Raw genomic sequence first — 72,089 nt, forward strand, 5'->3', positions numbered from 1 at the left:
ATCCCCAATTTAAATCCAAACCGAGTTGGTTTTAAGACGAACATATTAAAGCTAATAAATTGAATGCGGTCGATTTTTAATCGCTAGCAATATATATATATATATATATATATATATATATATATATATATATATATACGGTTTATATGTTCAACATTTCTTACATGAGAAATCAATAAATTATATCACACAATATTGTATAATGGGATTTTTATATATATCTCCTCCCTAAATTATATCAAATAATTACGTAGTAGTTATTTATAAAATGCATTGATATGGTTATATAGTATATAAAATTTCTACATCCCGAAATTTCAAAGTGATATTAATTATATTACTTACTAATAGAGGGAAAGTTTACTCGGGTTGTCAGGAAATAAATAATAGAGTAGGAGTTGGTATGAGTCGGGCTAGTGTTGGATTAATGGAGACGGGTTAAATGAGAATGGGCCTTAGGTCCATGGGATTTCAAGGATATAAATATCCCCTAAACCCAAAAATATCTTCATTTCCTTACTTTCTACACACACACTCCAAAAACACACGCACCATCTACACCGCCGCCGGGCCGAGGAGAGGAACGGGCAGATCCGAGAGAGAGAGAGAGCGATTAGTGTGTTAACAAGTTAAACGAGATCCAAACAAGCTCAAAAAGGTATGATTCTTGATCTTTGAAGTTTAAAGATCCAAGCTTTTTAGTGTATAAGCGACCGAAAATGGTCGGGAAGCGTAGTGGGTGATATTGAACCATAGCAAGGGTGTTAAAATCGCCCAAAAATGCTGGACAGAAACCGAACAGCGGCTGATCTGGGCAACTTCGCCTTCAAAGCGATGAACTTCGCCTGCAAGCTAAGTTCGCCTGATGAACTTCGCCTGCAAGCTAAGTTCGCCTGATGGCAACTTCGCTGTAAATCTAAGTTCGCCTAGCTGGTAACTTCGCCTAAAGCCGAGTTCGATTAGGAAATAAATTAAAAGCGATAAGTAAAAGTAAGATAATACTAGGCCACCAGATTAGATCAGGCGAGTATTGATACGTGTAACTTGTACAGTCAGCCGAGCTCAGTTAAAGAAGGGATTTACAGCTATCAGAAGAAAGAAGCAGAGTTCAGGTGAGTTTCTAGCCCCATTCCTTGTTATGTTTTCGGGGCTGTGTGCATAGTCGATGTGTTGTTAATACATTTATCCTAAGTGATAAGTGTATGTCATATGTGATATGTGTGATAGATATGAATGATGGTTTGTCGGTACGCGAACGATCTTCGGATATTGCGCGTACTGTCAGGTTAAAAATAAAGGTACGAATACTATATATCGAAGATGTATGAATATTTCAAATGAATACTTGTCGGGGCGTGAACGATCTTCGGATATTTCACGTAACGACAAGGGGTATGGTTGTTAAATGAATGAGGTAAAGAATGCCTAGAGTGTTCTTATGTTATAATGTAAGTATGTGTATATAGGTACACGAATGGCATGTGAGTTCTACGTTCGACATAGTAAGTTAGGATGACAAATCCCTCTAGCTTCTGTCGGACATAGACTCGGCTGGTGATGGCGTAGTTAAGGACTGCGAGCTTTATACGTGAAGTAGATGATATATGTAAACATAGATAAGGACTGCGAACCTTATACGTAATGTAGATAGGCGTCAGCATAGGAAAGGACTGTGAACCTTATACGTGCTGTATTTGTAGCATAGGGGAGGACTGCGAACCTCGTACGTGCTATGAATTAGGTTGCAACATAGGGAAGGACTGCGAACCTTGTACGTGTTGTGGATGTATTTCAGCATAGGAAAGGACTGTGAACCTTATACGTGCTGATTTTGTAGCATAGGGGAGGACTGCGAACCTCGTACGTGCTATGAATTAGGTTGCAACATAGGGAAGGACTGCGAACCTTGTACGTGTTGTGGATGTATTTCAGCATAGGAAAGGACTGTGAACCTTATACGTGCTGATTTTGTAGCATAGGGGAGGACTGCGAACCTCGTACGTGCTATGAATTAGGTTGCAACATAGGGAAGGACTGCGAACCTTGTACGTGTTGTGGATGTACTATGGTATAGGGAAGGACCGCGATCCTTGTACGTACCATAAATGGTGAACATAGGTAAGGACTGCGAACCTTGTACGTGTTCATGACCTTGAGTACAGGTATAGACGGTGAACTATGAACGTACTCTCGGTAGACTGAGGTTAGTGGTTGTAGATATGTATGTATGTATGGTAGCAAGTATGTATGTAGAACAGAAGGGTAACTAGTGAAGTATGGATATGTATCTACGGATATGTGTGTATGTGTATGTATTGTATGGCGTTCGATTAACTAGAACTCACTCAGCGTAGCTGACTTTTAGTATGCACGCAGGTGAGCTGATTATAGAGTTAGCATGAGGATGACACACGGCATGGATTGAACGGCTGGCATCTGAAGAAAGAAGTAAAGATGTTTTAAATATAAAGTTTTGTGTTATGATATCAAAGAAAAGATTTAATGTTTTGTAACAAATGATTGATGTTTTATATTTCGCGAAAAGTTTTAATAAACTCTGATTTGAAGAACTTTGTTTATGAGTAAATCCGACGCTAAAGTAGGGTCACCGGGAGAGGGGCCTTACAATGCAGGTTACGAAATAAATTTATTTAAATTGATTTTATTAATTACAATAAAAAAGCATTATAAAAAAGTATCAAAGTCAAAATGCCAAATTACGTAAAATTCACTTGAGCTCAAATAAATATAGGGGCATTTGCATATAGTTGTAAAGGGTAAAATGGTAATTGAAGATTAGAAGGCGAAATATGTAATTTAAGGTTTAGCATTGGGAAAATATGTAATAAAGGAAGTTAGGGATGAGATATATGTATAAATTCCTTTATATAAAAAGCATATAAACTATTGAATATCTAGAATAAGTTTAAAATCAAACAATGAATTATTAACAGTTAAATAATGATTTACGAACCATTATCGTATAATAATTAGTGACCTATGTTTATAATAGATATTTAATTATATGTGTACTTCATATTTCGTCGTATAAATACAATATTTATAAACTTACAATTTGTGAAACATTATTTAACTTACATTCGTATTAATCATATAAGCATCTGTAATATGTTTAGGTAATCACCGATATTTGATTTTATGCCATCTTAAAATATTACTTTAATCTTAGGAAAATGTAAAATTTAAATATGTAACATTTAAAGTGTGTGTGATAATATTAAAATTGATCTATAAATTCAAAAGAAAATCCTAAATTACGTATGAGAAAATTCCTAAATTTCGGTCATTTAACAAATCTCGTATCATACACGAGTTCAAAAGCTAGTTATAACTAAACAAAATTAGGAGTCCCATATACCCCTATATAATCCTATATAAGACGTATAGGGTCTTGTATATCCTCCGTATAGTCCTATATGAAGCATACATGAGGGGCGTCTGGATGTCCTAGTAGGACGCCAAATTATAACAGTCACAACTTTGCTACGTACTGGATCTGCCGCTTATCGTTGACCATTGACTATTTAAATATATTAGAAGTCACTATGTTGACAGGAAGCTTCCTCCAATATCCAAAGACAATGCAACTCGTTTTTTAATCAAATCAGCTAAATAATTGTAGTCTCTCCCCTCGGGTTAAAATCAAATTTGGATGACTTCTAAAGATTAACTAAATTTGTGTGCGATCTAGTACACAATAAGAAGGTTCTACAAAAAGAAAATGAAAATGTTAAAAAAGTTTATTTTTAATTTTGACAGGTATTAATGATCACGTGTTGAGGTGGAGCCGTTAAAAATAACTACAAATTTTCACTCACTAAACAACAAAAAAATTTAACATCTTTAAAAGTTTATATAAAAAAAATCTTCTTTGTAAACCAACACGTTATAGTAGGGTCCTTGATAATATCCGAAAGCTTGTTATGTAAAATAGTCGAGAGTGTTGTGGCGTGATAACTCGCATGCAATTCAATCATGTTTCAATTAACATATAATAGTTAGAGGAGAAGGGGCACTAGTGTGTGTAAGGTTTATAGGTTGTTTACTACATGACAAACCCACCCCAAACTATGTGGGTAGTTTGCCAAATTATAATTTGTGTCAAAGATTTACCATGTGTTTATATGACCGTTAAAGATTTTTGAAGAAATTAAAACACCTATTAATACTCAATTTATTACATATAAATACCACTAACTTTTCACAATTTTTATTCACTCAAACATTTCATCATTTTTATTTACTCAACCTTCGTCATTTCTATTCACTCAAACCCTCAATGACAAAATTCTCAAACGATGATCTCAGGTGACAAACAAGGTGCGTACACGCTAAGAAAGGAAGCAACACTTCAATATTTGGTGGATGCTAAAAAGCAGCAAAAGGATTCTAGAGCGTTGATTGCGGAGCGTTGATTGCGGAACAACGCGAGAGTGTAGCCAAAGGGATGCATGACATAGATTTGAAGACATATATTCAGCCACACGATTATCTAGAGGACGAGGTGAATAAAATCGCAATAAACAGCAAATGAGAAATTGCGAAAAAATATGATTGACTAAAGAATCATCTTGTTTAGATGTTCATGCTTTAATTTTTTTTTTAGTTTTGATCATCATATTTTATTTTTCCGGTTTTCAACTATGTAATATTTTTAATTTTAATTTTATTACATTTAATTGTTTTATTTATTTTTAAAATTTAACAAAAAAACAAAAAAAAGTTATAGGGTACTTATGGGTAGATGTTTCCAGTTATTTTCTGGTTTGTGGGTACTTTTAAGTGTAGAAATGAAATAACCGTGTATGATTGGCTAGTGCATAAGTAATACCCATGAGTGTCCCTTCCACTCTATAATAAAAACGACTGTTAAACAAATTAATTAACTATAGGTTTTATTAAAATTAAAGGTAAATCGCAAGAGTGATGCTGTAGTTTTACTAACACTTTTAAGGGAGGAATCATAAATATATAATGGAGGAAATCATAAATATAAGATACGCGATAGAAGATGCTTATGCAATGAAATTATAAATATATATATATACTAGATTTTATCCCCCCGTATTTTGGGGGTTGTTTTACATTATTCGTTTTTAATATTTATATACGTATATTTGGATTTTAATTTTATTTATTGTAAGAAAGTTAATAATTAATATACTTGAGATTTGATGATAAAATAGTTTCACAAATAAATGATATGTTATAATCCGGTTTAAAAGCTATCTGGGTTTGTAATACCCACTACCCGTTTATTTTCTTTATTATAAAATTGTTTTTTAATTATAAATAATATCTTTTTTTTAATAAAATAGGATATTAATTTTTAGTATATCCCTATTTTATAGGATTTTCATATCAAATATTTTATAAGATTAATTTTTAATATAATGAGATGTTATAACCCATTTAAGAGCTATCTGGGTTTGGTGAGACCTTTACCCGTGAATTCGGGTCAAATGCGTGAAAACCTTCATTTACAAATAAAACAATCTGATGGCTTGATAGAATGGTTGTTTTATATTTTTCGTTTTTTAATATTTATTTTTTGGAATTTAATTTTCTTTATTGTAAGAAAGTTAATAATATACTTAGGATTTTATGATGAAAGGGTTTCATAAATAAATAATATGTTATAACCCGTTTAAAAGTTATCTGTATTTGCTGACCCATAACCCGCTTATGTTTTTTACTATAAAATTGTTTATTGATTATAAATAATATCTTTTTCTTTTCAAATTGGATATTAAATTTTAGTATATCCATATTTTATAGGATTTTCATATCAAATTGTTTTTTACTATAAAATTGTTTGTTAATTATAAATAATATTGTTTTCTTTTCAATTTGGTAAGATTAATTTTTCATTTAATGAGATGTTATAACCCGTTTAAGAACTATCTGGTTTTGTTAAGACCCATACCCATGAATTTGGGTTGAATCAATGAGTGGCCTCCATTTAAAAATCAAGCAATCTGGTGGATTCCATAAAATAAGGGTGAGACCACATCGCGACACGTAGGATTTTAAAAGTTTCGTTTATATATATATATATATATATATATATATATATATATATATATATAGGGGAGGGTTGTATTAAAAATATTTAGTTTCCTTGGAAGGCTAGGAATAAATCATAGCCATTGTATCATGTTACAATAGTTGAGATTTAAAATCACCAAAACCCGACATAGTTTCCTATAATTACTATTTCACCATTATAACCGACATAGTTTCCTATAATTATTCTTTCACCATAGATTATAATGCCACATGTCAAAAATCTATTGGTTCTTATCATTCCTAGGAAACTCCTTATTCTTATTTGAACTCTTTATATATATATATATAATATATATAGGGTCAAGTTATTCTAAAAATGGGGACAAAAATGAGAAGGATGAGAAGGATTTATAGCCACACAAAAAAACCCTTCAAAAAAATTTTTAATAAAAAACCATCACTCAAATTTTAATAAAAAAAAAGTAAAAACACAAAAATGTTTCCACCGTTTTGCTCGTTCTAAAAAAAATGTTAAAGGAAAAAGATTATTGTATCTTTTTGTTTATCATTGTGTTTTGTGTTTATTTTCGTTATTGATTTTGTTTTTTTTCTTAACATTGAGTCTTTTTTTCTTAATATCGTGTTATATTACTCAACATTGCGTTATATTTTGTTCGGCATTGTGTTATATTTTGCGATTTATTGTGTCCTTTTTTAGTTATAATTGTGTCTTTTGTTAATTTTCGTCATTGTGTCTTTTATCTCTGCATTGTGTCTTTTCAACGGTTTTTTTCTTTTCTTTTTTGGAACGAGAATGACAACGGAAACATTTTTGTTTTTTTAATTTTTTGTTTTTTGTTTTTTATTTATATTTTGATTTATGATTTTTTTATTAATTTTTTGAAATTTTTTTGAGGGATTTTTTGTGTGGTTACAAATCCTTTTCACACTTCTCATTTTTATCTCCCTTTGTATTTTCTCTTTTCACTATATATATATATATAGGGGTGAGTTCTAGTGAAAACTCCTCTTAAAAAGAAAACTTAAAAACTCCTAAAAACTTCTAAAAAACTATTTTTAACTTTTTTTAAAAATTTTTTTTGAAGTTTCTTTTTTTTCCATTATTCTTATATGTTGTTATTGGTTAAAAAAAAAAACCTTGTCGGTATAGTGCGCATGTGTAATAGTGTGCATTGCATATATGCAAAAGCGTTTGTATTGCATAGAATACAACACTATTGCACATATTTGATACACACTATTGTATATATGCAATATAAGAATAATACACACATCGAATACACATTAGTACGTATGTGTAATACAACATTAACGCACATGTGCACCACATCGACTTTTATTTTATTATTATTTTTTTTCCATATAATACAACACTAGTACACATATACAATACACAAATATTGAATATATGCAATAAAACACTATTAAACTAAAAAATACAAAGTAATACACATGTGTAATACAACGGTATCGCATAGTAATACGTATGTGCATTACAGCGGTTTTTTTTTTATTTTTTTTTATATTTTTCGAGTGAAATATAAGAAAATATAAAATAATGGCTAAAACAGAATTTTGAAAATATGTTTTTTATTTTTAATAAAAAATAATTCTTTAGGAGTTTTTAAGTTTTCTCTTTAAATGGGAGTTTTCTCTTGATCCTCTCCCTATATATATATATATATATGTATATATATATATATATATATATATATATATATATATATATATATATATATATATATATATATATATATATATATATATATATAAACATGTTAGTGCACGAATTTGGTGTCCGCAACTGTTCGAATAGGCTAGGGGTAGTTTAGACTTTACACTTAATGTAAAATGGCTCATTCGCTAAGCATGCTTAGCGAATGAGGTCCATTCATTAAATACTAGACTCATTCGTTATTTAAGGTGTCCATTCGCTATGGAATATAGCGAATGGGAAGCCATTCGTTAAAGTATTACTCATTCGTTAAGAAGGTTAACGAATGAGAGGCCATTCGCTAGTTGAAAGGCTCATTCGTTAGTAAGTCGAACGAATGAATCTTGCCTATAAATAGGTTAAGTTAGTTATTCTACCTAGAGATCCGAGCTTATTTATGTCTAATGTAATGTTATTATGCCGGATTTGCTCTAGATTCATAATGTATATTCATCCTCCATTAATGTATCAATGTTAATGTATTGAACATGAATTTCGTATTGGTATTACGACTAGATTCCTAGGCTCAATAGCGTTTATCAAAACGAAACCTTAAAAATCCTACATGTCACGTTCTGGTCGCTCCCCACCCCCTATAAAACCACCATATTGCTTGATTTGTAAATGATGAATTCTTATTGATTTAGCCCAGTTTGACCCGGATAGCTGTTACACGGGTCATAACACCTCCCACACAAAGGTTTTGTTTCAAAAGATTTGTTATTATTTTAATCTTCCCAAAACACTCCTTGAATTGTGTAAACCCTAATCACCATGAATTTCAACTCTCTCTCATGTTCCTCTCCATTAATCCTAAGATACCATTGGATAAGCAATCGTACATAACACGTTCCTTCATTCCAACCATTAATTATTCCTCATGTTCCTTCAAGATCACTTCCCTAACTCCATCTTTATAATCTTCATATCAATCTCTTTTATTTTGGATTATATGACATCCTTATAAACCCTAAATCTGTCTTCAATCATCCAAGACGAAAGATCGACTTTTAGGGCTTCGTAGTCATACCTGATACCCAATGTAGCATCTCGGATTTTTCGTATTTATATTCGTTTACATAAAACCTGATTCGGGAACTTTATTTGGATCCTTATTATTAATAAAACAACGCATTTATAAATATTCCTTAAATGTGTTTCCATTTTATACCCTTCATGTTCTTAAACATGTTCATTCTTTGTTTTAACTTTAAAATAATAAAGAATTAGCAATTTTAGGAAGTTCAAGTACTTAAAGTGACAAAAATCAAAACCTTTCCCTCTTGGACCCGGGGCGCCGCGAGGTGTCTACCCCTATATTGGCCGCGCACTGCCATGAGGTGTCTGTGTAGATCGTGTTGCTTATTTGCTTTCCTAGTTCGTTTTTGGCACAAAATCGCTTATTTTTGGACTATATCGAGTGAATTAAGCCCCCATGAAAGGTAATATAGCCTAAGTACATGTCCATATTCATTACCCCATGCTCAAGAACAAATTTTACTCCATAGAGTATTGATTTGGTCATTAAAAGCTTATTCGGTTTCTTAAACGAGTATAATAGCCATATTTGGTTCGTTTTTGCATATTCTATATAAACGATACATATTTTCATCTGCCACAAATTTCCATATACCCAAATTAAGCATTCTCATCCGTCACTTGCTTCTGTCTTTCATCATCTTCTTCGTTTTAGCCATAATACTCGAATAAACAAGCTTTGGAGGTTGACTTTACCATTACAACGATCTTTGACTTCATTTTTGGGTTGATTCGTTCACTTTCCGGAAAAGTTGTGAACTATAAAATCATTCAAATATATTCCCTAGTCAATAACCTTCAATTAATTTCTAAGATTGAAGGGTGTTGACTGGTCAAATCGATTAAAACCCGTTCAAGGGCATAATAGTCAACATGTTTGACTTATCAGTTTCTCATGCTTCTGGTCGGAACCGACGTTCGGTCCACAAGACTTTTATTTTCGTAACGATATTTTAAGGCTACTGATCAAAACCTGAATTCCGACTCGCTGTTTGGATTCTGGTCAGTACCCGCTCGCTTAAACGTTTTATTTAACATAACCGGAGTTCTAGACGTCCGTTTGGAACGATTACAGCGGAAACAAGTTTGATTTTCTCATAATTATTTATCTCAAAGTTTCAGGTTTATTTTATTTACTTCATTTGACGCGTTAAAGGATGATTCATTTATTTGTTTATCATTTACTCATATTCTTCTTCACTCGCTTACACAATCAGGTGAGTTTGATCATTCCCCTTTATTTTATTGATTTTTACACATTTTGGGGGAATATGCATACTTATTCATATTTTCTATCATATTTATATATACAAACTTGCAAACATAGTTATTGTGTGTAATTCAATTAAATGTTATTTGCTATTTGTTTAAGTATTTATATTCTATCATGTTTCGGAGAGGTCCATTTGAAGTCTCGAAAGTCAGTATGATCATACGCCGTCTTAGTAACCAAAGCCCATTCGCATGGCGATGGTAAACCGACAATCACTTTTGTATACTAGTCATAGTAGCCAATGCCCAATTCGTAAGGCAACGGCCAATTGACACACTATTTGTTTATGGTTTGATTGACTATTACTCACGTATGTTGTTTTCGCATTTAATATATATATATATATACTATTATTATTTATGAAAATTGATGATCATCTCACTCAACATGTGTTGTTAACAAACTCTATTCTATTTTCTACGTATATGCAGGTTATCGTGTGACTTGAAGTTTGTTGTGAAAGACATCTAGAAAAGACCATACGGAACTTAATGAAGGCTATCTTAATTTAAATTTTGTTTGGACTATTTTATTTGTTTGTGTTCTGGATGTTTGTGCACTGTAATTTGAAATAATTAATTTAATAGATATTGTCATATTTATTTTATGATAGTATCTTTGAGCTGTGAATAGTCGGCTCACGCCCCGGCATTTCCGCCTTAGGCTGGGGTGTGACAGATTGGTACCAGAGCTGAAGGTTTTAAGATAGGTCATTAGAAATTTTCCTAAGCATATGCTTAGGATCCCGTACGTGCTTATCTGATTGCCTTATGTGCCTATTAATTTTTTACAGTTTATTAAAGTTAATTATTTTATATTTATTTTATTTATTGTGCACACACACACAAATTCCGAGGCTATGCCTCACCTTCAAAATATTTTCTAAATCTTTTATTTTTAGTAGATTGTCTTTTATTTTGAGAAGTTCTTTAAGAATTCCCTTGTTTTATTTTTTTCTCCCTCACCTTAAAGCATGGGAGTATGACATGTTCGGTAGTAACCGTAAGGGGTGAGAGAACTATGAGTCGGGCTTGGCAAAACGGTTTCAAGAACCCAAGGTAAGATGCTATTTCTTACCTGGAGGATAACCTGACCACAGTACTCGAACCTTAGGCCAAAGCAGGACAAATGTCATACAATCGTAACTTTAAGTGGTAAACGTGACCGGTTAAACGGTTACATTCCTTTTATAAAAAAACCGAATTTACGGTGGTTCGTGGCTAAATTCGGGAAAACTTCTAATATTATGTTTTATTATTATTTATTTTAAAATGTTTAGTTGGGTGAAATATCCAAGTAAATCCATGGGCACTCCAACTATCAATTTCTCAACTCATTTTCGATTTGATTTTTGGTTGGAACGTATCAACCGTGGTGGTTCACGAGATACTCGAACTACTCATATTTGGATTCGATGATTCGATATTTAGTTGGGTCCGTTAAAATGCCATGTAATGCTCATGGGCCGACCAACTCCATTGATTTGATGATTCGTTAATTAGTTAGGTCAGTTAAAATGCCTTGTAACACTCATGGGCTAACCAACTCAGTTGTTTGTTACTCATTATTTTAATTGGGCCATTAAAATGCCATGGAACGCTTATGGGAGGCCCAATTCATAAAATCTTACATAATGTTATTTAGTTGGGCCATTCAAATTGCCATGAAAAGCTCATGGGAGGCCAACTCATTGGATATGTTTCGTTATTTAAATTGGGTTATCAAGCTACCATGGAAAGTCCAACCCAATAGCATTTTATTTTTTTGAATTTGAAACAAACATTGTTTATTTATTAAAATACCTCAAAATCATTTACATTATTTTAAATCTCGACTTATCCTTAAGTCATGATAAATCACTAGCACAATTTTATTTAAATCCACATGTCTATTATCTCATATCAACTAATTCACACAACTTACACATCATCTTACAAAATTCCATTTTTGGTCATCGGTAGAATGTCTTCTCTACGTCATTGTCGTAATCAACGTCGTCCATCTGCTACTCATGATCACTGTTTGGCTGCTAGAATCACTAGAGAGTTTGCTGCTGCTATGCCCGAGATTGTGACCCAACTTCAAAGCATCAACTCTAATGGATCTGCTACTTTAGCTGCCCCGAGCAACTTCCACTACAAGAATTTTACTAATGCTAAACCACCCTCGTATCTTGGCGAGGAGAATGCCACTAAGCTCCTCCGGTTGTTCAAAAGGATGGAGAACGTTTTTATCCACTGTGAATGCCTGGACGACAAGCGAACTAAGTTTCCATTGAGCGTCTTTGACGAGTGAGCTCTCACACGGTGGAATACTTTTAAGTCCCTCCAAGGCGTTGAGGTTGCTACGACTATGCCTTGGGTGGAACTCAAGGATGCAATGAAAAATAAGTTCTGCCCTGAACATGAATTGCAACGACTGGAGACTGAGTTTTGGGAACTCAAGCAAATTGGTGGCGACAACTCTACTTACTTAAACCATTTCAAGGAACTTATCCTGCTAGTACACCACCTCGTAACACCTTTGTATAGTGGGATTCGAAAGTATGTTCGTGGATTGCCAACAATTTTCCGTGATGCCGTAGTTAGTTGAGACCCTCTCTCAATCGAGGAAGCTATTGCTCTTGCTGCTTCACTTTCTGATAACCACGTTAGAGATGGAACCCTCCCTCGAAATGACTCTAAACCTACCCTTGAAAACTCCAAAACCGAATCCTCAACCGATGCTAATGCCGAACCCAAACCCATACCACACAACTGTAACTCTTCTCACCACAAACGTAAGTCCAACAACCAAAATTATGCGGTTAACCAAGCCAACCAACAACCTCAACTAAACTAAACTACCCCGAACAAGAAATTTTATACCGGACTATACTCGTTATGCTCCACTTGTAACTATCATCATCCGACCCAATCCCCGTGCCGTCTTTGCACCCAATGCAATCGTTACGGCCATCTTGCTAACGTTTGCCATACATATTCTGGAGCGCAAGCCATCCCACAACGGTCTGCATCACCTGCTCCTAGATCCCCTACTACCCGTGCTTGCTACAATTGTGGAATCTTAATCATCTCCGCAATGCGTGCCCTCAACTCATCCATGTTCACCAAGCTCAAGCTATACCTGCACCCTACTACCCTACCAATGCCTATTAGGTTCAAACCCATCAACCTTACATCCTTCAAGCTCCTCTCGTCAACCAAGATCCTTCATACTTAACCCAAACCTATCAAATCCCGTACCCGCAAGCTCAAGTCTACCAAACTTACACCACTCAAACCCCACTACTACCATCCATTCAAGCTTAACCTATTCAAACTATTCCAAATCCGTCTACCACGACTGCTCAAGTTCTTATGGACCCAACTACCTCAAGTGTTCCAAGTCAAGTGAATCAAGTCAACCGTAACTGAAGCATCTCGAAGACTCTTGTTGCTTTCGTTAATTCTATCTTAAGTTATCTTGTCTTTTCCGTTTATGCATTGTATCAACTCTTTAGTTATTTGTGGTATTGGATAATTTCAATTTGAACTATTTTGCCTATTTTATCTCATGAATAAAATTTCTTTTATCAAGGTTAGTTTCTTATGATCTTGTACCTCTATCTTATTTTCTTATTCTCATTCATTATAACAGCTTCTTCAAGAAATCTATTTTCTTTCAATCTTCAAGATTTTACTTTCATAAGTAAAAGGATGTTTTAGAAGTTTCCCTGTTTTATTAATCAAACTCGAACATTCATTTTTAGAAGTGTTTCATACCTTTATTATCTTTTGGATTTATACTTAAAATTATCAAAACTTTTGCTTTCTTTCAAAATGATGGTTTTCGATGTTTTATAACCCACATGATGGAACGGATTATGCGAACCATCCGATGATAAGAGTAATTATGGTCCGGAACATAATTATCCAAGTCCTCGCATGGAAATCATAATCGGTACAATTGTGTGTCATAATCTAGAACCTAAAGTAGTTTGAGTAACGGTAAAAATGTTAAGATGATAAGAACATGGTGGATACGCCGCTGGTACATCCTATATATAAGTGCCCTTATCGGATTGTCATTTGGAGCGTTGCTTCGATTATTGAAAGTTCTATGTTATGATATTTTCCTTGAAAGTTTAATTAATTTAAAAATGATTATGTTTTAGTATTCCTTAATTTCGGGACTAAATTCCCTAAAGTAGGGGAGACTGTAACATCTCGGATTTTTCGTACTTGTATTCGTTTACAAAAAATTCGATTCGGGAACATTATTAGGATCCTTATTATTAATAAAATCAATGCATTTATAAGTATTCCTTAAATGTGTTTCCTTTTTATACCCTTCATGTTCTTAAAGATGATCAATTAGCAATTTTAGGAAGTTCAAGGACCTAAAGTGACAAAAGTCAAAACCTTTCCCTCTTAGACACAGGGCAGCGCGCGGTGGTTATTCCCTATGGTGGCCGCGCGCCGCCATGAGGTGTCTGTGCAGATCGTGTTGCTTATTTGCTTTCCTATTTCGTTTTTTGGCACAAAATCGCTTACTTTTGGACTATATCGAGTGAATTAAGCCCCAAGAAAAGTAATATAGCCTAAGTACATGTCCATATTCATTAGCCCTTGCTCAAGAACGAATTTTACTGCATATAATATTGATTTGGTCATTAGAAGCTTATTCGGTTTCTTAAACGACTAAAATAGCCATATTTGGTTCGTTTTTGCGTATTCTATATAAACAATACATATTTTCATCTGCCACAAATTTCCCTAAACCCTAATTAAGCATTCCCTGCTGTCACTTGCTTATGTCCTTCATCATCTTCTTCGTTTTAGCCATAATATTCGAATAAACAAGCTTTAGAGGTTGATTTTACCATTACAACGATCTTTGACTTCACTTTTGGGTTGATTTGTTCACTTTTGGGGTAAGTTGTGAACTTTAAAATCATTCATATATATTCCCTAATTAATAACCTTCAATCAATTTCTGAGATTGAAGGCTGTTGACTGGTCAAATTGATTAAAACCCGTTCAAGGGCATAATAGTCAACATGTTTGACTTATTAGTTTCTCATGCTTCTGGTCAGAAGTGACGTTCGGTCCAGAAGAATTTTATTTTTGTAACAAGATTTCGAGGAGACTGACGAAAACCCAACTTCCAACTCGCTGTTTGGATTCTGGTATGCACCAGCTCGCTTAAACGCTTAATTTAACGTAACCGGAGTTCTAGACGTCCGTTTGGAACAATTTCAGCGGCAACGAGTTCGGTTTTTCTCATATTTATTTATCTCAAAGTTTCAGGTTTATTTGATTTACTTCGTTTGACGTGTTAAAGGACGATTCATTTATTTGTTTATCATTTTGCTCATATTCTTGTTCACTCGCTTACGCAATCAGGTGAGTTTGATCATTCCCCATTATTTTACTGTTTTTTGAAAGTTTTAGGGACATATGCGTACCTATTCATATTTTCTATCATATATATACACAAACTCGCAAACATAGTTATTGTGTGTAATTCAATTAAATGTTATTTGCTATTTGTTTAAGTGTTTATATTCTATCATGTTTCAGAGAGGTCCATTTGAAGTCTAGCAAGTCAAAATGAACATAGGCCATCTTAGTAACCAAAGCCCGTTCGAATGGCGATGGTAAACTGACAATCACTTTTGTATGCTAGTTATAGTAGCCATTGCTCAATTCGCAAGACAACGGCCAATTGACACACTATTTGTTTATGGTTTGATTGACTATTACTCACATATGTTTGTTTGTGCATTCAACATTTATCTTACATACATACATACATACATACATACATACATACATACATACATACATACATACATACATACATACATACATACATACATACATATATATATATATATATACTATTATTATTTATGAAAAAACTGGTGATCATCTCACTCAACATGTGTTGTTGACAAATTCTATTCCATTTTCTACGCATATGCAGGTTATCGTGTGACTTGAGGTTTGACGTGAAAGACATCTAGAAAAGACCATAGAGAACTTAATGAAGGCTATCTTAATTTGAAATTTGTTTGGATTATTTGCTTGTGTTATGAATGTTTGTGCACTGTAATTTGAAATAGTTAAATTAATAGATATTATTTTATGATAGTACCTTTGATCAGTGAACAATTGGCTAACGCCCTAACATTTTCGCCTTACCTAGTGTTGAGTAGGATATTTACAAGGAAGATTGGAATCTTCTCAACCTCCTCAAAGAAAACGGCTAAGTATGGAATACGAGCAAGCCTAGGTCATCGAGCATGGTTTACTACCTCGAGCATGGTCTTTCAGCATATTCTTCTAAGTTTTGAAGGCTTCGAGCAAGCTACGCTTCTCTGAGCAAGAGTGTTCTTCTATTAAGTATGGATTGCCAATCGAGAAAACAGCTTGATCATTCAAGTTTTAGCCAAGTGATCCGAGCACAGGTTGTCCGAGCACATTGGTGACGAGCAAGGATGCAATAAGAAGATTTCAATGTTGCGAAGTATAGACTTAGAGCATAGTTCAGTTCCAAGCAAGCTTCAAATCCAAGCGTGATGAAGATTGCTAATAAGTTCAATACACAATTGAAGACATCAAGAAAAATAAGCTTGCTCGAAGGACAACTTCGAGCAAAGCAAGGATTAGTCAAGAAGAATGAAGCATGCTAGAGAAGAATAATTTCTATCTGAAATTATTCTAAATAAAGTAAGCTCGAAGCAACTCATCGAGCATACACTGCATAAGAAGTTTACTTGAGCAAAATAGATATCATGCTCGAAGACTACACTTGTATTATTTTTGTTTTGTCATTCATTATGCACTGATTAGGGATTCTAGAAGGAATGTTAGGGTTATAAATAGAGTACTAGGTTATCTGCTTTAGGGACACGAGAGAGAAAGCGAGTGGCACAAAAGGATAAGAGAAAACATTCTAAAGAATATTCCATTTTTTCCTCGTACCGCCGCCGCCGCCGCTTTCACGAAACCCTAGACTTTCCATTTACTGTTTCATTGAATAATATATTTAATACAGTAAATCTTTGTCTTTGTATCGTGCTTACTGATTATTGCTCTTTTTTCGCTCTTGTGTTTGTCTCATACCTTCATTCCCATCCTTTGAATATTCTGATTCCGACGGGACATTCAATAGGCCTTTGTGTTATTAGATCTGCGTGTTCTTGTCAACCTTTTTAAGGTGTGCATCAGATTTACGGTCATGACACCCAGCTTCAATCTTGATTTTAATCTTAGATGGTTATCAAGCGGGTTATTCAATTGAATGATTCAAAGAACCGCCTCCTCTTAATCATGACTCTGATCGTTTAATCTTTCTATGTTTGTTCTTTAATTCAACGTTAGATCAACCGGTTAAATATTTGATGGATTATGTAATGTTTTTATGCTTCGAATGTTCAGTTTTGTTCCATTCTTCTAATTGAATGGAACCAGGTTGATTCTCAGCTTTATGTTTACATAACAGGATTAAAACAAGTTTATTTATAGGATGATTTATGTTGCCCTTCAAGTATTTGTGAAAATGCCCAAGTAAGAATTAGAAAAAATAACACGTTTCAAACAAGTATATTATAGAGGTAGGGTAGTAAAAGCTACCCTCAGATCCCTAATCCAATTCGCAGACCCTTACTCAACCCACGGATCATCAATAAACATCCACCAGAGGAACACATGGGCAAACACTTGCAGTCAGCATGAGACCAGCCAAGTGGTCCATAGTTCCGAAAACATGCTTCGCGGGTATCCATCGTAGTAAGCAGATTACCAATTAGCATCCGCGGGAGGAACCTTCAACCAACACAAGGGACTTACCACATGTGATCCCCATGTGATATGGAAGAGCAGTTGTAACAAACTACTTCTAGAAGATTTCCCAAATATTCCCTGATGGTGACATCGACCAATGGAAAGGTGACACCTAGGCACGTAATGGCCACCACGTCTCGCACGTAAAGGCCACAGCCAGGCTGACACGACCAATAAAGGATCGACACGTGTCCTTTCAGGTAAAAAGGGAATATTACGATAGTGACAACTCCACGAATCACCTTCCCCCACATTCAGCCATAAATATGAAGTACACTGCTTACAGGTATTCATTCATTCACTCTCACAAGCCTTACACAATTAATTGTACTTGTATTGATTATTCCGATCAGAATAGTACTTATTCTCACTCCAGAGGATGGTTACGGGAAGACCCCCCCATCATGTCCTTCCCGTAACGAGACTCACGGCGCTTTGTTTTACAGGCTGATAGCTTGGATCTGACGTCAGTGTTACTCAGTAGACTCAGATCTGGGGGTAAACGTAAGTTCGGATGTGTGTTTCTTCATTGGTGCCATTCGTTTGTTGATAGAAATACGGTCATTCAAACGATTTGTTGTAAGTTTTTTCGTGATCTGAAAATGAGTCAGAACCAACAACCGTCTGCAGTCGCTACGGCTAGAATTCGACGTTCTGAAGTCCTTCATGAGTCCTTCCTCGAGGGACAAACGCCGGTAGCACCTCGTTGGAACAACTTACCTCCGGTCCTGGAAGACAGGACCAGAGAGTTCCCGAGGCATGAAGATTTGGCACCTCGTCGAAATAACCGAACTCCGATTTTGGAAGACGGGACCAGAGAATTCCCAAGGTACGGATACGTTGAGCCCCGCCATACCACTCGTATGCCAGTTCTGGAAGACGAACCGGCGATTTTCCTAGACTCTACGGTGACGATACAAGAGTTCGTCACCAGTCTCGATCTGGAAAAGCTATTCTTACTCTGGACGAGTGGTACCAACAGGAACAACTAAGGTTGAAAGAGGGGTATGAACGACGGGTGAGAATGAATCAGCTACAAGCCAGAACCTTGACATATGAATCACCACCTCCGTCGCCGCCGTCGGCGGTTCGACGTGCTCAAGATCTGGAAGATGACGTGTAGTCAGTCAGTTGGTCGTTCACTTACGAAAAGCCATGGAAAGAGTTTTCAGACTCAGCAGGTCCCGTCTCGCAGAACCCTACATGATAACAGCCACGCTTCATGAAGAAGGAGAGAGGTCACTTGTCAGGAAGACGGTTATGCCAGTGAGGATAGCCGGGATTACGCCAGGGAAGACACCAGTCGCCCGCGATCGGTGGTGAAACACACTGAATACTACAATGATGCTGAAGAAGATTTTACCAAACCCTACCGGCCAGCCGCGTTCGCAGAAAAATCAAAATTCATTCTGCGGGAAATACAATGGAATGACAGACCCAAGTGATCACTTGCTAAATTTCGTAGCAGTTGGGGGGGGGGGGGTAAGCGGACGGACGTTCCCCTAATGGTGTCACATGTTCGCATTGACACTAACAGGGGCAGCAAGGGAATGGTTCGAAAAATTTCCGGACGGACAAATCAAAAGCTGGGATGACTTGGTTGCCAAGTTCTCACAGCACTTTAGTCAACAGCGCAAGCATACGCACGACCCCTCAGAAATCTTGAGTGTTGTTGTAAGTCCCGAATCTGGATCAATACAATTATGATATCAACAATCTAGGTGTTGGTGCAGAATTCCAACACTAGATGATTCAAGAACACAAGTAAACACAAACACGTAGAACACGAGAATAGCTTCAAAACATACGTTAATATTAACGTCGGGTGCTTAAGCACTAACAATACAATACTCGTCTGTGATAACCCTCAGACGGCCAAGAACCAGTGAATGAACCAACTCCTAATCCTATACAATGCATTCTATATATATAGGGAACTAACCATTCAAGCCCAAAACTAACCAAAAGCCCACCGAGATCCGAAGGGATCTCGGTTTACATACACAGCCAAACAAAACAAACAAACTAAGTACAAACCAAATAACTAGGCCCAACAATCTCCCCCTTGGTTTGTAGCTTGGTTCTCAATCATGCTCCATATGATTGATGTCAGCGTCTTTCAAACCACCTGCCCAAAATTTGCATCTGATAATAGAAGCCACCATGCTTGTATATTCTTTTGCAGCAGGTTCAAAAATCGGGTCGACAATTATCTGAAATGCACTGAGCGTCTTGATGTCTTTCTCTCCAAGCTTCAGCAGATCTCGTGGGTCAACAAATCTATACTGCCCATTGCCCTTCTGCAGACGTACAACCACGGTAGCAGTTTAACTATCATACATCCAGAATCTCATATTAACCAGAGTACCATCTCGAATAGCTTTAGGCATAGGAATACGAGTGACTTTCTTTGTAGCAGGCCACATGACATTGACCATTTTCTTTCTTGTCTTTGGATCCACGACCCCCTTTACTTTCTTCAAGAACTATTTTGCAGTTGGCATCTTTGGAAAGCCTTGATCAACTTGATTTCTCAGAAAGTTCCAGAAATCCCTACCACGTTTATCATTTGTTGGATTATGGAATGGGGAGTTTATCAAATCACTGAGATCCACCTTAGTTCAAGAACCAAAGTCTTTCATCTTATTATAGTACTCAGTGGTCCCGGACTTCCGTTTAACCCACCACATGTTCTTTTCAGCATCAAAACCCCATGACACAACTCCAGAACGATCTCCATATTTATCCGAAAAACCCTTTTAAAGAGTAACAACGAATCTGTCTGGGTGATCGGATGATTCAACATTTTGATTGGATTTTTTCATCACCAACAGCTTCTTCTGAATTCTATCCGACTTTTCTTTGGTGAGTGGAGGTTCAGATAGATACTGTTTCAGTGTCTCAGATTCATCTAATATTTTAGCCTGACGAACAGTAGAGCTACCACTTTGATCAACGTTGGGCATCTTTGAGGTTTTATCATCACTGCTCTTGAATTCATCTCCAAACTTTTGAACAAGCTTTTGTTGGAGGTCTAGATAAACGGCAGTTAACTCTCCCATGTTGGATTGAAGCTCTTTGATCTTGGAGTCTTTATCAGAATTGCTGGCTTCCAGCTCTTGAATACGCACATCTTTCATGACAGAATCTTTTTCAAGTTCAAAGACTCTACGTTGAAGAGCTTGCACATCAACGGGAGCATCTTCAAGCACCACTCCCTTGCCTTTATCTTGCAAATATCTTTCTTGCGTGGCCAGAATCTGAGCAACCTTTTCCGAAACACTTGAGCTTGACTGATCCAGATTGGACGGGTCAGAAGATCCAGAAGCAACATCAGTGAATGGTATAGTAGCCTCATCAGTGGATGGAATATCTGACTCAAAGTCAAATTCACAAGCAATGTCATCAAGCATCTGATCTTGAGTCAGTGGCTCTGCAGTGGATGAACATGGTTCAACATGAGTCTCTGGAGCTTGTGACTCAGGTTGTGATTGTTGCTGTAGGCTAGTGGTTGTGATTGTTGCTGGTGTTGTGGTTGTTGTTTCAGTTTCACGAACCAGCACGCCCGATCTCGGATCTTTCTTTCTGCACTTTCGTGGAATGAGATCAGCGGCTGGTTCCTCAGGGATATCAACTTCTTCATTTACAACAACTGCCTGAGGAGGCTTCAAAGCGGTTGACTGTAATAATTCTTTGAAGGCTTCAAAATCTCTTAATTGCTCATCAGTCAGAGCAGTATCCTTTTCACGGTGTTCTGTCTCTTCTTCTTCATCTGAACTGATCTCGAATGCAGCAGACTGCCTTTGAACAGGTATCACATGTTTATTGACAATTTGAGCTGTAACTGGTACAGCTTCAGTCTCAGCAAATTTACCAAACTTTTCCAGAGCATTGAGGCCCTGATAGACAATCTTGGAGCCTTTCCTGGACTGCTTCATTAACCCAAAGGTGTTGGGTCCCATTGACTTCGTATCTAATGTATCAACAGATTTGACAAGGTCGGTGTAGTGAGAGTCAAAAATCATTTGCAGAAAGCTGGGATACATGAGGAACATATCTTTCTTCTTTCCTTTCAGATTGCTCATCATTTCACTAAAAACGAACTTGGAATAGTTGTAATTCCAATCCATGATCAGAGCAACAATAGCAGAGATCTGAGTATGACTGATCTCGTCAGATCCCCCCTTTCTTCCAGACACGCATGTGAAGAACGTGTGTATCAAAAACCTCTAGTATGGGCGAAATAGTTTCTTGATTGCTGGAGGATAAGCACCCTCATAACCCATCCTGGTAATAATCTCAGAGACGGCAGTAGCAGAGTATTCTGTTGGGTGATCAGGTTGATCACCAAACAAAAGCACATCCCTTATAATAGTCTCTATGATGACGACCGGCTTATTCTGCACTTTGGAGTCTATCGACACAACTCCATCTGCTCCTCGTGGATTGATTGAGGCATTATTCCAAAAATCAGTGATCATCTTTCTGCAAATGACAGGGTTTTCTCGTAATGCGTGAGAAATCCTGCAAGTGTTGAGGCCGACAATCATACACTTGAATTCCTTGTGGGCCAATGGTGGATCAAACAAATGTCCAACTATGTTATGTGTGTCCACAAACTTTAACGGAGCCTGATCAGCCATTTCTGCACCAAACGAATCAAGTTAGTAAATACGAACTTGACTATAGTTATTTTTTAAAGCAAATTAGTCATTTTTAAGACATGAGGGGCCAATGATGACAAGATCACATTTGGTGGACCAAAAGGAAAATAAAATAATAGTTTCACAATTGATCTCGGTCCACAAACAGTTTTTTGTCAACAAGACAAGTGTTTTCAGTCCAGATGAACCGAGAACATGAGTTCTCGGTTAATTCCAGCGTTTTCGGTCAACGAAAGTCAACCCGAGAACATGAGTTCTCGGTCAAGGCCTGGAGATTTCGGTCAACGAAAGTCAACCGAGAACATGAGTTCTCGGTCAAGGCTGGGAGATCTCGGTCAACGAAAGTCAACCGAGAACTCCTTGACAGCTGGGGACAGAGAACCCTTTAGGTTTCTTCTTGGAATGTGTGTCGTCTTCTCCAAGTCACCGAAATCTCCATTAATCCTGCAACGAAACCCCTTTAACTTCCAACAATTAACCCTAAGACAATCCAATACCTATAACACGATCAAAAGAACACCAAATACAATGAAGTGTGATTAGCTTATGTTTGTGGGATTTTCGACTGAATGGTTTGAAATATGAAAGTGTTTTTGAATGAATGAGAACAAAATCTGGGATAAATATCATTTATACCCAAAAGAGATGGGCCGAGAACCCACAACAAGCCCAACCCTTTGTTTCAGCCCAAAGACATGTAATCTCATACCTGACAAGCCAGTCTAAAGCCCAAAGTAATATAAACACATAGAAAACCGCCCAGTTAAATCATATGTTTCGAGGAGAGTGATTTCGAGATAAAAAAAACATAAAGAGAACAAGCATAGTAAAAAGAGAAAAATACAAGAATAATATTTTTGAGATTTTTGCAGATTGGGATCAAATTTCAGTTTTGTAAAATCGCCGTCTTTTACGAAAAGATCCGAACATGAAATCATATTGTTTAAGATGTTGTCACAAGGATTCATGTTCAGCGTTTTTATGACATAAAGAGACAGGTTGATAGCAGGTAAAACAAACTTAGCATGACTTTCATTGCATCAGTGATATGAATTAGGTTCAGTTCGGCATAAAGCTTAGATAAACATCACTCATGGATCAGTGACGCCTCCTATCTTTTCTCAAAACGTATTTGGCTTTCCCCAGATCACCCAAATTTGACTTCAACCCCCTAGTACTTGATCAAAAAGGTTTTTATTTGAAAATTAAACAAAAATTTGAGCTTTAAGGTTGAAGGTTAGACTTACAAGCCATCCGGACTTACAGGCCTTTCATTCGAGACATGACAGGATTTACTTTTATGCCCCCATCTCTGTAGTTCTAGTTTGGCCCGTTAAGCTTTTGAAAAACGAAAAAAAAATTTTAAGTACCACAATAATCAATTTTTTTTTAAAATAACTTAGAAACAAAACATTTTAGGTGATCAAGACACTAACGGGCTCATGTATGTCTGGGTAATTGCTTTTCAGTCTATCATTCGGAGAGATGTATATGGAGACATGCACATTTCTTCAAAATGACTCTCCACAGTAAGTTTAGCAAATTTAGTTTATATCACTTCAACTTTTATGCATCATGGAAAGCTACCACCAGATCAATGACTTTTCTAGAGCCTTTTAAGCTTAATAACTTCACCCTTTAGGCACACAGAAACAATATATCTATCATTTTACAAAGGTTGGATCAATTTTCATTTGAGAATATTTGAAGCTTCCCAAAAGCTGTTAACTGAATAGTAATATCATTTCCCAAAAGACAGTTTGAGACTCTATCACCCCGGTCACTCTTAGGTTTCAGGTAAATGGCTACCCCGTATGTCCACAAGTGGTTAACAGGACCAAACACATATGAAAATACATGTCCTTCCAACTTAGAGTTACCGACATAATTTTAAGTGAAAGAATTCAAAACACAAAACATATCACAATCGCCCCAGATGCTTTCAGTCTTTAGACAAATGGCTATCCTCTGTGACTCTACAAGTAGATCACCGGACCAAACATATACAAGTATATGTTCTTCAAACTTAAGCAACCGTCATAATTTTAAGCGAAAATGAAACTTACACAAATTTTTTTTTTAATTAATCACACACACACACTAATTTTGGCTTTTTGATTTTTCTCCCTCTAAAATTGTACAAATTAAGAAGATATGTACGAGTTTACACTCAAAAAGACTCAATCCTCGAAACGAAGCATTTTAAGAAAACTCACAAGCACATTAAATTTGGCTGTTCCGATCGGTTTTGTAAATAAGTCCGCCACATTATTATCAGTGTGAACTTGTTCAAGGTGAATCAATTTTCGGTCCTAACAGTCACGAATAAAATGAATTTTAACATCGATGTGCTTGGTTTTATAATGTTGAACTGGATTCTTAACAATTATAATGGCAGCATCATTATCACAAAAGATGGGAGTATCAAGAAATTCCAAACCATAATCCAGCAGTTGATTTTGCATCCATATAACCTGAGAACAACAAGCTGATGCAGCGACATATTCAGCTTCGGCGGTCGAGGTGAACACCGTCTGTTGTTTCTTACACTGCCATGAAATGAGACGATCTCCTAAGAACTGGCATCCGGCAGATGTAGATTTCCTGTCAATGTCATCTCCACCATAATTGCTATCAGCAAAAGCGTAGAGATCAAATTCTGATTGTTTGGGATACCAAAGACCTAACTTCGGTTGTCCCTTCAGATATCTAAAAATACGTTTGACAGCAATTAAATGAGAGAGTTTAGGATTAGCCTGGAAACGAGCACATTAACAGACTGCAAACATGATATCGGGTCGGCTGGCGGTGAGTTACATTAGAGACCCGATCATTGATCGATAGTATGTTTGATCTACGGGACTCCCTTCCGGATCAAATGACAGTAAAGGCCTTTCCGCCATGGGAGTTTTAGCACTCTTGAAGTCTTGAAACTCAAACTTTGCGAGCATATCCTCAACATACTTCCCTTGATGCAGTAAAATTCCTGCCGAGCTTTGGCGAACCTGTAATCCCAGAAATGTTGTCATTTCACCCAGCGAACTCATCTCAAATCGTTTCATCATTACTTATTCAAATTCTGCACACAATTCAGCACTGGTGGATCCAAAAATAATGTCGTCTACATAGATCTGGACTAAGATTAAATCTTTTCCGACAGTTTTACGGAACAGGGTTTGAGCAATGGTTCCTCGCTTGTAGCCATGATCTAGAAGATGTGCTTTCAATGTAGCATACCATGCTCGAGGAGCCTGATGAAGCCCATACAATGCCTTTTCTAACTTGTAAACATGATTTGGCTTCGTAGAATCAGTAAAACCCGGTGGCTGTTCCACATATATCTCTTCCTTGACCTCGCCATACAGAAATACAGCCTTAACGTCCATTTGATACACTGTGAACCCCATAAATGAAGCGTAGGCCAAAAATATTCTGATGGCTTCAAGTCTAGCCACTGGAGCATTAACCTCAGTGTAATCCAACCCTTCAACTTGACGAAACCCACGAACTACCAATTGAGCCTTGTTTCGAACATAACCCTGGTGTCATCTTGCTTGTTTCAGAACACCCATCTCGTATCAAGTGCTTTCTTTCCCTCCGGTAACTCAACCAATCTCCAAACTTTCAACTTATCAAACTGATTTAACTCTTCATGCATAGCGTCTACCCAACTGGGTTCCTGGAGGGCCATGTCTATAGTCTTTGGCTCTATCTGAGATATGAAACAGGAAAACAAACAACTGTTTATATTTCCAGTCTGACTTCTGGTGGACACGCCCGTTTCAAGAGGACCTATGACGTTCTCAATTGGATGATCTTTCTAAATTCTTGAGGGAAGTAATTGATCGGAAACATCACTGGTGGAATTCAAGTTTGACAAATTTACGTCAATGTTAGCAAGGGGGTTCTTCCATCCGGAGGTCGCTGTACTATGTTAGTACGAAATGCTGGCGACATATTCACTTGGAATGACATCGGGAAATAGTGTGCTCCAGAAAATCTGACGAATAGGACTCTCCCCCTACTGTCACGGTATTTTCATACGGACTTTGCGAATATTCATTTTCTGGAACTGCTTTCGGCTGAGAAACAGATGCGGGTTTGTCGCCATTAACTAGTTCAGGGACATCATCATCCAAGAGTGGAGAGATGTGGGATACTGCATGTGAGTCATCTTTCTCAGCATCCACTGTAGTGCTGCCTGAAAGTTCTGTGTTGATGACCAGAAACACATTGAACGGTTTGAAGAGTTCATTATAATCGAATAACCAGTCCGGACCAACACGAGCATCAGTCTCATTTTCTTCCAACCAATGTACATCATAAGATTCTAGAATCTGTTTGGTAGACTTGTTGTAGACCCTGTAAGCAGTATGGCCCGCATAACCAACAAAGTAGCAATCATCAGCTTTGGCCCTAAATTTCGGAGTAGACTGGAGGTTCAGTAGAGTGCATTGGCAACCAAAAGCCTTGAAGTGCGCGACAGTAGTCTTATGTCCATAGACAATCTCATAAGGAGTCTTCATTTGTGATTTGTTGATTATCACCCGATTCTGAACATAACAGGCCGTATTAATAGCTTCTGCCCAGAAAAATAATGGCAGCTTAGAATCACACAACTACGTCCTTGCAGCTTCAATAAGAGTTCGGTTTCTTCTTTCAGCCACACCATTATTTTGTGGTGTCCGTGCTGAACTATATTGACGAAGCACTCTCCTCTCTGAGCAGAAATAATTTAATGATGCATTCTTGAATTCTGTACCATTATCACAGCGTATTCCCTTCAGCTTCAAGTTCAGTTGGTTCTCCATGAGCACTATAAACCTTTTGATCAAATCTGCAGTTTCACTCTTATTCGACAAGAAAAACACCCAAGTAAAATGTGAGTAGTCATCATTAATAACAAGACAATAAGAGCTGCGTGAAAGACTCAAAACATGCACTGGACCAAAGAGATCCATATGTAGCAGTTGAAAAACTGATGAGATGGTGTTGATCAATTTTGTTTTATGAGTTTTTCGATGATGTTTACCCAAGGCACAAGCCACGCATTTTTCAATAGTAACAAAATCTTTAATGGGTAAGCCACAGACCAATCATTTTTAGCAAGACGATTTAAATTTTTTGTATTAGCATGACCAAGACAACGATGCCAAAGCATAGCATTGTGTTCTGACACTTTTGAAAGCAAGCATGTTATTTCATCAGGAACATTTTTGTTCATGTCGATCACATAAGCATTATCCTTTCGTTGTGATCGAACAAGAATCCAGTCTTCTGGTATAATGATACCAGGTTTCAAAATCAAACATTCTTTCTTAGTAAAGAGAGTTGAAAACCCTTTGTCACAGATTTGTGACACGCTCAGCAAACTGTGCTTCAATTCAGGAACGAAATTAACATTTTCAAATCTTAGAACACCATTACTTACAGTACCCTTCTGTGTGATCTTTCCCTTTTCTCCTCCCACGAAGGACACATATCCACCGTTAAAAGTTTGAATGTCGTGTAGTTGGGAAATGTCTCCTGTCATGTGCCTGGAACAGCCACTATCAACATACCAAGGTATGATGATATTCCTCCATAGCTGTCCCTGCACAAAGCGCGGGATTAGTTAGATTTTGGTACCCAGTCCATAGTTACACTGGGTGACCCTGATGCATTTAAAGCTGTCACGGGTTGACATGACATGTCCCTTTTATCATCAAACGTGGATTTTTCAGATTCCTTTGCCGGAGATTTAGGCAACCATTTGTGTCTACCATTGTATGATTTGGAATTATATGTACGAATGGTTGTCGTAACCTCCGGTGTTTTGGGGTTAGAAGAAGACGAGGTTGTGTTTTCCACCCGTTTTGGCTTAAAATTTGTGTTCGCTTTTGAAACCGAAGCACCTTTTCTAACCCTTTTTCGAAACATGTTAGGCTTGGTCTGATGAGAACTAAACCTGCCAGATTTGTTTCGGTTCCAATCATCGTCAGAGGAATTAACCTGACTATGCCTGAATCTTTGCCTGTACGAATTATGATGCATATATGGCATATTCCTCTGATAATATCCATAATAAGGAACATATGGACGATGTGGATAATTTCTGGCAATATGACCAGGAGTGCCACAATTAAAACATGTTTTTGACGTTTTATGTAGAAATCATTTTGGGCAACTCCTCGTCTGGACTGGTTGTGAGGACCAGTTTGCTGAAAATTGCGATGGCCCCTTTTTACATTATTCAGCTTATCACCGTGTTTGTCATTAGAGCATCCCTCTTTAACAAATTTAGGTGGTAAATATTTGTTTGATTCTGAATTTTTAATTTTATTTGAAACCACATTGTCAGAATTCAAAATATTAGCCGAATCAATCACACAAAAATCCTTGCTCTTTGAAACTGAGCCCACACAAACAGTCGGAATAACAGAATTTAAAACAGGCAGTTTTAAAGGAACATCAGAAATAATGTCATTATTACATTCAAAACAAGGGTCGTCGTCCTCATCAGTCCATTCCCTCACAGTTACTTTTTCTACACATGAAGCAAACACTTTAGAATCGTTCACTCTTGAAGTGGATGCACTTGCATTCACGGAATTAGCTTCATCATTTGTATCTAGTTTGCCGTACTGCAAGCCTTTTACCTCTTCTTCCTGTTCTTTGGTAACAGGAGTACTAACATAATTGTGATGATAAGGTGGTGGAACATTACTATAACCTATGCCTTCACCTTTGTTTTTTTTCCACCACAATTGATTTTCAATCATTGAGTCAACTATTCTACTGGAACCCTCGAATTTTTTAAAATGTAGTTCAGCTCTTTCAAATTTACTAGTTAGATCCAAAATTTCCAATTTAGAGGCTTCCAGCTTAGCAGTTAATTCAACAATTTCTTGTTTGGCATCTAGGTAATGACAACATTTTAGACTAAATTCAGACTTCAGCTTAGAAAAATCCTTTTTATTTGCTTCTATTTTATCTAGAAAACCTTTTTCGTTTTTCTTGAGTTTAAAGTTTTCAGATTTAACTCTTTCCATGTCTCTAATTAAGTTATTATTGTGGAGCCTATATAATTCTATCTTATCAACACAATCTTGAGAACATGGTTGAAAACTTACCTCAGATGAGTCGGGAGAGGTGAACGCCATATATGCGAACTGAAGTTCCTTGATTTGCTCCTCAGCAACGTTTTCCTCTTCAATGTCTTCAACATTTGCAAAATTTGCGGTCTGATTTCCAATGTTGAGAGCAGCCATCTGATCCTCCCAAGAAAACTGTTGAGCAACCAATCCCTTTTCACCATTTCCCGAACTATCACCAACATTTCCCCTAACATTACCCACTGGAACCAGCGCCCTTTCTGTGTTTCCTTCCTTCGCTGGGTTAGTACATTCACGAGCAAAATGACCCGGCTCATGACAGTTATAGCATCTCAGAGTGTTCTTGTTAAACCCCACCTTCTGATTATTAGGCATGTTCCAATTATTTCTACCAGTCCTCTTAGTGAATTTCTTGGCACGAAATATTGCCATGGCGATTTGCCAAGAGATGTCCATTTCTTCAACATCATCAGGGTGAATCTGATCGAGTTCAGCAGTCACAACACGTTGAACCAAATCTCCAGCTAGGAAAGCATTATAGCAGTTCATGAATCCTGCCATTAGAGCTATGTTCTCCTGAGTCTCTTTCGGAATGGAGGGAATCTGACTTGAGTTCTGACCTTGAGCAGCACCAGCAGATAAAGGTTGAGCTAATGAAGATTGAGCAGACTTAGTGAAGAAAAATGGAGTTGGTTGAGGCGGAATAGAGGATGAATGGCCTTGCGTGGACTTAAACATCTGAAAGTTTCCTTGGGTTGGAGGTTGCTGACTGGCCTTGAACATAGAGAAACTATCTTGAGAAATAAGAGCATTGTTGGAGGCAACGTTGTGACCAGCTGCATTGTAAGATTTCTAATGGTTTATTTCACGTTGCTTGTCATCCATATCACATGCCTTGATAGTAGCCATCATCTCAGAGATGAACATTCTGTTGAGATCTTTAGTCTTCTTGATAACAGCAACATTCATATCCAAACTCTTTGGCAATGAGTTTACCAGTTTGTTGTTTATCTCTGAAGTTGCTAGATACATACTCGCAGATCTCATTTCAGTCACTAAAGATATGAACGTTTGGAGTTGAGTTTCCAACGAATCCCCCAGAACATGGTTAAACATGTTGAACTTTTGTCGCAGCAAGTCTTGGCGACTCCTTTTCATGTCTTCGTTTCCCTCATACACCTCGATTAATGCCTCCCATAGTTCCTTAGCAGATTGAAGTTCTCTAAAACCAAGGGCAATCTCAGGTGAAAGTGCCATGATTAAAGTTGAAGGTGCCTTTTCATCTTCCTCAAATTTATCAAAATCATCATCATCATACAAGGTAACAGGCTTCACAAGAATTTCATTCGAGTTTTCACGTTGATAGGTAATTTTTTGAGGCCCCCTAAGAATACATCTCCAAAATTTGGGATCCTTCATATTAACGCACTTTTAAAAACAAAATTTCCATTCACTAAACCCCTCATGAGATAAGAGATGGGGTATTCGAGTGGTGGTCCCCATTATGGAGTCAAGTTCTTGATGGAGTGAAGTGTTGGTTGAAACATTTCTGTTTGTTAACTGATCCATTAGTTTGAGATTAATTCAAGTCCAGAAAGTTTTAATGTCCAAGAACCAGGCCCAAATCAAATTAATCAGGCCCAAAAGAGAACAGAGAACAGAGAACACCAATGTTGACTGAGAACAATATTGACCGAGAACTACAAAAGTTGACCGAAAACCCAAAGTCAACCGAGAACAACTTGTAGCTGAGGACAAGGATTCTTGAACAGATTGTGGCCGAGAACAAGTTTTCTTGAACTGATTGTGGCCGAGAACAAGTTTTCTTGAACTGATTGTGGTCGAGAACAAGTTTTCTCACCAAAGGTCAATCTGTAGCGTAACAAACTTCCGAGAAAGTTGGGATTTTGAGTTGTTTCCAAAATAAAACCAATATTTTCCCAAAATTGAATCTCCTTCTTTTCCAATCATCTGTTCACCGAAAATACAAGCAAACCACCAATAAATCAAGATCTTGAATCCTTGATATCACAATAACGAGCCTGAATAGGTCTAAGGCTCTGATACCAATTGTAAGTCCTGAATCTAGATCACTACAATTATGATATCAACAATATAGGTGTTTGTGCGGAATTCCAACACTAGATGATTCAAGAACAGAAGTAAACACAAACACGTAGAACACGAGAATAGCTTCAAAACACACGTTAATATTAACGTCGGGTGCTTAAGCACTAACAATACAATACTCGTCTGTGATAACCCTCAGACGGCCAAGAACCAGTGAATGAACCAACTCCTAACCCTATACAATGCATTCTATATATATAGGGAACTAACCATTAAAGCCCAATACTAACCAAAAGCCTACCGAGATCCGAAGGGATCTCGGTTTACATTCACAGCTCAAACAAAACAAACAAACTAAGTACAAACCAAATAACTAGGCCTAATAGTTGTTCGCCGGGACAATGAGTCGTTAGAAAATTTTATCACCAGATTTAACAACGAGATCTTGAATATTGGTGGAATCAACGAAGATATGCTGAGGGGGGCATTTAGGGTGAACGCGAAAGTCCAGAGATGGTCTGCTGTTTGACTGGAAGAGATGGTATGCCTAAGATTTGGGACGGGATTATGTCCGCGGCCAAGGTCTTTGAAGCCACAGAAAAACTGTTGGGGCGAGAAAATCAAAACAAAGCACGAATTCTGAACCAAGGAACGCCCAACCCAAAAAAGAAGAGAAGGGTTCGATCTGGTCTAGAATTCAACCTCCGGAAAGTTCTTCCAAATAGTTCGATGCCAGGTCACCAATCGGGCAAAAGTAGAAAGATAGAAAAGCGGGTAAGTTTGATCAACAACATTGGACTCCATTAAAGAAGACTCCGTCCAAAATCCTGACAACGGAAAACATCGAGTTCAGGAAGCCACAGCCGATGACCAGGTAGGTGAACCTAAACCTGAATAAGCACTACATGTTTCATGAAGACATCGGGCATGACACAGTCGAATGTGTGAGCCTGAGAAATTAAATCAAATCCGCCATCAAATCCGAAAATCTTGAGCACCTACTCAAGAACGTGCGGCAAGGCCCACGGAAGAACACGACTTCCGCAGATAAAGCCCCCCCAAAGAAACAGATCTAAGACTTGAACATGCATATGATCCAAGGGGACCTGCGGATAGAGATGGAGGAAGATGAATGGAAAAGCGAACATGTGGTTTATCCAAGAGTAAAAGGGGGCCCATGCATTAAGCAACCTCTACTTATCATAGGACTGTTCGGCCATTATAGGTCCCAGTATGTCTTCTTTGACACTGGGAGTATATCCGATATAATGTACGAACAATGCTTCGAGCAGCTGGATGATGAAGACAAGGCAAAATTGAATCCTGTGCACGACCCAGTTTCTGGGTTTGGGTATGAAGTTATGCACCCTAAGGGGGTCATTACGTTCCCAGTCACGCTCAGTGACGGAATTCTTACAAGGACCGAGGATGTTGAGTTCCTCTTACTACCCGCGAGATCTAAACACGACATTATCTTAGGGCGAGAAGCGATTGGTGATTTCAATGCCAATCCTTCGACTGTGGTCGGGGTGCCTACAAGAAAGGGGATAGCTATCATCCGAGTTAACAAGCATAGTTATGCAACAGAAGGGTCGAAGCCCGCAAAGGTCCCCAAAAAGGCATTGCGAACAGCACCAGAGAAATGCGTCGTCAATCCGATGTACCCAAAACAGACCGTTACTATCAGGGCGACTATTTCAGAAACAGTACGGGTCTTCTTGAAACAAATACTGGTCAAAAACGCCGATGTTTTTGCTTGGACACTGTAAGTCCAGTGAGAGATCTTTCAATGCGATATCAATATACTTAATGGTTAGGCGGAAACTAACCACTACGTTGATTATGTGAGAAACGATTAAGAACACACCAAACACAATGAAGAAGCTTCAAAACACACGTATATTATACGTCGGGTGCTTAAGCCCTTAACTTACACGATTGAATAATAATGGACGAACAACCTTGACCTAAACTACATACATCATATATATAGATATACCAACCTAGGCCCAAAACATACAAAAGCCCACCGAGATCAACAGATCTCGGTTTACATAATACAGCCCAAACTAAGCCCAAAATACAAGCATAAACCACAAGTCATTGCCCAACATTCTCCCCCTTGGTTTATTGCTTGATCACAAGTGCTTCGTGCTTCTATACCTTCATTTAGACCTTTCGGCGTATATATTGTGGCTCCTAAATAGATACTTGGAAGTTGAGTGTCTTATTTAGGGCCTTTTTTAAAAATTGGCTAGAAATCCAGCACAGGTCATGCTACTACCCATTTGAAGTAGATGAATATGACCTTTGTTATCATGAACAACAACAAGTATTAGGCTTGATTGACTCAGAAAAGTCAAACATGATGTATCTTTGGCAGAAACCAAAAGTCCTTGGTCAAGGTTTGACCGAGAGTGCTTCAAAACCTCTTCAAAACGAAGATCTCTCTGATTGATCAAAAGAATCTGGTCAGTCCATGTCGAGAACCTTAGAGCATTGTTCATCATCTTCAACATACCGCCAATCACCATTTATGACCAAACCTGTAACTACAATCAATGACTAAACCGATAATTAGTAACTTCAACATAGAACAAACAAACCTTCTGAATGATGAATCAATAAAATCCTATAACCACCTAAAATCTCTGAACCATAATGGAGTTCTTTACCTTTTAAAGAAATCTACTTGAAAGTTCAAGGAGACAAGAATAGATGTATGGTGGCGAGTAGGTGAAAGATTTGATGGTTATAATGAGAAAATATTTTAGAAGATAATAGAAGTTGTGAGTTTCAAGAATGATCAATAAGTAGTAATGAGTGCCTTTTAAACTACCTAGTCACATCACACTTGGCCAAGAACATTTATTTACCGAGAACATATGGCCGAGAACCATTTACTGAAAGTAGAGAACTCATAAGACTGAGTTTTCTGGGCCAAATTGATCTGGCCGAGAACTAAAAAGAGCCGAGAATGCCATTATCACAAACAACTTGGGCCAAAGATGACTGGGCCAAGAACACATTTGGTCCAACTAAATGGCCCACGACATTTTGCAACCGTCAAATCAAAAAAACGATCTTGATTCATGTGAAAACGATTTCTTAAGACATTTGTTTCGACACGAGTAAACATGAGGTAAAACTAAAAATTAAAAAATAACATAAAAAAAACTAAACTAAAACAAAAAATTTAACCATTAGGCCTTCAGTAAATTTAACATATTTTGGGATCAAATTTCAGCTGTTTTAACAAACGACACCTTTTTATGAAATGATCCAAACATGAAATCATATTGATCAAGATACTTTCACAATGATTCATTTTCAGCATTATTGTGACATAATGAAAAGGTTGATAGCAGGTAATTATCATGATTTTCATTTCGCCAGTGATATGATTAGATTCAATTAGGCACAAAGCTTATGTGGACATCACTTATGGACCCATGATGCCCCTTATCTATTCTCAAGGTGTATTTGGTTTTCCCCAGATCACCCCAATTTGACTCCAACCCCCTAATTCTTGATCAAAGGAATTTTCTCTATACAAAAATAATTTTAAGCTTTAAGGTTGAACGTTGGACTTACATGTCATCCGGACTTACAAGCCTTACATTCAGGGTGTTTAGGACTTATTTGTATGCCCCACCCCTGTAGTTCCCTGGGACCCCTTTAAGCTTAAGGAAAACAAATTTGAATGATAATAATTTTCATATATATTTACATCAATTTTTTTAAAATATAATATTTTTGGTGATCAAGACACTAACGGGCTCGTGTATGACTGGGTAATTACTTTTCTGCCTATCATTCAAAGAGATGTATCTAGTGACATGCAAAGCATCTTCAAAATGACTCTCCACAATAAGTTTAGCAGATTTAGTTTATATCACTTCAAACTTTTAATTACCATGGAAAGCTACCATACACATCAATAACTATTCAAAAGCCTTTTTGGCCTAATAACTTCACACGTTAGGCACACAAAATCAATTTATCTATCATTTCTCAAAGGTTGGATCAATTTTCATTTGAAAATATTTTGAGCTTCTAAAAAGCTTTTAGCTGAATAATAATATCACTTCCCAGATGATAATCCCGAAGACAATTTGAAATCCAATCACCCTAGTTACCTTCAGTTTTCTGGTGAATGGCTATCCTATGAGTCTACAAGTAGACGATAGGACCAAACACATAAAATGTGTCCCTCAAACTTTAGGCGGCCGGCATAATTTTCAGTGAGAGAACTTAAAACGATAGTTAAACAAAAACAATTTTTTTTATGTATGTTCAGTTGCCCCGGTCACGTTCAGCCCTAAGGTTAATGGCTATCCCGTGAGTCAAGAATTGATGATAGGACCAAACATATGAAATATGTTCGTTGAACTTGAGTAATCGGCATGATTTTAAGCAAAAGAACAAAACTTTTTTTTTAAACACACACACACACAAACACACTCTTTTTGTATTTTTCTTTTTCTCCCCCTAAATTTGTACAGAAATTTTACCGAAAACCGAAAAAACTTTTATGTACAAATTTACCTCACGTAAGACTCAATCATCAAAACAAAGCATCTTAAGGAATCCCACAAGCACATTGAACCTAGCTGTTCCGACCGGTTTTGTAAATAAGTCTGCCACGTTATTATCGGTGTGGACTTGTTCAAGATGAATCAATTTCCGGTTGTAAAAGTCACGAATAAAATGGACTTTGAGGTCAATGTGGTTGGTTTTGGAATGCTGAACAGGATTTTTAACAATAGCAATAGCAGCATCATTATCACAAAAGATGAGAGTGTCAAGAAATTCCAAACCGTAATCCAGCAATTGATGTTGCATCCATATAACTTGTGAGCAGCATGCGGAAGCAGCCACATACTCAGCCTCGGCGGTAGAAGTAGACACCGTCTGTTGTTTTTGCATTGCCACGAAATCAGGCGATCACCCAAGTACTGACATCCCGCAGATGTTGATTTCCTGTCAATATCATCACCTCCATAATTGCTGTCAGCAAAAGCATACAAATCAAATTCTGAGTTTTTGGCATACCAAAGACCAAGCTTCGATTTCCCTTTCAGATAACGAAAGATACGTTTAACAGCAATTAAATGAGAGAGTTTAGGATTAGCCTGGAAATGCGCGCATTGACAAATAGCAAACATGATGTCGGGACGACTAGCAATGAAATACATAAGAGATCCGATCATCGAACGATAGTTTGTTTGATCTACGGATTTCCCTTCAGCATCAGAAGAAAGAAGCGGTATTTCCGCCATGGGAGTTGCTGCCGATTTGGAATCTTGGAACTCGAACTTTGCTAGAATGTCTTCGACATATTTCCCTTGATGCAGTAAAATCCCTGTTGCACTCTGACGAACCTGTAAACCCAAAAATGTCGTCATCTCTCCCAGTGAACTCATCTCAAACCTCTTCTTCATAACCCCCTCAAATTCAGTACACAAAGTGATGCTGGTAGAATTGAAAATGATGTCATCCACATAGATTTGGACAAGGATGAGGTCCTTTCCAACCATCTTCTGAAACAGTGTCTGATCAATGGTCCCACGCTTGTAAGCATGTTCTAACAAGTGAGCCGTTAGCGTAGCATACCACGCCCGAGGGGCTTGGTGAAGACTATAGAGAGCTTTGTCTAACTTGTAGACGTGATCAGGACACTTAGAACTTCTTAAACCTGGTGGCTGATCCACATAGATTTCTTCCTTTACTTTCCCGTACAGAAAGGCGGTCTTGACATCCATTTGATAGACAGTAAATCCCATATAGGATGCATATGCCAAGAATATACGAATTGCCTCAAGTTGAGCTACGGGAGCGTAAACTTCTGTGTAGTCCAACCCTTCTACCTGACGAAATCCACGAACTACAAGACGAGCCTTGTTTCTGACAATAACCCCAGTATCGTCTTGTTTGTTTCTGAAAACCCATCTCGTGTCAAGCGACTTTTTCCCTTTAGGCAATTCCACCAATTTCCAGACATTTAGCTTGTGAAACTGATTCAGCTCTTCATGCATTGCATCTACCCAGCTAGGTTCCTGAAGTGCCATGTCAACTAATTTTGGTTCAATCTGAAAAATGAAACAGGAGTAGAGACAATTGTTTATGTTTCCTGTTTGACTTCTGGTTGACACACCCGACTCAAGGGGACCAATGATATTTTTGATTGGATGATCCCGTTGAATTTTTGATGGAACGGAGTGATCTGGAACACTGCTGGTGGCCGGCAAGTTTGTGAGTTCGTCAAGTGAATCGATTAGCGGATTTCTCCAACCAGAAGCTGTTGTATTATGCTGATACGAGGTACTAGCAATGTATTCATTTGGAATAGCAAATAGAAAGAGAGTACTGCCAAAAACTTGTTTGATGAGACTCTCCCCCTCAACTGATGGAACATTAGCTGAAGGTGTTGAGGTTGAAGGCAAACTACTCTCAACCGGAGAACTTTGATTCTGAGACAGGTGTCAGATCAGGATCTTGAGAGCCCAAGGATGACTGTTCACTATTGTCGAACAATTCTGGCGGATCAATACCCATAATTGTGACATTTGAGCCAAAACAAGTACACCTCAGTACGTATTTACCGATTAAGCAAATAAATGCCTTTTGCGTAACAAACGAACGATTAATCGAACGGGTCAGGTTATGAGCCAGAAATCCCGGGGGGCCATCTATAAGTGTTATACGTTTAATATAAGCTAAAATATTAGTAATATGGCCTTAGTTCGATAGCAAACAAGTTAAACGAAAACATGCACGTTTAACCACCCGCTATAGATTTAAACGCGAAAAATAGTTACAAACCAAGCATTGTATCATCCGTTAGGCCGAAAAAGACTTACCAAACACTTATTTGAAATGTTTTAAGCGATCCATGAAAATACTTTGGATTTTTACAAACGTATACTACGTTTTTATAAATTTATACAAAAAGAACCGAAAAACACTCGTTTTCCGCACTGTTTGACACACCCGATATATTTTTCTCGCCAAAAACCGAATCTAAAATAAATTTGAACTTGAAATTTCATGTACGGAACGTAAAATGAGTTGAAATATATTAAATATGGGCTAAAATGGGTGCCCCTTTGGTCCGGCCGCCAAAGGGGACTTACTCCTTAAGCCTTGTTTTATTGTTATAAATTATTATGAGATCTTTTAAAACACACACTTTCATAAATCTGGAAAATACCAGCATAATTCTTCATCCAAGTTCAAGAACTTAAGGTACTAAGTTTATTTTAACCAATTTTAGACATGTTTAATTTTGTTTGATATCATATAAACATAGTTTGATTGCCAAAAATCATTCCTAACCATGTAAAAACCCTAAAAATGGTCCATAAACATGTTTTGATCATACACATGGTAAGGAACCTGGTTTGATAGTTTTTTTTGGCCATAAACATGGATTAAAGGGTTGAAACGGCATTTTTACGGTTCAAAAGTTCGTTTTTGTGCACTAGCCGAAACCCTAAGTTAAGGGCTGTTATGTTGATGAAAAATTGCTTTTTTTGTGATATAGGACTTGTATCTAGCCTACATAGGAGCACAAGAGCTTGAAAAGTTGATTAGAAAGGCGGAAACGAACCAAAACCGCTAAGGTAATGCCGAAACACTCGCTTACGGGCTGTTTAGGTTAAGGTTATGATGTGCATATTATTAGGCCTTGAAGTTTTTCAAGGACATCAGGAACCACGTCATTGAGTCTCTGTTCAAATTTGGTAATTTTTCGACCATCCGAGAATATTTGGCGAATTTATTACCGAATTGGGACGTTTATTTGGGAAAAATAGCTAAAATACTTCAAAAATTATGAAATTTTTCTGGGAACTCATATTTAATGTATTTTGATCACATATGAATTTTGTGATCATTTGGAGAAGTCTAAAGGTGTTTTGTGTATATGCGTTCGTGTGATTTTTATAGCCGAATTTGGGCCGAAAAGAATATCGCACGAGTTTTTTACATTCTGGAATTGATACAGGTTGATTTGGGACATGATTTGAGCATCCAGGAATTTTTGTGAAATTTTTGGAAATTGTTTGGGGTAAACGGACGATTTTCAGGCGTTGCTGGGCCAAGTTGTTCGTTTACAGTGGGCCAACTTGGCCAAGTTGTCCAAGTTGTTCGTGGAAATCGTCCAAGTTGTTCGTTTTAGGCGTTGTTTGTTTTAAAATCGTCCAACGCTTGGGGTAAACGATTTTCAGGCCAAGTTGGGGTAAACGCCTGAAACGAACGCTTGGGGTAAACAACTTGATAACGAACAACTTGGCCAAGTTGTTTGTTTTAAAATCGTTTACCCCAAGCATTGCTGGAAATTGCTGGACAAATTGCTTATAGCAATTTCCACGAACAACTTGGACGATTTTCAGGCGTTGCTGGACAAATTGTTTACCCCAAACAATTTTCAGGCGTTGCTGGGCCAAGTTGTTTGGGGTAAACGGACGATTTTCAAGAACAACTTGGCCTAGCAATTTGGGACATGATTTGAGCATTCTGTGCTTATAGCGGGTCAAGTCTCAGAGACGTATGAGGCAAAAAATGACACAATGGCCTCATATCTATCCCAAGCTAAAGACCTCATGCAGCAATTCACCTCATGCAAAGTCGTTCACATAAAGAGAAGTGAGAATCGGAATGCGGATGCATTGAGTAAACTAGCATCCACTAGTTTTGAGCACATGGGAAGAGACGTAAGAATCGAGGTTTCAGACACTCAATCCGTCACTCAACATCAGGTCTTGGTCATCCAAACAGGAACAAGTTCCTGGATGACACCCATCGTAAATTACTTAACTTCTGGCACTTTGCCGGACGAAAAGGCAGAAGCACGAAAGATATGCCACAAGGCACTATGTTATCAAGTCCATGAAGGTGTGCTGTTCCAAAAATCATTCCTTGGCCCGTTACTCAGATGTGTAGATGCGAAGGAGTCCAATTACGTTATTAGAGAAATCCATGAAGGCATATGCGGGTTACACGCGGGGCCAAGGATGGTAGTGGCCAAGATAATGAATGCTGGATATTACTGGCCAGGCATGCATATGGATGCAGTTAAAGAGATCCGGAAATGCGATGCTTGTCAGAGACACGTGCCACAAACGCTGCAACCTCAAAACAACCTCGTCCTAGTAACCTTGGCATGGCCTTTCCAGAAATGGGCCATTGATATCATGGGACCATTTCCGGAAGCACCTGGGCGGGTGAAGTTCTTGTTAGTAGCAATAGATTATTTCACGAAGTGGGTGGAAGCCAAACCATTGGCTCATATCATGGCAGCAAACGTCAAAAAATTCCTATGGGAATACATTATCTGCCGTTTTGGTCTCCCCCAAACGTTGGTCAGCGACAATGGCACCCAGTTTGCCGATAAAAACCTCCAAGAATGATTATCTGAGCTACACATCAACCAGGTGTTCACGTCAGTGGCTCATCCACAAGCCAACAAGCAAGTGGAAAGGGCCAACCGAAGCATTAAAGAAGGCATGAAAGTGAGATTGGGGACAAAGCGAACTGGGTGGGTAGATGAGTTGCCTCATGTGCTATGGGCGCATCGAACCAGCAAGAAAACCAGCAACTCTGAAACCCCATTCAGCTTAACGTATGGCATAGAAGCGATGATTCCCGCTGAAATTGGTATCCCATCCACAAGGATTCTCTTGATTGAAGATAACGAGAAAGAACTCCGGTTGAACTTAGACCAACTAGAGGAAAGAAGAGAGTTGGCAGCCGTACGTGAAAGCAAATACAAGAACTAACTCCAAAAATACTACGATGCACGGTCAAAATTTGCGAATACAACAAGGGAGACTACCTTTTCCGAAATAACGAGGCATCGAGTTACCGGGAAAGTTAGCTCCCACATGAGAGGGCCCATATGAAATTGACGAAGTTCTGGGGAAGGGTGCATACAAGTTAAAGAAATTAGACGGCACTTCGATCCCCAGAACTTGGAACGTCGCGCAACTCAGGTGATGTTATATCTAATATGTAATTGTCTTTTAGGCCTGCGTGCCTTTCGGTTGGCCTGCGTGCCACGAATTTGGGTCTGCGTGCCAAGTGTTTTCCTTTTGTTATAGATCAACGTTAATACAAAATTAGTTAGCGCGTCGATTGATTCCAATTTTTATCTTGTTTCTCTACGGACAGGCCTGCATGCCAATATTCGTCCTAATCCTATATTTTGGATATATGGTGGGTTTAGCTAACACACATTTATATTGTAAACATACAAGACAAAATGTAAAACCCATGTCATATATACAACCAAAAAAGGGATTACAGAAACAAGGAAATATACAACAAAAACTATTCTTCCCCACGAAGATAGCTACACAGCTGCTGGACACCATCCGCCTTCGTAGCGAAGTCTTGGATAACAACCTAGATGGAAAAATGTAATTCATCAAAATCATCCATCTGTGCGTCATCCTTCCCATCCACATCCACAGCATGCATCTCAAAGTTTTCTAAGGAACGACCCTCCCGAGCAAAGGTTACTCCCTCTTGGAAACCTGCCTTGCACCCTGAATCACTTGATGCGCGAAGGAGATCGAAAACGAAGTCTCCTAGAGTAGATCCCCCATGTACATGAGAGACAACCTATGTCAGCAAAGAAGCCATTAAGATGCGGTTTAAAACAAACAACAAAAAGAAAAAAAAAAAAAAAAACAAGAGAGAGAGAGAGAGAAGAAACCTATACCTTGGGAAGACCTTCCTTCATTAGCCATGCTCGGTTAAAGATAGCTTGTTCGGCACTTAGCTTCAGTGCGCCCTGCTCACCAATATAACGAGTGTTTTTGTTGATCAAATCCTCAATTAGTTGATCCTTTTCAGTAGAGGCAGCACGAAGAGTGCTAATGACTTCTTCTTGGGTAGTGAGGAGGGCTTCAAGAGCCTGCTTCGCCTCTTTCGCCTTGGCGAATTCAACCTCGCGGGTACGGGCGTGAGCACTTGTGGCTTCAACAGTAGCATTCTGTCGCCGGCACACCTCTTCCCAATCTTTGGCAGTGGAAGCCTGACGCGCCTTCTCCTGCTCCAGAGCCCATTCAGAATCTCTCAGCTCCCGCCTTGCAGTGTTAGCCTCGAGACGATATTTCTCCTTCTCGGCCCGGAGCTCTTCGAGGAGATTGTCCTGCATACCCCAGTTCCGGTCCATGAAGTTCCATTCCCGGTATATCTCTTGGGTCGTCGAGACCAGATTGGCTAAATGATACACGTAAGAATTCCCAAGAGATACATGGGCATGCTTATTTTGGAACTCACGTCCCGCAGGCGGCACACCCTCATGAAGAAAGTTAAAACACACCTCCCTATCAGAAAACCGGGAAGAGGGAGTTAAGATCCAATCCGGGACATGACGGGTAGCGCCTCCCAGCATGGAATGAGCCTCCCCCCTCCCGCCATGGAGCGGGAAGGTGGTAGGAGTCCTGACACTGGCCCCATCTGTTGAACGCCCTCCTGTAAGATTGGCAGTGACAAAGGCAGAGACTCGGGTATATATGTTTCCTGCTCAACAGACCGAGGCACATCCACCTGTGTCTTGGCAGGAGGCATGTCCAAAAGAATGACGTTATCTGCAAAACAATAATAGCCAGGAGCAATTAGCCAAAATCCATAAAGCACACCCAAGGGTTTAGAAAAGTACCCGGTGAGCCTTCTGTACGGGATGCAACCCGGTCACGAAGGCGGGTCCTCGCTGCCCTCGAAGGGGAGATAGGAGGAGATGGATCTAGATCCTGTCCACCAGTCACTACCGCAGGAGCGGTGGAGGAAGAAGCCTCAATCCTCTTGCGACTAAACGCTGTATAAGAAGTATTTATTAATGCACGGGTTGCATAAAAGGAATCTTAAGAAACATTACATGTCGCATACAAACTTTCAAAAACCAGAGGTTTCTGGCGAACCCTCTAGGAGAACAAGAAGTGATCCTTGGTTTTGTCAAGAATAGGAAGATCCTTCTTGTTTCGAGCAACCAGTTGCATTGACCTGGGAACATCAATCAAAACAGATAGAAGCGTGCCCTCCGCTGTACATAATCAATGAAAGATGCCTAGATAAAACACTTAGAAAATATAAAGAATACTTACATCCATTTGGCTTCCGGAAGTATGGCACTTCATCTGGGTAAGGCCACAGGCGGCTCATCCCGGCTCTGACCAGAGCAGCTTCAAGGATGGGGCGTATTAGCGTGGCGGTAGAGGTCAGCTGATGATACCACTCATGCCTCCCCAGACGTTCCACGTATGACAGGGCAAGCAATGGTTGATCCGCTGAACGCCAGCACATAGAAAGCGGGATCACATCCTCCCGAATCCAAAAAATAACATACTCGCCCATTGGGGATCCGATGGAGATGCGTCCAGTGCAACCAGTTTTCTGTCAGTAACAGGCAAATGTATCGTCCGCCCTTACCATGCATGTGATAAAAAAAAGGCAAACTTCTCGATTGTAGGCATGATGCCATGCGCCCTGCAACAAAATTCAAAATGAAGCATGCGTATCATGGCCGACAGATGAAGCTGGGAGAGATGAATCATGTTCCCAGTTATGAGCTTTCCCAAAAACAGGGTAACCGGAAGACGAAAGTTCCCGGAGTTGAAAAATTCAGCATAGAGAGCCATTTTCCCCATCGGAGGACGGTTGGCCGTCGAGCCAGGAACTGGAAATTCTGGCTCCCATTCAAGAGCAATGATGTAAGAATTGATTATAGCCTGAAATTCCCTTTCATTCCAGTCAATGGTGACACGATCAATAGTGTGAAGCACCGGCCAAGACGACATCATATAATTGGCTAATAATTGATTACAGTGAGCTATGGTTACTGATTGGAAGCAAACGACATAAAAGAAATCTCTTAAGATAGAAATGGAAATAATCTTAGAAATCCGATGAACGTGAAGCAACTTCTCAAGAACAACAAAGAATAAACTGAAGAGCCGATGGATATTTATACTAATCGCATTTAGTGAGGTGTACAATGGAAATAACTATCGGCCAATCAGGTTATAACACATTAGGCGGGAGATCAAAGGTCCAAAATTCAAAATCTCAAGTACAGCTATCACCAACTTGCAGACCTATCACATCCTACTTCTATGCAAAGTAGACCTGTCACGTCAGCCACCAAAATAACCAGCGTATTCCTAGTTACACAGTAACGAGACAAGCTAAATGTTTGATTGACACGCCAGACAATGGTAAGGTTCAAGTTACAAAAAAAAGGAACAAGGAAAAGATAAGTCTCAGAAGGGAAACCACCCGCGATTACTAAGTGTGGATGTTTGCATAATAATAAACGGATGGACAAATTTAGGATGCATTTCAACAAGATACATAAAACTTAACGAGAAGATACTTTTCATTTCATTGATAACATGATTACAAGTACAAGGAAGATAGAAATATTTACAAAAAATTCCTAAGTAAATCATTAACATGAAGCCTTAATTCACCAACGCAGGTAGGGTCGTGACTATGATCTTCAATGTACTTCAGGATGTCAAAGGAGAGGCCCTCAAAAGAGTCCAGATCAGCATCATACTCCTTTTGACAATCACGTCCGTGTAGCGCAAACTCGGTAGGCAAACGCCCCTTGCGGGCCATGGAATAACACTCCTCAAAATCAGCCTATCGGCATGCCCGCGAGGAGCTAACCAGGAGGTTAGCAAGGCATTCCCCAAGCGCAGGCACCTCTTTGATGAGCCTAACAATCTAAAAACCAGGAAAAGGTAAGCGTGAAATTTCAAACAGAAAGGTTATATCTGAAAGTATTTACCATGGGGATGCCAAACTTCAGAAGCCAATACCTCTCATCAGTGGTATTTGTGAGGGTCTGTTGCAGACCCTCATTCGCCTCAGACAGCGAAGCAAGGCGATCATCTTTGGCCTTCAGCTCCGTTTGAAGCCGTCGGATTGTTGAGTTGGATTTGAGCAAGGAAGATTGGAAACTTCTCAACCTCCTCAAGAAATAGGCTAAGTATGGACTTCGAGCAAGCTTGGATCATCGAGCATGGTTTACTACCTCGAGCATGGTCTTCAGAACCATTTTTGGTGAATTCTTCTAAGTTTTGAAAGCTTCGAGCAAACTACACTTCTCTGAGCAAGAGTGTTCTTCTATCGAGTACGGATTTCCAATCGAGCAAACGACTTGATCATTCAAGTTCTAGCCAAGTGATCTGAGCACATTGTTGTCGAGCATGGATGTAATAAGAAAATGCCATATGTTCTAAGCATGGACTTCGAGCATGGTTCAGTCCCCCCCGAGAAAGATTTACATTCGAGCGTGCTAAAGATTGTTCAATAAGTCTCAAGACAGGATTGACGACATCAAGAAGAATATGCTTGCTCGATGGAAAGGTTCGAGCAAAGCAAGGATTGGTCAAGAAGAATGAAGCATACTAGAGGAGAATATTTTCTATGTGAAAATATTCTAAGTAAAGTATACTCGAAGACACTTATCGAGCATACAATGCATATTGAGTCTGCTCGAGTAAGATATATATCATGCTTGAAGACTCTTACACTTGTATTTTTATTTATCTTTCATTATGTAATGATTAGGGAATTCTAGAAAGAATGTCAGGGTCTATAAATAGCATCCTAGGTTTCCATTTAGAAAACGACAGAGCGCACGCAATAGGAGAGAGAAAAACATTCCAAACGAATATTCTCTTTGTCTCCTCGTACCGCCGCCATCACGAAACCCTAGACATTCCTTTCACTGTTACATTAAATGATATTTTTAAATGCAAAAAATCTTTGTCTTTGATTTTGTTCTTAATGACTATATTTTATTGTTTCATTGTTATTATCTCAGACCTTTGTTCCCATTCGTTGAATATTCTGATTCTGCCGAAATATCCAATAGGCCTTCGGGTTATTAGATCTGCGTGTTCTTGTCAACCTACTTAAGGTTTGCACCAGATTTACGGTCCTGACAAGTGGTATTAGAGCTTTGGAGGCTCGCTGAAGGCCATGGGACTGAAGGTTTGTGATAAAGCTTGAAGCTTTACAAAGTTTTCGTATGTGAAAGTTCAGATCTGAGAAGATGGATGATCAAGAGGTATCAACAAACAAGATTCCAAGATTACTAGGACAAGAAAACTTCATCAAGTGGAAAGTCTTATTTGAAGCTGCTGTAAACTATAATGACCCCGAGCTTTGAAACTCAATCCAAGATGGACAATATATTCCCTCCCTTGCTGCAAACAACAGTGCCACTATTGAAAGCAAGATGAAGAAAAGAGACAACAAGGCACTGTCAATGTTGAAACAACGTCTCTCTTGGGAGATATTGACCAGTGTCACCCATCATAAAACCGCTAAGGAGATGTATGACACTGTTATTGACATGTTTGAGGGTAACACAGAGCTCAGAGACATCTAAAAGGATAGATTGAAACAACAGTTGGATCAATTCAAGTACAAAGAAGGTGAACGACTAAAGTCAGTGTTGTAGAGGTTCATGACCATTGTGAATGAAAACAGAACAACTGACTTACTGATTTCTGATTTTGAGCTGAATAACAAATTGCTGTCCTCATTGTCTAGAGAATGGTACACAACTAGCAAATTTATTAAATAAAAGGCCAATTTTCCCAACTTCAAGTTGGATGATGTGATAGCATCTCTAAAGGCTGCTGAGCATGAGATGATAGAAAACAATATGATAAGAGAAGAGAAGCGCAGCTTCCCAATGGCAAATGATTTAGTGGCACCTATGGGAAACCTCACTCTTAAGTCTCATCAACAGCCAATAGTGGAAGAACCTGCTGAATCAGGATCAATGTGTAGAGGAAGCCAAGCAAGATTTAATGTCCAATTGATTGAAGATGATGCTGATTCTACAGCAAGTGGACACCCTCCTTACACACAGAACAACTCAAGTCATGGAACAGATTATCAAGCACTATTCTCCATGTTTATTGATTATTACCATGCCTTTGTTGCAAAGAATCTGATTAACACTAGTATGGTGCAAGAAGATCATGAATAGATAGATGTAGATGATCTTGAGAACATGGACATAAAATGGCATGCTGCAATGTTGGCACTCAGAAGCAAAAGGCTGTACAACAGGACTGGGAGATCATCTTTCTCAGGACCCAATGACCGAATCGCATTTAACAAATCCAAATCCATTTGTTACAACTGCCCGCAGCCATGGCATTTTGCAAAGGAATGCAATCAACCAAAGCACTTTGGTAATCAAGTGAATCAAAACCAATTCTATCAAAAGAAAAATCAAAATTACCAAGGTGGACAATAGATAAATCAACTGGTAAATCACAATCCCTATAAGAACAACAACATATCCAGCAACAACAAATTCAGCCTCAACAGAGAAAAAATCAGACTCCAATTCAGGGAAATCAGAACAGAGGAAATGTTAATGCTGTTAGTCAGGGTAGAGACCAAGGAAATGTTGCAGTGACCATAGTGCCACAAGAAGGGGAGTTTGAATGGAGCAACCATGCTGCAGAGATGGAAAAAGCCAATGTTGCATTCGTGGCTAAAGTTCAAGAAAAAGGAGAGTCTTCAGCATCACATGAACAGTCCTTGGACGGAAATGATACATGGTACATGGACAGTGGATGTTCCCGGCATATGACCTGTGATAGGGAAGCTCTTGTGAATTATGAAAGAAAGTTTTAAGGACCTGTTGCATTTGGGAGTGATGAGAATGGAGGAAAGATTGTTGGAAGATGCACTCTTACAAATGTCAAAGTATCTTTTGAGAATTTGCTGCATGTTGAAGGGTTACAATATAACTTACTCAACATTACTCAAGTGTGTGATAAAGGATACAAGGTTGCCTTCAATGATGAACATTGCCTAGTCCTTAAGCCTGAATTTGTCATTCCACCAGAAATGATTATGATGATAGCTCCAAGGAATGGGAACCTCTATGAGCTCATAATGAAAAATGCAATCTCTAGAGGTGGTTCATGTTTTATCTCTAAAGCTACTAAAATCGAGACAAGACTGTGGCACAGAAAGATGTGTCATGTCAATCTCAAAAACATGAACAAATTGATAAAAGGTGAGCATGTTGTGGGACTTCCAACAAGAGAATTCAAATTGGAGGAAAAATACTCCTCTTGCCTCAAAGGAAAGCAACATAAGTCATCCCATAAGAGCAAAATGATAAATTCAATTGATGAAGTATTAGAATTGCTTCAGATGGATCTGTTTGGTCCTATAAGTGTCCCAAGCATTGGAAAGAAGAGATTCTGCCTAGTTATAACAGATGATTTCTCAAGGTTTACATGGGTCTTCTTCATGGGAAGCATGGATGAGACTCCAGAGCTGATCAAGACTTATGCATTGAAAATGGAGAATCAACTTGAGAAAAGGGTGAAAGTGATCAGAAGTGACAATGAAACAGAATTCAAGAATGGAATTATGGAACAATTCTGCACTTCTAAAGGGATCTTTCAACAATATAGTGCTCCAAGTACCCATGAGCAAAATGGTGTTGTAGAAAGAAGGAATAGAACATTGATTGAAGTTGCAAGGACCACGATAGCTGATGCAAACTTACTAGTGAATTTCTGGGCAGAAGCTATCAACACTACATGCTTGTGCAAAACATGGTTCTTTTGAACAAAGCTCACAACAAAACTCCATATGAGATTATCTTCAAAAGAAAACCCTAAGTGAAGTTCTTGAAACCTTTTGGTTGTAAATGTTCATTGCTGAACATAAGAGACTATCTAAACAAGTTTTAGTCCAAATCACTGGAATGTTTCTTTGTTGGACATTCAACTCAATCAAAGGCCTATAGAGTGTATGTTAAAGAGCACATGGTGGTCATTGAGTCATTTGACATAATCTTCAATGAAAATCACTTTAACAATGTATATGGACCCAAATGGTTGTTTGACCTGGAAAAGATGATTAAATCATTCAAGATCTACAATGAAGACATGGACAATAGCATGTTCAAAACAAGCATTGAAGTGAAAGGAAAGCAGAAGCACATTGATCTGGACAAGCCGTGGTCATCAGTTGCAACTGAAGAAAAAGGATTCACCTTTGAAAGAAGCATCCAAGGACCAAATGAATTGGAGATCAATGATCAAGAAGCTATAGTTTAAGTATTCAATGAAGGCCCAAGTGAAGTGGAGAGTGAACCACTGCAGAGTCAATAGCAGAGTCAACCTGAAGAAACAGACAAATTTGAAGACAGATTTCAGTCTTTGTTTGATTCTCTTCAGATTGGAACCAATGAAGCATCCTCATCTGCAGATACTCTAAACCAAGTGACTACTGAATCTGAAGAAATGCCTCAGAATGAAGCTTTTGATGAGGATATGACAAATCTTGAATCAATAGTAACAGCACATTAGATTGTTCAAACTACCTCCACTGAAAGAAACCATCATGTAGAAAACATCATTGGTGACTTGCATGAAAGAGTGACAAGAAGTTCATCTGAAAGGGCAAGCATATGTCTTTATGCCTGTTTTCTATCCCAAGTTAAACCAAAGAACATCAATCAAGCCTTAAAAGACAACAGCTGGGTGGAAGCCATGCAGGAAGAGTTAGCTCAGTTCAAAGACTTACATGTTTAGGATTTAGTTGACAAAGCCAGAGGAATATATGCAATTGGCACCAAGTGGGTTTTCAAAAACAAAAAGGATGAAAGAGGGTTAGTCAAGAACAAAGCAAGGCTGGTGGCTCTAGGGTGTTTACAAGAAAACGGGGTAGATTATGAAGAAGTCTTTGCCCCTGTTGCAAGACTAGAAGTCATTAGAATCTTCCTAGCATATGCAGCATCCATGAATATTAAAGTCTATCAACTAGATGTCAAGTCTGCATTTTCGAATGGGAAGATTGATGAAGAAGTTTATGTGACTCAACCACCTGGATTTGAAGATCCAATCCATCCAAACAAGGTGTATAAGCTAAGTAAAGCTCTGTATAGATTACATCAAGCTCCTAGAGCTTGGTATGATGAGCTGTCAAACCACCTTTTGGATAATGGCTTCTGTCGTGGAGCTATTGACAAGACTTTGTTTTATAAGAAATGGAAGAAAGATCTACTGCTTGTACAAGTGTATGTTGATGACATCATATTTGGTTCAACAAACGAACATATGTGTAAAGACTTTGAACAAGTGATGAAGTCAAAATACAAAATGAGTTCCATGGGAGAAATGAACTTCTTCCTTGGACTACAAGTACAGCAGAAGGCAGATGGTATCTTTATAAATCAGTCAAAGTTTGTTCAAGAAATACTAAGCAAATTCAAGTGCCAAGATTACAAGACAGAGTCCACACCAATGGACACACATGAGAAGATGGTACCTGATGAAAAAGGGGAGCCAGTGGGTCAACATGAGTATCGGGCCAAGATTGGATCATTGATGTACCTGACAGCATCTAGGCCAGATATTATGTTTGCTGTATGTGTCTATGCAAGATTTCAAGCTAACTCCAAGGTCTCCCACATGTTGGCAGTGAAGAGGATATTCAGATATCTTAAAGCAAAACCAGACTTGGGGATTTGGTACCCAAAGAACCCCTCTTTCGATTTGATGGCCTATACAGATAGTGACTATGATGGTTGCAACATGAGTAGAAAGTCAACTTCAGGAGGATGCCAGTTTCTAGGAAGCAGGTTGGTGTCTTGGTAATGCAAGAAGCAGACTACAGTGTCCATCTCAACTGCTGAAGCTGAATACATTGCTGCATCTGCATGTTGTGCAAAGGTTCTATGGATCCAAAATCAACTGCTGGATTATGGTCTGAATTTCTGACTCACTCCTATTTTAATTGACAATACTGCTGCTATGTTTATTATCAAAAATCTTTTTCATCACTCTAAGACTAAGCACATTGAAATTAGGCATCACTTTATTAGGGACTGTAATAAAAAAGGCTTAATATAAATGAAAAGGGTAGATTCATCTGATAACTTGGCTGACCTGTTCATCAAACCTTTAGATAAAACCAGGTTTCATTTTCTGTTAAAATGTCTAGGTATGATAAATGTTTATGAAATCTGATTGATAATGTGTGCTTAAGTGAGATGCTTACTGACTATCTATTTGTTGCTCACTGTGATAAATTGGATGATTTGTTGATGTATGCTTAACTGACCATGTTGATTGAATGAATCATGTTTGATGAATTGCTTGTGTGAAATATAATATGTCTTTGATATTCATGTCTCTTGTACTTAAATATAGGCATAATTGATAAAATTGTGATTTAAGTATTTCGAGCATGGATCTGTGCTTGATATTGTGTTTGTTGCTCCTCGAACACTAACAGTCATACCTGAGAACTTTCAAGTATTTCAGCATAGGTGACATGTTTCTGCTGTTCGAGCATGAACATATGTCTTGAAAGCATTTCCTTGTATTTCGAGCATATATATGTTGCTCGAGCACAATCATTGAGTCTTGAACTTTCATGAAAAGTATCTCGAGCACATGCCTTGAAATGATAGGTTCTAAGTTTGCTCGATAGGATCTTTGTGTACTCGAGTGAAAGATCATTCAAGACTGAATGAATTTGCTAATTGTGTGAATCTTAAGTGCAGTTTGTGAGTCATATGTGCTTAACTGACTAATTGCTTTTCAAAGTCAAATGCAACATTAATTCGACAAAGAAAATGATTTTTGAAACAAGTAATATGATTTTTGACTTAACAGTTTTTGGTGAAACCATAAGAGAAATAATAATACTATTCAGTTTCAAGCTTTGAAGAAGCTTAAAATGTTTTTAAATGGAGATTGAATCCATCCTTTGGGAAATGATAGTGCATTGTTTAATTTCCTAACACATGGATTATAGGCTTAAAAGATTTATGTTTTGTGACTGACAATTTGTATAGTATCTTCTCATGAATGTAGTGACATAAGTGATACAAATATAATGATCATGCTAAGGCTGACATGGTGACACATTTAAAGACCAAGGTATGTTTCCTTGCATATCTCGCCGAATGATAGGCAGAAAGGCAATTATCCAATCATACACGAGCCTGTTGATGTTTTGGTCTCACAAAAACAAATTTACAAAGTATCTGAGCAGCTATAAAGATATTGCTACATAAAAGGTTAACAAAAGAAAATGAAGAAAAAGAAAAGTACTGAAAAAGAAAATTGCTTCAAAAATATATTATATAAAGAATAAGTGATAAAATATCATGACTTAAAGGGGCACCACGAGAACTACAAGGGTGGGGCAAGCAAATAAGTCCTAAACACTCTGAATGTAAGGCATGTAAGTCTGGATGGCATGTAAGTTCAACGGTCAACCATAAAGTCTGATATATATGTGTAGATATTCAAATAAACTGCTCATAGTAATAAAAACAATTTTGACCAAGGCATCAGGGGGTTGAAGTCAAATTGGTATGACTTGGAGAAAGCTAAATAAGCCTTGAGAAGAGATTAGGGACAACCTGAAGTCCAAAACGTTGACCATTCTTCACTTACGCCTTAATTGAACTTTAAGTATATCACAAATATTATGATAATCATGCTAAGTGCTACTACCTAATGTCAACCTGACTTAGATCATAATAAGGCTGACTATGAAATTGTGTGAAAGATCTTAACAATCTGATCCCATGTTGAGATCTCTCTAAAATATTTTGAAAAGAATTTTGACTGAATTTTGATCTCTTATTCACCTTAAACTTGTGCTTGGATTACAACCGTGATTTAAAATGATTAATCTTCTTAATTTAAGCAAGGTTTGAGTGTGGTATCTGTTTAGCCTGCTGGACAGTGATGGTGTGTCTTTGAAATGAAATCTGATTTAATCTAAAGTGTTTTTGAGCATGTTCTAGGAGTTAGAATATGCTTCGAGCATAGATATCTCATTTTTTGCTCTTCGAGCACAATGATATGCTTTGAAAACTTTTATAAGTGTTTCGAGCATAGATATCTCATTTGTTGCTCTTCAAGCACAATGATATGCTTTGAAAACTTTTATAAGTGTTTCGAGAATAGATATCTCATTTGTTTGCTGATATTAATTGCAGTCGAGCATGCATGTACTTCACGAGCATATATGTCACAATAATGAATCTGTTAGATGTTTCTAAGTGTTGTCGAGTATGCTTATACTCTACGAGCATAGGTGTAAACAGGAAAATCTATTATGTTCGAGTATGAGTTGATGCCTATGAATGTGTCTCGAGTATGAATGTTTGACTGAATATTTTGTTAAGTATTTCGAGCAAAAGATAGAGTAGCTCTGATTGAAATTCGTTTTAAGTGCTCTCGAGTAGGCGAGACATCACGAGCATACTGACTTGTTTTTAAAATGGTATGGATCAGTACTTTAATGATCTCAAGCATGATCCTATACTCGAGGATGTTTGACTTCGCATTAGTTGGCAACTTTAGAAGTTGGTTAAGAGTCTCGAGCATGGGTGTACTCGAACACAGTGTTGAAATATCTCAAAGGATCTTAAATTTTTCTAAGTTATTCTCTCGAGTATACTTCTCATCGAGCAAACCATAAATGAAATCTTTCTAAATACTTAACCACTTTCTATCGAATGAAAGTCGAGCATAGAGTACTATAGGATACAGCTGTTCATTTTGTCTGTATACTCGAGCAAGGATGGTACAGTTAATTTGAATTAAATGACAACTGTCGTGCACTAGATGACAAATCGGGTGTACTATCCAAACGTTAGGTATAAAGGGGAACTTAGAAACTTTTCCAAACATTTAATTTCCCTCTTTCTTCCTAATCGAAAACCCTCTTGCTCGAGTATGCCCTGCTTACTCTGAATACTTATTTGTGCTCGATTATTACTCGGAGATTAGCCATTAGCTCTGTTTCGACCTTGGTAAGATATCGATTATCGTTAACATATCCCCAAGTTTTGAAATTAGGGTTTCTATTAAATGTTTACTGTCAATTGCTTGATTTATGCAGGTTCGCAAACTACTACGGAACAGGTTACTGAAGACGTTATTCTTCTTTAACTACTTTCCGCTATCATTTGTGTATTTATGGGTACTGATTATTCTCTTATTTTGCAGAACTGATGGCCATGAAATTCGAGAAGAGGCACAACATGTGTGCCCGGTTGGAAGTGGATAATGAAAATAGGGAGTTGGAGCTCATCATCAACTTCCTCATAATTCCAACTTAAGGGTGGCACTCACGGAAAACCCAACGATATATAGAAATTATATCACAGATTTATGGGGCTCTGCTACTTATGTTAATGACATCAATGGGAAGAGAATTGAAGCCTCTGTCCTAAATCAAGATATTGAAACAACTGAAGCATCAATCAGAGAAGCACTACATTTGAATGATAATCATGAGGTGTTGTCTTTATATTCGGTCCCAAGATTTATAAGAATCTTTCAAGAAACAATGGGATACCAAGGAGGTGTGAATGAAGGACAGTTTCAGAAAGGAAGCTTACACTTGATTTATAGATTTTTGATTCATCATGTCATCTAGTCCCTTTCTCCAAAAAGAGGAACTTGGACTTTATTAAGCAGGGAGCTTGCTACCATGACCGTAGCCATTCTATATCAGCAACCATTCAATTTATCAAGATTTATTTTCAATGGTTTGATGTCCAATGCTGAAAAGGGGGTAAATTAGATATTTCTTATTTACCCAAGATTCCTTCAAATACTCATCAATAGGTCTCTGCAGAATCTACCACTAACAGGAGCAGTTCTGATGCTACAGGACCCGAATGTTTGTCAGAGGATCAAGGAGGCAAGAAGCAAATTTGATGAAAATGTAGCATGGGACATTCTCCTTGGTTGCTTATTCCTGAGATTGGGGTGTTTGATGTACCTCTCACTCCTAGTCATAGTGATGATGATGAAGAAGACAGTGGTAGGAATGGTGACTTGGATGATGATAATGATCAGGATGATGCACATGTTGGTGCCAATAATGATATTATTGTGGAACCACAAGATGGTCCTAGACATATGGAAAATCCAGAGGGTGATAGTGGACCAGCAAAGGAGGTTGTTGAACCAGTTGCTGAACCGGTTATCGATTCCAGTGAAGTAGCAAAGGATAAAAAAGATGATGATGTCTTTATTGCAAATGTGGTCTCAAATGTAACTGAAACTATTCAGAAGATCACACCACCAGATTCACCAGACCTTGTAGAAGACAAAGATGATACATCCTCCTTTGAATCTGAATCGGCCCATGAAATAATTCGATCATCTCCTGACTCGACTGATCCAATCAATTCAGACCCTGAACCAATTCAAGAAACACAAGCTCCATCACCACCTACATCTCCTATACAAGAACCAATCATCTCCTCACCACCTTTGTCATCACTAACCAAATCTATCCAAGTAACATGTATTTCAACACCACCAACCTCATCTTTGAAAGAAATTGTTCCTAATGAAACCAATTGTTCTCAAACCATCCCTAAAGACCCTGAAACTTACAGACTACCTTCACCAGAAACCTCCTCACCCGAAACTCTTTCTGAACCTGCCTCTCAACCCACTCAAGAAACACCACAATCAAGCCCAAAATTTTATGACATCCTCAATGAGAATGCTAAGTTGGAGCTTGAAAACATTTTACTCAAAGATAAGAATGCATTTTTGAAACAAAAGAAAAAAGCCCTAGAGCGTGCTCTATATCATGCTTTACTCAGGATTCAAACCCTGGAGCAGGCTGAGGTTGAGAAGACCTCAGATGCACCAAAACAGGGGGAGAATATCAATCAAGAAACAGATGCACCAAAATGCTTAAATGAACAATATGCTAAGACTAGTGAAGAAGAAACATAAGTGGGGACATCCAATGCTCTTAAAATGATTAATGAAGAATACGTGGAAGATGCATTGGATGAGGGGGAGTCTGAGGATGAGGATGAAGAGACCCCTGAGCAGATAGAGAAAAGAAAATTAAAGGGAAAGGGGGTCGCTCAGACAGAAGAAGATCCGCACCCAAAAGCCACTCCAAGAGTAACATCTGGAGATGAAATTCTAAACAAAGATGACATAATTGACACTGACATGGCTGAGGTGGAATCGGTGAAGACTGTAATGGAAATCTTAAATGAAGAACGAGAGAAAGTATTTGTAGAAGAAGAGGAGGAGGAGGTTCCTCAAGAAGTGCTGGAGGCACTGATTGACATGAAAAAGACGGAAGAACAGGAAGAAAGGACGAAAAAGCAAGCTAAGAGGCCATAAGGGCTGCTATGGAGGAGTTGAAAAAGAAACAAGTTGAACAACAAACTCCAATAGCACAAGAAGAAGTTGAGCCCAAGGAAACACAAACTGAATCTGAGCATGAAACTGATCAACCAATGATGCAAGAGCTCGGACTGGTTCCAATAAATCCAGAAGCAAGTGAAGAAGAAACAATAGAACTTTCTTATGGATCTGTTGTGAAGATAGTTGTTATGAAAACTCTTACAGAAATTCTGAAGAAACATGAAAGACATGCTCATAATATTGTGTCAGCTGCTAAAAAGGCTTAGAAGGAATTTGAACAAAGCGGCAGTAATCTGCAAACTGAAAACATACCAGAACCAAGAGTTGAAGAGGTAGTTGAGACTACAGAGCCTATAATTAATGAGGTTGTTGATGATGATACTCAGGTCAAAGAGCCCAGAATTGAAGAGATCATTGATGATGAATAAGGCAATGTAAATAAAGAGCCTACAATGACTGAACCAATAATAACTGAGCCAGAAACTGAAGTGCGGGGGTCGTGAAATAGAAAAGTAACATCTAAAGATGAAACCCATAAATCTAAAAGATAAAAATCTGTCAAAGTTTACAAAATAGGGGAAACACAACCCAAGGTTGTTGAAGGGACTCAAATGATTCAAACTGAAGAACCCATGATTGGAGATCCCTTCACAACTTGGATGAGCACATGGAATTTGATGAAGAATAAGAGAGGGCAAAGAAGAATGATGAGAAAGAAAAGGAGGATAGAGACTACCTCTTGAGCCTCAAATATGATGAGAAATATCTTTAGAGAATGTCCAAGGAAAAGATTATACTAGAAGATGATGGATGGAGGAGCAGAGAGTCAAAAAGAGAATTCTTGATAAAGGCTGGACATAAGCATGCATTTATGAACTTACAATCATTTGACAGTTTTGAAAGAATATACAAGAATGCTCTGGTGGATGATGTAGCAAACTATGTTGAGAAACTAAGCAAGAGAAAAGAGAAAGAAGAACAAGTGTTAAAAGAATTTGACAGTAGTAAGAGAAGGATTGAAAAGAAGGTCAGAGATGAAAAAGAATATGAATCACTCAAGAGTAAACACAAAGACATCAAGTTTCTGCAATTACATGGTTACAACTACTGCTCTTTGATTGATCTATCTCTTGAAGAATTGAAAAAGAAAGTACAAATGGTTAAAGACTCTCATAAAGATCGAAAATGTACTGAAGATTTCTTAAGAGAGAAAGAGTTGAAAATGAGACTTGAAAAGGAAAGGCAGGAAGCAGAAAAGAAAACGGTAGAAGTCACAAACTGGTTCAATGATCCCCAAAGGGTTCAAATTTTGAAAGATATTGTTGTGGAAAAGGGAATGACTTAATCCGAATTCAACAGCATGCCTCATAATCAACTTCTTGAAGTATATCATAGAGAACAAAGGCTATTTCTTGAAACTGAAAGAAGATTACAGGAAGCCAAGTTGAAACAGCAAGAAGAAGAGAGGGCAAACATGATAAACATACTCTGTAAAAGATGTGCAAATGTGGGAAGATTGATGATGCAAACAGATGAAACAATCAGACAATAGTTTAAAGAGTCAGAACAAGAGGAAGCAAAGAAGAATGCACCAATTAGAACAAGCAGAATTGCAATAAGGTCAGAGATTGTGAGGCCTGAACCTTCAAGGAATTTGAACTTGCCCACACATCTTTACTTTGACAAAAGATCAAAGACCTTGAGAGTAGTGACTGAATATAATGAAGAGAGCTTGATAATCTTCAGAGATGAAACTTTTCAATGGATCAACTACAAAAGATGGCTCAACAGGACCTTTATAACAATCAACAAAGAAGTCAACCTGCAGGTCAACAGAGGAATGATCTCTCAATGTTTTTAAAAGAACAATCTGAGAAGGGATTCCCATTTCTCAAGTAGAGAATGAGAGGAGCTCATAGTGAAGCTGAAAGAGAGAGGAGAAGAAAGAGAATAAATGAAGTTCACACTTTGGGAACTCTCCTTATGGGACTCCAAGAAATGCAAAGCTCATCAGGCAAGCAGCTCCAGTGGCAAAAGGAGAACCTTGAAAGAATGCTTGGCCATGAGAAGGGAGATGATGGAGCCAAACTCACAAGTGCAACAAATTGGCCGAATAGACCCATCTCACCTACAACCGAAACAAAGACTCTATATCACTCAGAAATGCTTCAGGAGGAACTATTGCAGTGCTTGAGTATGATGAAGACCTACACTTCATACACATCCAAGACTTACAAGACATTATGAATGCAGAGTTCCCTATTGATTCTGAAGATGGAGTGGAGTTGGAGATGTTCAAACAAAAGGCTGCCTTTGTGAAACTCAAAAAGGAGAAATATGTTGAAAGGAGCCTTGGATGAAGATAGCAGGATGGAGCATACTGATGATTAAAATTTATTCCTGTCTATCTTTATTTTGTTTGTTATGATGTATTTTGTTTTGTATTTTGAAAAATATGTGAATTTGATGTGTAATGCCTAAATGGCAGAATTCCTTTTGTAATGAAATAATTTTTTGCTTAAATTGACTATCTTTAAAAAGCTGATACACGTGTAACTATATGCAGTTATGTTTTGGTGCATCTGAGATTGTTCCAATCTAGGGGAGATTGTTGAGTTGGATTTGAGCAAGGAAGATTGGAATCTTCTCAACCTCCTCAAGAAGTAGCTAAGTATGGACTTCGAGCAAGCTTAGATCATCGAGCATGGTTTACTACCTCGAGCATGGTCTTCAGAACCATTTTTGGTGAATCTAAGTGTTGAAGGCTTCGAGCAAGCTACACTTCTCCTAGCAAGAGTGTTCTTCTATCGAGTACGGATTGCCAATCAAGCAAATGACTTGATCATTCAGGTTCCAGCCAAGTGATCCGAGCACATTGGTTTCGAGCATGGATGTAATAAGAAGATGTCATATGTTCTAAGCGTAGACTTCGAGCATAGTTTAGTCCCCCCGAGCAAGATTTACATCCGAGCATGCTAAAGATTGTTCAATAAGTCTCAAGACAGGATTGAAGAAATCAAGAAGAATATGCTTGCTCGATGGATAAGTTCGAGCAAAGCAAGGATTGGTCAAGAAGAATAAAGCATACTAGAGGAGAATATTTCTATGTGAAAATATTCTAAGTAAAGTATGCTCGAAGACACTCATCGAGCATACAATGCATATTGAGTCTGCTGGAGCAAGATATGTATCATGCTCGAAGACTCTTACACGTGTATTTTTTTTTATCTTTCATTATATAATGATTAGGGAATTCTAGAGAGAATGTCAGGGTCTATAAATAGCATCCTAGGTTTCCATTTAGAAAACGACGGAGCGCACGCAATACGAGAGAGAAAAACATTCCAAACGAATATTCTCTTTGTCTCCTTGTACCGACATTCCTTTCACTGCTACATTAAATGATATATTAAATGCAGTGAATCTTTGTCTTTGATTTTGTTCTTACCGACTATATTTTATTGTTTCGTTGTTATTATCTCAAACCTTTGTTCCCATCCGTTGAATATTCTGAATCCGCTGGAATATCCAATAGGCCTTTGGGTTATTAGATTTGTGTGTTCTTGTCAACCTACTTAAGGTTTGCATTAGATTTACGGTCCTGACACGGATCTCTTCATCCCGGTCGGAGATGAACTTGGTCTGAGCAGTTACCTACTCCTCCAAACGTTTATTTTTATCTTCAACCGTCTGGAGGGCAATGTCTTTCTCTTTGACCTCCGCCCGGGCAGCATCTCTGGCCTGTTCAGCTTCCGTCATGCGGCCGACGGTGCGCATGAAGTCGGTTCCCTCAGAAGCCCAACCCTCAAATACCTCATGGCTAGTCGACAAGACATTAGCCAGATGATAGCTAAGAGCCTGTGCTAGACTAGCCTGAGCATGCGAATGCATCCGCAGTGCTCGAAGAATTCTTGACAAGCACGCGAATCCTGAAAAAGCGTATCTTGACCAAGATTCCACAAGGGGCGGAAAGTAGATTCCCCTTGGAGATTCGACAATGAAGGTTGAGAGGATTCTCCCCTTCCGCCCATATAAAACGGAGGGTCTTCAATTATGTCTTTAGGAGGCATGACCTCCGTTTCTACCACCACCTCCGGCGGCACCATGCTTGCATCATCAATGACCTCAGCCAGCGGTACAGGTTGAGGTGGGGGCGGCGGGTGCAAAGCAGCAATCGTAACTAAAAAGCAAACAGAAGGAAAGTTAGTAATATTCGCAAAGCAAAAGCAAAACAGCAATTGTTAAATACCTGCAGGCTCCCGAGTTGCGGATTTGCGAACCCGTTCACGAAGACGAGCTAGCTTTATTCTCTTGGGGGCCGGTTCATCTCCCCCGACCTTAGACGCCTCACCACCGGCGGGATCATGGGCTGTCTTAGATGCCTCCCCACCAGCGGCATCATCGGCATCCCTAGTCGCCACTCCACCAGCAGGATCCTCGGCATCCTTTTTCGCCTCCCCGCCAACAGGATCATCAGCATCTGAGTCCTTGCTCTGGCTAGATGCACCTGCGGCATCCACCCTCTTCTTAATGCGGCGGACAAGATCTGTAATAGCACGCAACACGCCAGCATGAAAACTTTTCGGAGTACCAGACGGAGATCCCTCGCTAGTTGAATCTTCACTAGAAGACTCCTCACTAGAGGAAAGAACAGTCGTCCCGTCTGGTTGCATAACGGTAAGAGGTTTAGGTTTCAGGATATACATACCTTGGGCAACCGCAGAATCGTGGACCTCAGGTTCCGCCCGGCCGCGTGTGGGGAAGATGAAATTCCCCTTAGTTTGGTCGAGAATGGGCGCATGCCCAATTTCCAGAGGCATCCGGAACATGTACCCAGCGACGGTAGGAACAAGAACTTCAAAAAGTGAGTTCCCCCCTGAAACAAGTACAAGTTAAAAAAAACACACAACGAATAACAGAATCAAGGAAATCATGAACTTACGCCCGTCATCCCTGGAAAAGTATGGATGCTCGTTGGGGTATGGCCATAAGTGGCTCATCTCCACTTGCACCAACGCGGACTCCGGAATGACCCCATTGGAGTGGGTGTCTACAGAAGGGTGGTGTACCAAATTCCTCACCCTCCGCTTCAGCCATGGGAAGGTTAGAAAACTTCCGGCTCTAGGGACGGCGGGCTCTAACGCCAGGAATAACGTTAGCGATAATCCAGGAAAATTTATTCTTCCATTCATGGGCACTCCGTGGGGGATCGGTCCCAATGATCCCCTTCTGGATAGCACAACAATACCAGCTCACACGGACCTGGATCTTGTATATAGCAAGGAAGCGACTCACAATCGGCTCTACCTCCAATGCTAGACAGAAGAACTCAAAATGGCGAAGCCTCATGAGTCCAAAAAGATGCAGCTAAGATATATGAATCTTAGTTGCATCGAGGAAAGCGCCCAAGAACTTCGTAATAGGCAACCGGAAGTTGCCAGTAGTAAAAAACTCTCCATAAAGGGCGATTTTCCCAGCCGGCGGCTTATCGGCCATCGAGCCTGGAGCAGGAAGTTCCGGCCCCCACTCCGACGCCAACCCATAAAGATTGGTAATATCTCAGAAGTCAGGAGGTCTCCAGTTAATCCGGGTATTCTCCACAGTACCCTTTGATTGACCTTTTCTCTTGGAACCATCTTTCTTGCCACCGGCCATGATTACTCAAAAGATGGTAGATGAATATATGCAGAAGACGATAGATGGGAAAAGATGAAGATGAAAAGATTTGGAGAAAATGTTCGCAAGTAAATGGGAAAGTGAAACGGTTTCCTCTATATATACACATCGCAATTAATGTGAAAGATAGGGGTACAGCTCACATTTCTCAGTTATCCAATCAGAATAAGACACGTTACGTGGGAACTGACAAAAACAAATTGATTTTGAATCAGCCGCTTAAAACTTCGTGCAACCACCTTGAGCACCAGCCCTGACATGACTCAGACCGAAGACGTCACGTCTCAGACGGCAGAACAGTACCTCCAGTTCAAAAGGCAACAGGAATCCCGCGGACCAACAAACCTAACCCGCACTAAAAGGTCAGAGTAGAGTCCATAATTCCACCCACGACATCGACTCGCGAAAGCAACAATGGACTGGGGGACTTATAGAGGTAGGGTAGTAAAAGCTACCCGCGAGAGGAACACATGGGTAAACACTTGCAGTTAGCACAAGACCAGCCAGGTTATCCATAGTTCTGAAAACATGCTTCGCGGGTATCCATCATAGTAAGCGGATTACCAATGAGCATCTGCGGGAGGAACCTGCAAGCAGCACAAGGGACTCACCACACGTGATCCTCATGTGATATGGAAGAGCAGTTGTAACAAACTACTTCAAGGAGATTTCCCAAATATTCCCTGATAGTGACATCGACCAATGGAAAGGTGACACCTAGGCACGTAATGGCCACCCCACGTCTCGCACGTAACGGCCTTAGCCAGGCTGTCACCACCAATAAAGGATCAACACGTGTCCTTTCAGGTAAAAAGGGAATATTACGATAGTGACAACTCCACCAATCACCTTCCCCCACCTTCAGCCATAAATATCAAGTACACCACTTACAGGTATTCATTCATTCACTCTCGCAAGCCTTGCGCATTTAGCTGTACTTGTATTGATTATTCCGATCAGAACAGTACTTACTCTCACGCTGGAGGGTGGTTACGGGAAGGCCCCCCATCATGTCCTTCCCGTAGCGAGACTCACGTTGCTCTGTTTTGCAGGCTGATAGCTTGAATCTGACGTCAGTCTTATTCAGTAGAATCACATCTGGGGGTAAACGTAAGTTCGGACTACCTAGTTCGGACTTGTGTTTCTTCATATATAAAAAAAGGGTGTTTTAACAATTGTTTAGATTGATGAACTTCAAAGTGAATAGTTTTGGTTTATACTATACGTGTGCCTAATAACCAGCATTTCATTTATGTTTGCTGGAATGCCTCCAAATGTCTGGAAACATGATTCAACTGTTAACTGGTCACATCTTATCTATGCGTATTAAGTTCAAGCTATGGTTCTTTTGTCCAGCCATAATCTATTTTTTTAATGTTTTTCAATCGGTTTTTAAGGCTAATTTCTTGCTGAACAATATATTTGTTTTGATGGTTTATTTATTACTTACTGTTATGGAAGCAGGCCTTTTCTGTCCGAACTAAGGTGGTTTGTGTCAGCATCATTGTTGATAGTCTTATAATTAATTGGTACATTAATCATCGGGGCCTAATTACATTTGTTTCTAACCTGGAAATGTGCTGACTCCTTGATCATTTTAAGAATGTTGAAGAAATTTGGGGGTGTCAATGCGTCGGATTGACGGCTTGAATTGTTCAACCCGAACACCACCTATTCGTTTACACACTTAAAAATATGGATCGTGTTCAGGTTCAGATTGTCAGGTTGATGGGTCTTTTGATGGGTTGCAGACTGCATACCCTTTCCTTTACATACTTAAAAACATGCGACCTGAACACAACCAGTTTAACCCACATATTTAAGCATGCCAAACCGGTTGATGTGTAAAAATTAAGTTGTAAACGTGTTTATCAGGTTGTATAAAATCGATTAATGGGACTAAATAAGGTTTGTGTTTGGATGCTGCCATCATTTTGGGAATGTTGCAAGGCTTATATATGACGATTATTGGACATGTACTCTCAAAATGACTTGATTTCCAACACGAATCCAATTGGCATATTGAAAAAACATGACCCGTTTAACCCAAAAGAAATTATTTAATTTAGTTGTTTTATTACTTACTACCACGCTTATCTTAATATTGTTCTTATTTTTTGTTTGGATAGTTAAAGAATAATTGGCAATTCTAATAGATCAATATCACAAGGGAAACTGCCTCTCTTTCTAATTTGGAGTTATCTCAGACGTTCAGCAGGCTGGCATTATTAACAGGCATTCATTTCTTGGTGTTGCGAGGCACTTGAATAAACATTCTACTATAGCAACAAGGTACAAATCATTTAGCGTGTTGTATTACTTAAATAAGCATACATTTTCCTACGATTATTTCTTACCTGCCTTTGTTGACACGTATCGCTTACGTGTTATGCATTTCACGTTTTCTTACCATCTTTCTTCAATCAGGTTTTAGTTTTTTTTTTTGTTTATTTATCTGCCCGTTCTTTGGTCAATTGTTCCTAATCTGCAGGTTGAATCTCGATCCGGTTTTGCATTACTTTTACTTTTCTAGTACCTTAATGTTTAAGTTGGGGTATAATTGACTTGAGGTTCTCAATCGCTCTTAAATTAGGTTTCCCAAAAAACCAAATAATATACACTAACTAACTGAAACAAAATCAATGCATTAGCTTTAGAGTGTTTTGCACCGCCTCAATCTTAACTATGAGCCTACAATCTTTTAATGTCCATTACAGGTATCATTGTGCAAGGGAAGTATGTTAATACTTAGGATTTGAACTATCGGCTTACTTATGATTGGCTTTGTACGAACCTTATTCGTTCAATTAGATGTAAACATAATTCTTATTATTTGGCTGATTCTTATTGCTTTTGTGTTCCGGCCTTTCCATTGTGTTTGTGCAGTGGTTGTTGATGTTGATGGTGAGGTAAGTTATTTGTGTTATGCATTTATAAAATGGTGATAGATACGGCCTAAAGTTTGTGTCTATTTTGGTTAATTCTTGGGCGTGGTATCGTAATAGGTGTCTACTTTCATTAGTTCGTCATTATTTTTAGGCCTTTTATATTTCATTAGTGCTTTTCTGGCTTTTATGTGTACGTTGCTTGTGCCGCGTCTTGGTCACGTTATGTTGTCACGAACAGAACGTTCTGCTTCGTCTGCCATTACACTTGAACATAATTCATCGTCGTTAACAAACGATTAGCCAGATTGTCATCATTTGTCTTTGTAAACCTTATTCGCTCAAACCAAAATGGCTTTATGTTGGAACATATCGTTTTAGAGGGAAAAAAAGTATCAGATGAATAAATTTAATAGTAATTAGATCTGTCAATTATATTGCAAATTACTGTAATTTTAATTAGATGATGAGTTATGGTGGTAACTCTTAACATATGAGGCATGCTTTCTTCACCTACTCGATTTCCTTCAATAGAGTAATGTTGAATTACTCTATTTATTTTGCTTTGTTTGGGCTACTAAGAAAATGTTGAATTAAGTTGTATGAATCAGCCTATTTATTTGAAGTGAATCCCTAAAAATATGAGCCAACCAAACCGTGCAAGCTAATTGCTTTTTTTAGGTTGCAAGGCTGGGATGAATCATATCGACAGAAGTGTCGAGGAGTATGGATTGAGTAAGTGTCTTTCATGTTCATATACATATTTGGTTTTGTGTTTGATATTTTAACCCCTTATGATTGAATTTTGAATATTAAAGCATCACAAAAAGGAGACATGTGAGAATCCTATGGTGGTTGTTGTCAATTATGGAATGAAGTAACAAGCAGGCTGCAAGAAGAAACCTCCAAACAATAGAATGAAGTCTATCTACTAATTTTCGAACGGCATATAACATGGCTACCCATGGATAGATACGTATGTAAAACCCACTTTCAGTTTTGAACTAAACCAAAATATACAGTATGATGGTTGCCCTAAAGCATCTACTCAACCAGCACCAACGCACGCGCGGGTATAGTTATTTGTTTCTTTAAAAATGTGAGCTTTATACTTGTTCATAAGCAAACGTCAATTGTTTCCATACTTAGTCTCAATTATTGGTTTGTGATTTATTTCATTGCAGGTTTATGCAAGAAAATCATTTGTAGTTAAACACACAACTTATCCGGCCCCAATATGATGAAAATACCTAACCTGATCATTATGTAAGCATGTTTGATTTTGTGGTGTAAAGTGATTAGATGATGGTGCATGAGTTAGTTATTACACTGCATTATATTGCGAACCTCATTTCATTTTGTATTTTAAGATGGGTTAAAATAATACCATGGTTACAAACATTTATTATATACACACTATGGTAACTGGGATTTAGGAATCTAAGGAATTATAATATGAAGAATGTGAATAATTCAAGAACGAAAGAATTTAAGAATTCGTATGTGTTTAGTTTGATTAATTAAATGTGATTGTCAGAGTCAAATGTAAGAGTAAGGGTGACATCCCTTCTAATACATGGGCAAGAATAGAATGGTCGACTCTACGATATCGGTGCAAAAGGTCGGGGCAGACCCATATAATATCTGTGCAAGAGGTCGGGCGGCAGACCCTTATAATATCTGTGCAAGAGGTCGGGCGACAGACCCTTATAATATCCGTGCAAGAGGTAGGGTGGTAGACCCTTGTAATATCTGTGCAAGAGGTCGGGTGGCAGACTCTTATAATATATGTGCAAGAATATAAAATAATTGTATGTTATGTAAGAAAGCGTGAGAATAATGCAATAATAGTACAAGGTAATCCTTGTATGAATATGAAAGAACGTGTAAGAATAAATATGTGTATATGAAAGAAAAATGTATATGTAAGACGAAAGAGAATAAGTACAGGATAACAGTAAGAACGGTATCTACGGTTACAAATATGTAAGATAAATGTGTAAGACTAACCTGAGACTTGTCAAACTAGAACTCACTCAGCGTAGCTGTTGATACATCAAACGACCGTCTCGGTCTTTATCTTATTATTATACTATGTTTATTATGTGTAAGGGCATTTTGGTAATTAAGCCTATTCTCTTTATTGTGGGACACATTCGTTACCCCGTAAGGAATGTGTCACATTGGTCTAATGTAAGTTCCATTCATTAACCTTGCTTAACAAATGGGACCTAACGAATGTGGGGCCATTCGTAGTTTGTAATGTATAACGAATGAGTATGTTCATTCGTCTAATCTTAATGTAACAAATGGCACATTCATTAAATGTTAACTTAACGAATGTGCTCATCCATCTATATATACCCTGTAATTATCATTAATGTAACAACAAGTCTTTTGATAATTGTATTGTCTCGTCACTCTGTCCAAATTTTCTCAGAATACATACAAAAACACAAACTAAAGTAAATACTACATCAAGCGTGAACAATCACGTTGTTATCATGATCTAGATCCGGCTCAGAAGCTATAACAAGCCTTCTCAAGTTGTATCAAAGTTACTAAATCAGATCTTCGTGTTTGTTCAAGTTCTAATCGTATTGTTTCAGTTCATAATCGGTTAATTCAACATGAATTGATTGATTACTCAGTTAGTTGTAATTCCAGCAAACAGAGATTGTTTCAATTGACTAAAATTGAAATATTTAAGAGTATTAGAGTTAGGATTAAGGAAATTGGAATGGTTTTGAAAGTTTGAGTAAGTTTTGGATTGAATTGGATAAGGTTTGAAGGTAGATTTGAGTTACGTTAATGATGGATTGAATGATGAGCTTGAATTGAGGTCTGAATTAGTTTGGATATAGTGTAATCAAGTTCGATTTGAGTTTGTAACTGTACGGAATCGAGTTTCAAGTGGATTGAGATAGGTTTTAGTGTGAATTGGACTGGTTTCAATGTGTTTGAATTTCTGGATATTGATGAACACTGTTGAAGGCTCATTCGTTAGGATGAATACACATTCGTTCATCGTTTGATATTTCATTCGTGTGTAAAACTAACTAATCATTCGTATTATCTTCTCATTCGTGGCACCTTATTCGATAAGCCTGTCATTCGTTAAAACATTGTACACATTCTCTATTCAAACACCATTCGTCAAAACCCTTTCGTGAAACCTCATTCGTGTAAACAGTATTTTTGTTCATTCGTGTGAACAGTACCCATTAGTGTGATTCAAGTTTTAAATCTTGTCAATTCAAGACCTTTGACTTACTGATATTTGACAAATCATGGCTTCCCCAAATCAACCTTCATATTACGCACTTGCTTCTCAAACGTACTGATGCAACAGATGCTTACTATGGACAATGAGATCGGATCTCATAACAAATGTCCTAAACTACTCAAGTTGTCAGAATTTGCACATTGGGAACCGAGATTCCAAGCTCACCTTGGGTCTGTTCATCCAAGTAGCGTTAGACATCTTGATGTCATGTATAAAGTACCGCAAGTGGGAAGTGAGAAGATTGGGTTCACGGATAAGTTGTTTCATTTGTACAAGGCAAATAAAATAAAGGATGCTGAAAACGAGACGAAAGCTTACTCGACGTTGACTATGGCTCTTCCCGGGAATATATTTAATCAATTTAGCCATATCAAAACATGTGCTACATTGTTTGCTTCCCTGAAAACAACAAGCTTAGGGAATACTCTTGAATGCAAAACGGCCTTGGTGAAATTTCAATTCAGGAATTTTTCGCTTCTCAAGAACGAAACCTTGGAGGGGATGATTAGTCGTTTTTGTCATCTCATTGCTGAAATGTCTACGGTTAAATTAGAGCCGTCTGAAGTGGACAAAATTGACACTTTAAAGAATGCGTTGCAACAATCGTATTCGACTTTCCTACTTGTACTTAAGGAAAACGGTTACTTTCGAAATGATGAACTTACTGCTGAAGAATACAACAACAAATTGGAAGAGAGAGATTATGATATGAAATGCCAAAACTCTCTGAAAGATAACCAAAACCTACTCTTTATTGAAGGTCATTACCGGCAAACACCACTTTGGGCTCAGTTCCAATTACAGCCTTCTATTCGCAAAGTTGTAATTCGGGACCTAACGTATGCTTCATGGCATCAGGTACTAATACGGGATCAGGATCGAGTCAGTCTAGTTCTCCGCCAAATTTTAATTTGAAAGAAGCGGAGCAGCAGTTCGCATTCTTGTGCGCATTCATGACTTCTTACGAACAATTAGTTGGGAGTAGGATAGCTACAAGCAAACTGACGGACGAAGACTATGATCAGATTGATGCTGATGACCTCGAACTCATGGACCTGGGAATATGGCCATGATTGTTCATAAAGTAAAGCGGTTTATGGAAAGGACCGGCAAAAATCTACCTTCATTGAACAAGAGGGTTGGATTTGATAAGTTAAAGGTCAAGTGTTACAATTGCAGTGAGTTTGGACACTTCGCCAAAGAATGTGACAAGCTGAAAAAGGAATATTCAGGTCCTCGTAATGTTGATAGACCTTTTGGGAAGACCTTTACCATACCTGAAAAGAAGAAGACATCAGAAGGGGATCAGGTCAAGGCTCCTAGCTCACAAGCCTTGGTCGTGAATGAAGGGCTTGATTGGTCGCAACGGTTATTAGGGAACCAGGAAAATCTCACCGTGGTTGAACCTATGGAGCATTTTGAGGATGCCAGTGATGAAAATTTAACTGAAGAAAGTGACAGTTCAGAATCAGAGGTGGATTCTGATAATTCATCTGCTAAACAAACTGAATCATTCACCTGTATGGTGAAGATCAAGGAGGTTTGTACTAACTTGTCTTTTAAATTATCCCTAAATGAGTCACACGAGACAATAATGACCCAATTCGTTACCGAGTGTGAAAGTTGTGGTGAACTCAAGTGCAAACTTGAGTCTGCATTACAACAAAATAATCAACTCGTGAACGAGCTTTCTATGCTAAAAGATTGTTTCAGAAAAAAAATCCAAACTCTTGGATCAATATACTATTAAAATCAAAATTTTATCTGAAAGCAATTACGATCTGAAAGCGGAAGTTAATTGTAAACTCGAGATTATTGAACAACACTTTCAGGAGATTCTCGAACTTAGAACCAGCATTACAAATTTAGAAAATGAATTCTTAGAGTTGAAAAATAAAATTAGTAAATTTAGAGACTCATCATTTTGTCTAAATGAAATAATAATCAAGGTTAACCATTCTCATCAAAAGAATGGTAAAGCTGGTTCAGGTTTTGAGGAGGTTCCTCCACCTTTCAAAGGTGATTACACGACCATTCCCGATGTTGTTGAGCCATCTACAACCTCGAAAAAGCCCGTTGTTAATCCAAAGAATACTGAAAGTGTTGAAGCAATAAAACGAACGACTCAAAAACCAGTACATATCAAGAGCAACTCAGTCTTTACTGAGAACGAACTTGATGGTTCTATTGAGGAATTAACAAACCAGAGGTGATTGTGAAAAATAAGAATAATCCTTCTGACAATCACATCGAGAATTCGAACAAGCAGTTTATGGTTCAAAATCTTCGGGTAATTCCTTAAACAAACCTAAGGTTCATATTAAAGTAAAGAAATCAGACAACCCGAAAGTGTCTGATGAGGATTTAATGAGATTCATTAATTCTCAAAGCGCGCCTACCAAAGGCAAAGTCTTTAAGTAAAAGGTCTAACTAAAGTATTTTCGGATAAAGAGGTTCCTTTGAATCATTTAAAACCCGAAATGATAGAGAGTGTCTACAATGATGACACATCAAAAGTTACCAAGCTTCAACAAGAACTTCTAAAATCAAAATCATCTAATGTTCAAGCGAAACCAATTGTAAAATTTGTAAAATCGTCAGGTTTGGAGAGTTCATCGAACACTACAAATTTTAAATTTCATAAAAATAAAAAGGGATTAGCATATACGGTTTCAAACTTGGTGACAAATGAGCGTCCTAAGGTTGAAGTTAGTCAACCAAAGCCTAAAAACAAGATTTATGTTCCACCACATAAGATTTTGGACACACGTTTATCTTTTAAATTTGGTGAAACAGGTCATGTAGCAAAGAAATGCAAAGCTAAGGTTGACAATACCAAACCAACACCTAAAATAAATACTCCAGTTGTTGACATGAAACTTCAATCTAAGGAATCTCAAGTAGACGATTCGTTCATAATGTATATGAGCATCAACTCGAGGAAAGTGGTTCGGGTTGATGCTCTTGATGTATCAAACAAATTTGTTGATTTTGTTCAACCAATTTGCAAAAATGTGGATTCGGGAGTGATTAGTGATGGTTACTTAAAGAAGAAAACCAAGAAACCAGTCACTTACTCTCAAATGCCGAATTCGAGTGTTAATTAAATTTATCTCTGAAAGTATCAAAAGGAGAGCCCAAGACTAAGGCTTGGGTTGCCTTTTTAAACTAATCATTTACTTTGTGTGTAGAGTTCATCCAGGTATATATCAGGCGACAAGTTGATATTAGAAAGCGGATGTTCTCGACATATTACCGGCAACCTCAATCTCCTCAA

The 72,089-nt window shown here is 38.2% G+C and overlaps 1 protein-coding gene across 1 annotated transcript; it reads left to right on the top strand.

Moving 5' to 3' along the window:
- The first annotated feature begins 40,309 nt into the window (after window positions 1-40,309).
- Window positions 40,310-41,149, top strand: LOC143566891 (uncharacterized). The gene has a single exon (XM_077053457.1). The coding sequence runs from the start codon at window positions 40,310-40,312 to the stop codon at window positions 41,147-41,149; it is 840 nt and encodes a 279-aa protein (XP_076909572.1).
- The last annotated feature ends 30,940 nt before the right edge of the window (window positions 41,150-72,089 follow it).

This window comes from Bidens hawaiensis, unplaced genomic scaffold (genome assembly GCF_021521415.1).
Source record: "Bidens hawaiensis isolate Kalapana, Puna unplaced genomic scaffold, B.hawaiensis_p1.1 tig00023068_1, whole genome shotgun sequence".
Classification (NCBI taxonomy): domain Eukaryota; kingdom Viridiplantae; phylum Streptophyta; class Magnoliopsida; order Asterales; family Asteraceae; genus Bidens; species Bidens hawaiensis.

Excerpts from the sequence above, each read along its gene's own strand:
- LOC143566891 (XM_077053457.1), top strand. The coding sequence starts at position 40,310 with ATGGCCTCATATCTATCCCAAGCTAAAGACCTCATGCAGCAATTCACC.